The 70,865-nt window shown below is 51.3% G+C and overlaps 1 protein-coding gene and 1 pseudogene across 1 annotated transcript; both read left to right on the top strand.

Annotated features, from left to right (window-relative positions):
* The first annotated feature begins 32,899 nt into the window (after window positions 1–32,899).
* LOC148162950 (histo-blood group ABO system transferase 2 pseudogene) lies at window positions 32,900–33,361 on the top strand (annotated as a pseudogene).
* Window positions 33,362–44,723: 11,362 nt separating this feature from the next.
* LOC114218308 (acrosin) lies at window positions 44,724–50,267 on the top strand. Its single transcript, XM_028115308.2, has 5 exons — window positions 44,724–44,800; window positions 45,718–45,924; window positions 46,158–46,441; window positions 49,052–49,197; window positions 49,737–50,267. The coding sequence occupies exons 1-5, from the start codon at window positions 44,724–44,726 to the stop codon at window positions 50,265–50,267; spliced, it is 1,245 nt and encodes a 414-aa protein (XP_027971109.2).
* Window positions 50,268–70,865: the final 20,598 nt, after the last annotated feature.

Raw genomic sequence — 70,865 nt, 5'->3', positions numbered from 1 at the left:
GCTTATCTTTATCTCATCTACGGATGCCTGCGAGGTCACATGGTCACAGGTTCTTGCCACTGGGGATGTGGGCACCTTTGGGGGCCCCGATTCAGCCTACCACACCCACGTTCTGGTGTGGACCCACCCTACGTTTACTTCCTCCTTGGACATAGGCTGGAGCCCAAGCTAAATATCGCAAGAGCCTGGAGTAGGGCCCTCTTCCCCATGTTCCCAAAAGAGATTGACTCTCACTCTTGAGAAGGGCCTTCTCGTGAGTGGTTTTTAGCCGATGGCCAGTCACTGTGGCTGCAGAGTCCTCCCTGACCCCAAGCCACCATGGAGTGGAAGGCTTTCTATAGAAATTCCCCAAGACTGTGTGCTCTTTGCTCCTTCCTGCCAGGAAGACTTACATTTGGTGCACAACTAAAATGGCCTGCCTCCAGTAAGGCATTCCTTGAAACTGACCCCCTTCTTCCCAACATCCCTCCACCCCCTGCTCATCATCCCTGAACTTGTCAGTCATCTTTGTCAATGAAGGATAAGAATGCATTCAAAGATAGAAAAGTTTTACTCTGTTTAATTTCCTTTCTACTGATGACTCCAACTGCTAATAATGGCCTAAGGGTGGTGATCGCAAATGCTGGGAGAAATTCTTCATCTTTTAGCATACGCTAGGTGGTCTTGGAACTTACTCTAAGATGTGGAGGTATCTGATGCCAATATAATGTTGGTAGATCTTCGACTCATTTTAATCTTGGTGTTGCATGTAAATTTTTGATAAACTTAAGTGTGGAATAATAAAGCATAACGTTTCCTGTACAGAAAAAAAATGGCCTGCCTGCTTCACTCTAAAGCTTGGAAAAGAGCTAACTTTGCATTCCGTGACTAGGACGCTGGGACCTTGAAGTTTCGCCCTGCTAAACATGACAAGCCGTGATAGAGCTCTCGCTGGGTTGGTTTAGTCACCTAGGGGGGGATGTGCCGTCAGTGCTGACAGCAGGGAGATGAAGGGCCTCAGCATCATTTATGCAAAAGCAGAATGAGATATGAGCCCTCGCAGATGGCTTCTCGCATTTTCCTCACTGAATCTCATGTTCGCCACCTCGGCTAACACTTCTGAACAGCAAGACTGAACAAGAGTCTTTTGATTCTTCACAAAAAATATTGTCATAGAAAAATTTAATGGGAAAGTAGTTTTAAACAGTCCATATCAAGTAGGAATCTCTAGGTCTTAAGCTGAGCTTATGCTCCTGCTTTTAGTCCCCTGGGTACTTGGCCCAGAAAGCTGGGTTTTAAAAATTATTTTTTAATAATAATTGTATATATTTAAGATGTACAACACAAATGATTACCACAGTCAATCTAATTCACATACCATTTCCTCACATAGTTACCTTTGTGTAAGCTGAGAGTTCCTGAAATTTACTCTTGGCTAATTCCCAGTATACAACATGGTCTTACTAACTGTATCCATTATGCTGCACGTAATGTACTTTTTCATTGTACATAACTGCAACCTTGTGCCTTTTGGCAGCCATCTCTCCATTTCCTCCACCCCACAGCCCCTGATAGCCTCTGTTCTAAACTGTTTCTATGAATTTGACATTTTTCAGATCCCACATATAAAAGATACCACATAGTATTTGTCTTTCTCTGTCTGACTTATTTCACTTAGCCTAATGTCTTCCAGATTCATCCATGTTGCCTCAAGTGGCAGAATTTCCTTCTTTTGTATGACTGAATAATATTTGTGTGTGTGTGTGTGTCTCACATTTTCTTTATCCGTTGTTTATTTTGTTCCCATGTCTTGGCTATTGTAAATAATGCTGCAAGGAACACATGTGTACAGATATCCCTTTGTACCACCTTTGCTCCTTTGCCAAAGAGTAATTGACTATATTTATATGGGGGTCCATTTCAGGGTTCTCTGTTCTGTTTCAGTTACCTGTTTGTCTGTTCTTTCACCAACACCACACTATCCTGATCCGGGCAGCTTTCTAAGAAGTCTTGAAATTGGATACCATCGGTCCTCCAAATGTGTTCTTGTTTTCTAGTATTGTATAGGCTGTTCTGGGTCTTTTGCCTCGCCATATAAATGTCATAATCACTTTTGTCGGTCCCCATCAAATACCTTGCTGGAATTTTGATTGGGATTGCAGTGAATCTACACATTAAGTTGGGAAGAAGTGACGTCTTGACAGTAATGAGTCTTTCTATACTTGAACATGGAATAGCTCTTATTTAGTTTTTTAAAATTTCTTTCATCAGAGTGCTGTAGTTGTCCACATAGACATCTTGTACAAATTTTGTTAGATTTATGCCTAAGTATTTCATTTTTTGAGTGCTAATGTAAATGGCATTATCTTTTTAATTCCATATTCCATTTACTCATTGCTCTTGTATAGGAAAGTGACTTCTTTAGATTAACTTCGTATCCTGCAGCCTCGCTATAATCAGTTACTAATTCCAGGATTTTTTTGTCTATACTTTTAGATTTTCTACATGGACAATCATGTCACCTGGGAACAAAGACAAAAGTTATAGGTCTTCCTTCTCACTTTGTATACCTTTTCTTTCCTTTGCTTACCTTATTTCATTAGCAAGGACTTGTAGTACAATATTTAAGAGAAGTGGTAAGAAAGGACATTCTCGCCTTGTTCCTGATCCTAGTTGGAAAGATTATAGTTTCTTGCCATTAAGTATGTTAGCTGTAGGCTTCATATAGATAGCCTCTATCAAGTTGAGGAAGTTCCATGCTATTCCTAGTTTACCGAGAATTGTTATCAGAAAGACTTGCTGAGCATCTTGTTTGGGCCAGGCCGTGTGCTAGGCCCAGAGAGATGGTAAAACGTTATCTCCGGGTGTGTCTATGGTGTTTCTGGAAGACATTAGCATTTGAATTGGTAGATTGGGGAAAGAAGATCAGCCTCCGCACTGTGGGGAGTTGGCCTCATTCAATCCCCTGATGGTCTGAATAGAACAAAACGGTGGACGAAGGGCAAATCCACTGCCTCTACTTGAGCTGGATGTCTTGCTCTTCTAATGTTATGATAGGCTATAATACCAACATACTTTGTGATGTGATGCCTTTGTTCATGATGAGTTACTTCCGTTGCTCACTTGAAGAGGAGCAGAACATACCACCCCCAAATATGCCATTTTGGCGTATGTATGATGCTGAGTGCACATATATTTTAAATTGTTATATCCTCTTGAAAAATTGACCCCTTTACCATTATATGATAAACTCTTTCTTTACAGGTTTTTACCTAAAGTCTAGATTGCCTGATACAGGTATCACTACCCTTGCTGTCCTTTGGTTTCTACTTGTGTGGAATCTTTTTTCCTCCCTTCACTTTGAGATTATGTGTGTCCTTGAAGTTCATATGGGGGGCAGCACATAGTTGGGTCTCATCCCCCCCCCCATTTGGCCCCTCTATGCCTTTTTATTGGAAAATTTAATCTATTTATATTTAAAGTAATCATTGATAGGCAAGGACTTATTTATACCATCTTCTGCTATTGTATTCCTTTGTCAATTGATGGTTTTCCATAGTGGATTGCTTTGATTTCCCTCTCCTTATCATTTGTGTATGTTCTTTAGGTTTTTGCTCTGTGGCTACTCTGAAGGTTACGTAGAACATCTTATAGATGTAACTGTCTATTTTACAGTGATAACTCTGATTTTACACAAAAACTCTGCCCTTTTACTCCGCTCCACACACACAGTTCATGCTTTTGATGTCACAATTTACCTCTTTTTAGATAGTGTATACGTTAACAAGTTATTGTAGCTGTAGTTATCTTTAATACTTTTACTTTAATGGTGTCTGGAACTTCTCCGCCGGACACCTGGACTTCTCCAAGTCTCCCTTGTCCCAGGGTGATTCTCTAAATTGAAGTTCTTTGCGGGGAGATGGCAGAAAACTCTTAGCTCACCATGTTGATGTCCTTACTTTTATTTGAAGCCATTGCAATCTGCTTGTTTCCTTCACTGATTATAAGAATAAAATCTTTATTGCATGTCTTTTTAGGTCTGTGTGAGTATTACAATATGGCCTTCCTTAAAATTGTTATCTTTTAAATACACACACAAAGTTGTCTTCCTTTTTTGCTGTAGTGTGAGGTATGAAAATGACCATGCGACCTACAGCTAGCAAAATGATCTTGATGATCCATAGGAGAAGTTATGATTGTTTGGCCATTAAACATTTTTGTCAAAACATTAAAAAGTCTTACTCTCAGTTATAAATGTATTGGAAAATGAAATAAGTCATAAAACTAATATTTATTTAGCATATTATAATTTTAAATGTCAGAAACATTGAGAATTACATTATTTTACTACTTTCTTTTTTTTTTAAAGATTTTATTTATTTGACAGAGAGAGCACAAGCAGAGGGAGAGAGAGAGGCAGAAGCAGGCTCCCCGCTGAGCAAGGAGCCTGATGTGGGACTCGATCCCAGGACCCTGGGATCATGACCCGGGCCGAAGGCAGCCGCTTAACCGACTGAGCCACCCAGGCGTCCATTTTACTACTTTCTTAAAAGCTTATTTGGGGGGTGCCTGGGTAGCTCAGTCGTTAAGTGTCTGCCTTCGGCTCAGGTCATGATCCTGGGGTCCTGGGATCGAGCCCCGCATCGGGCTCCCTGCTCAGCAGAAAGCCTGCTTCTCCCTCTCCCACTCCCCCTGCTTGTGTTCCCTCTCTCACTGTGTCTTTCTCTGTCAAATGAATAAAATCTTAAAAAAAAATAAAAAAAATAAAATAAAAGCTTATTTAGTAGTTGGAACAGTGTTTGGCTTCTCATATGATTTATTTATTATTTTTTAAAGATTTTATTTATTTATTTGAGAGAGAGAATGAAAGAGAGCGAGCACAAGAGGAGGGAGGGTCAGAGGGAGAAGCAGACTCCCTGCCGAGCAGGGAGCCCGATGCGGGACTCGATCCCGGGACTCTAGGATCATGACCTGAGCCGAAGGCAGTCGCTCAACCAACTGAGCCACCCAGGCGCCCTCTCATATGACTTAATATTTGTAGTAGGCATCTTTTCTATGCCTTGCAGAATTGTCCTATTCAATGTTTCTAAGTTTATATCCATTTCCAACATTTTATCCTTCGCTTTCAATGTTTCAAATATCTGTAAGAGTCCTGGCAAAGATTCTTTGACTAGACTCTTTAGTCAGGCTCCTGACCCTTCTGGGCTCGCCTGTGCATTTCCTTGTGCAGTTTTATCAAGAACTCTGCTAAGTTAGTTTAACCAGAACCCCTCATCCTTGATGTCCGGTCACCTCGGATATCTGGTCAGCTTCCCCATTCTGCCCCACACCCAGGTAATGTCTGACCACCTTGGCCTGAGCAAGAATCCGGTTTAGTCAGAACCACCCTCACCTGCTGTTTCCTGCTGGTAACTTTCTGCTCATTGGCCCCACCTACTCCATGGCTGTGTCTGGAGTGGATCTGAATCTCCACCCCCTGTAAACTGCTATTGCAGTGGTCCCTCTAAGTCCATCGGCGGCCCTGAATCTGGTCTGCCTTGCCATCTCTGACAGATGTCACCGAATGCTTTTCCTCTGAGGGTTCCTCTCAAATGAAGGCTTTTGCTGGCATCACATCCCCTGCAACATCAGCCTCCTTCTCTCATTTATGCTGGTGAGTCACCTTCACCGAGATCGTCTGGGTGCTAGTCCTTCAGGCAGGGGAGCCCCCACGGCCCGCACCCCCCCCACCCCTGGTCAGCTTTGCTCCATGACTCCCTTCATGTTCCACTCGAACTTTCTTTCTTCATCGTCACTTTTCCTTTCTTTGCTCCATGTTCATCTTTTCTGGCCAGTTCCCTCCTTCCATTTTCTTCCATTATTCATTCTTGTGAAATGCCACATGGATTTATCCTTGGAGGTGGGGAGGCAGCATGCCTGCATGCTTTGCTGTCTGTGTGGGTCTGAGTGGCAAACACACAGGGGGTGGCTGAGACTGACCTGAAAGAAGTGAGGAACCACGTCATGTTTCCTGAAGTCCGTCTGTTATTTCCAAAGGGATTTATGGATGGAGGGCCTAGTGACAGTGTCTGCACTTCACGCATCTGGAGTTGATGTACCTTTGGTTACTGCAACTTGGGTGTATCCAAAGTGTGCAAAGTGTGTGTGTGCATGCACACATGTGTGTATATATACTCAACATCAGATTATTTGGTATTACAAAACAGAGCAAGAGAAGAAATAATATCTGAAATGTCCCTATTCTAGAACAACTTGAATTTATAGAGTCAATGGGCTTCAGAAAGACTTGCTCCCAGGGCTCAGTAAAGAAACGTCCAGGACACTAAATGGGTCAAGTCTGGGACTGGGCATCTCAACTCCATCAGAGACTAGAAGGGAAAGTGTCTTCTAGACAGTGGCACCACCATCCAAGTCCAAGGGGCAAACAAGCTGGGTGTCCACAATTGAACCCTTTTGCAAGAGGCCATTTGAGAGTGTCCTCTATGAACCAGAAGAAGAAAAAATAGGAAGAAATGAGATCCAGTGCAGGTAAGCAAAAAGAACACTGCTAGGATGATAAGCCCAGATTGCAGCCTAGAAGGGGACTATCCTCATTCCAGGAGAGTAGCTCCCAGTTAGGAAAGGAGAGATGACCTGAGATCTGCGCTTGCAGAGAGAGGCAGTGCCGAAGAGATCTGAGGTGAGGTAGTGAAAGATTGAAGCCAGTGAAAAGCAGGGCAATTATTAAAGGTGGGGAAAGCAAAATATCTATTTAAGAAATAATGTAATTATAGGATGCCCAGGCGTAATAATATTTGCACAGTCACAACCACGTGAATAATAATGATTAATTAAAAAACGGTGCTGTAATTATATGAGGACATACGATAATCCCAGAGGCGCAATGCGGCCATGGTGCCATTTTTTCTATTGATAATCAAAGGCTGTGATTCTGAGCCAACAAAATAGTTCTTCCAGGAAGATTTTCAATTAAAGGTAAAATTTTTAAATTCAGAAAAAAAGATCGGAAAAAAGTGCACAACCGCTCATTACCTCAATAATTAGTTCATAATAGCTTAAAAGCAACATTAGCTCTCTATTCGAGAGCTAATAATGTACAACCACATGATGACCAGCCACTCGGTGTGATGTCGGCGGCAGTAAAACCACGAACAGGTCAGGGGTCCTTCGGGCTGCCTGAAAGGAGTATGGTGCTCAGCACAGGCCCTTTGTGGGGTGACAGGTGCAAGGGCCGAGACCACCAGGCGTTCTGCTCCTGCCACTGCCCCAGTGAAGCTTCTTCCTGCAGAGTGGACCCTCTGCTGGCCCACAGGGAGCACCCTCTTCCTGGCAGGGAGTCCCTGTGGCATCAGTGGGCACCACTCCTGAGTGAGTGCCATGCTTCCCCCCGACGGGGCCCTGTGGAGGTGACCCCCACGCTCCCACCCCCAGTCTCCTCAAGTGGCAGCCCAGCCAGTGTGTCCGAACAGCCTTGGTGCAGTGTGGAGTAGCCGCCCAGTGGGGTCCTCTCAGGAGGCAGCTGTCCTCTCAGGGTGGGGACAAAAGTACCCTCTGCCAGTAGGGGTTGGGTGCACATTCCAGTCGAATGCAGCTTCAATCCCTGGGGGAATGGCCTTATGCCACTTGCACCCCCAAGCCCGAGTAAGTTCCAAAATAGAAGACACACATACAACACTCTGCAGCCAAAAAGCAATGAAAGAGTAAACTATCTGTTCAACCAAACCAAAACCGAATACGTCTCGGTGACAAGAAATTTAATTGACTGCCCTAAGTGGTGACTGGCTCAGAGAGGAAGAGCCAATTTCAGTGACAGAAGATTTTAAAATGAAAAGTAGAACACCAGATATTGAGGTTTGGAAAGGCTCTGCACAAAACTGTACTCAGAAATTAATATAATTCTCAAAATTATTCATTGGCAGACATGAAATTAAATGCCTTAAGTCCATGAAAATTTAACTCAAGAACCAGGAAAGTGACTCTCCAGACCAGAGCTGGGACAGGAGCACAGAGCAACTGTGGGCTGGCTGTGGCCTAGACCAGGCCTGGCCGGAGCAAAGCAGCCCACGGGGCACTGGGCAGGTAGGGAAGACAGAGGCTGCAGCCATGGCTCATGCAGGACTTGGAGCGCCATCACCGCAGGGAGGGGGGAAGGGTAGACACAGCATGCCAGTTTTGGGCCGGCAGATGTGGGACAGAGCCAGGCAGGACCCAGGACGGAGCAGGAGGGCTCAAGTGAAGGTGTTGGGGCTGGAGGTATAGCAGAGGGACAGGACTCAGCACACCTGTTTCCTTGGCCTGACACACCTGCCCCTGAGCCCCGCCACCCACCTCGGGCTCCTCCAGAGGGTGGCTTGGACGTGACTTCTCCAGGAAGCCCCACAACCCAGATCCAGCCTGACTTCCACAGTCTCTCCTGGCACCTGGCTCTTCTCCCTTCCCCTAGATGTAACCGTAGCTTTATTTGGGAAATATCCCAAAGCACAGTCCTGAGAGCAGGGTTATGCCTGGCTTCGCTCTGTGATTGTCCCCAGAGACAGAGCATCTGACACATAATGGGGGCTCAGTCTGTGTCTGCGTAACAGACGCTGTTGAACATTTGAGCGGTCAGGTAGGAAGAACAGTGCCCCTCAAGGTGTCAACATCCCCGTCGTCAAAGCCAGTGAATGGGATATCTTACATGGTAAAGAGGAGTGAAGGTGGTGATGGAAATAAGCCTGCTAACAAGCTGACCTTAAACCAGGGATAGTATCCTTGATAATCCCCCAGGTTGGAAAAGGCAGGAAAGCTGAGTCTCTCTTAGAGCCTCCAGAGGGAACGCAGGCCTGCCCAACACCTTGATTTCAGACTAGTGGACCCTTGCTGGCTTCTTGACGTCCAGAACTGTAAGATAATAAACTTCTATTATGAGCCGCTGAGTTTGTGTCATGTGTTACAGCACTGATAGGAGATCAATGCAAACAGGTGTGTGCTGTGGGGGCCTCGACACAGCATTCAGAGCAGGGGGGCATCCCCAGTAGGCAGCAGGTCTAGCTCCTGAGGCCCACCATCTTTCAGGGTGAAAACGTTAAATTTTTAATTTTTGTTTTGTTTCGTTTTGTTTTTATGGTGGAAGATGCTCGAGAAGGAAAAGTACCCAGGCTTCTGGAAGTCAGGGTCAGAGTGGCCAGTGGATGACTTACCCAAGCAGGAGTGAGACACCAACCAAGTGGCTTTTCAGCAGCCAGAGCCCCATTTCCTGGGTCAGGAGAACAGACACTTGGGGAGAACGAGAACATGGGGTGACAGGGCCCCTTTCTCCGCACTGTCCTTTTCCAAAAGAAAACTGGGAACAGATGGCCCCCATGAGTCATTTCTCTCTAACAAAATGTGGATTAGCATCTGCACGCCTGGTTCAGAGCCCCAGGGAGCCCTGGGGCCCCAGACCTGTCCATGCAGATAGCTCAGCATTCGTTTCCAGAAGGCTGCTTGCAAGACAGACTGCAAGCTGGAGGCTGGTTGGGCACTCACATGAGCACGGAAACATACATGCACGCATGTGGTCACACTGTCTTTTCAAATGTGAGTGATCTAAAGCCCAAGGCCCCTTAGCCCTGCTCCTCTTATTATTGGAATCTCGGGAACTTGTACGTTTCATGGCCCAGCTGTGATAACCTGCACTGGCCTCCCTGCCCACCACTCACTGCTCCTGGAGCGAGGATCCAAGCAGGCCTTGGGCCCTCCACCATGGGAGGTGGGTGGTTGGCAGGGACGAGAGTGGTAAGAAGGACTGGGGCTTCTCTTCTCTGGTTTTATCACCTGCAGATACAGAACTCCTTTCTCCTCCAGGCCTTATCAGCTCCCCAGAATCTGCTCCTTCACGGCCCCCTGCTGTACCTGATGGAATACGCCAGCCAGCCAGATGCTTCCTGCCTCCTGGAAGGAAGGGAAAACTAAACCTGCCCCCTCGTGGAGAGTTCTTGGTTTATGTATTTGGGTTGGATCATGAAAACTGCTCTGACTACTTTTAACAGGACAGATACCCTTGTGGAGGCTCCGAAAACACAGTTTATTGCCAAAAACCATGTTGTTTCTTTGCCAAAACCTTGTAAGCAGCTCTCCCCAGGAGCTTTGAAGAAAGAAACCTCCATCTCAGCACTTGAGCTGCCCTCCAGGGAAATGGGGAGTGGCATTTAAAAAGGAAGATGTCTAGAAGTCTCTTGTGCACAACAAGCCCATTCAAATTTGAGATGGTTGATATGAAGCGTTGGGGTTGGCTGGCCCACAGCTTTGCAGATGCTCTGAGAAGTAGCTGGGCGAGGTCTCTGCAGACTGTCCTTTGTCTCCATTCCCCTTAGCTTTGTTTCACATTGTTCTCAGTGGCAGAGACCTGCCAAGATTGTCATGTTTGAGAGTGTGGACAAACACACTGGTCGGATAAGGGACATTTTGAGCCTTGGGAGAGTGGAGCCGGGAAGGGTGGGCAGAGTCTGGGATGCCCCCCGGTGTTGCCCTTCTCCACAGCCAGCTTCCCAACACCCTTGGCCCTCATCTGCCCTTGTGGGCACACCACGTACAGGGGTGCCGGGGCGTTATGGATCACGTATGTGTGCGTGTTCAGATGTGCATCAGCAAGGGAACAGGAGAGCATCTTCATACCCCATCCCACCTCCCCCCGCCCTCTCCCCCCAAGTGGTCTAGGAGATGAGAAGAATGAAGACGATCTGTGTAGCTGACGCTGGGCTGCCCAGTTCAGCTTGGGCCTCTCCTCTCCTCAGAGGACGCCAAACCCAGGGTTTGCACCGTCTGACCCACTTCTGTGTTCACATGGGCATGGATGGTTCCCCAGGCCCAGAGAGCACCCAGGACAAGTCCTGCCAAGGGTGTGACGGACAGTCTGCTCCACCTCTGGTCAAGGCTTGTGGCCCAGAGTCTCTGATGGGCACAGCCGGCCCTGCCAGTCAGCTGTGGCAGGGAGGTCACATGGCACAGTGGGTTTCAGGAAGCCACTGCCCATCTACCAGCCCCTGCTTGAGAGCCGCCCTCCGTTTCAGGGTACCTGCATCCCTCTTCGGTGCATATGTGACCCTGTGGTAGAAATTATATCCGGAGCAGGAAGCAGAGACAGGGTGGGGGTCACCAGAACCACCAAGAGTTTGCAGAGAACATGGGCACGGGTGCCCTTCGGGGTCCTGATCTAGGCCACACGGTCACTGTACATATGGGGTTTCCCCTCCTGTTGGGGGCTTTTCACCCCTGGACCAGACATAGCTTTCCTCAGGGAGCATCAGACACTCACCCTTATGGTCAGTCTGGCCTCTGTCTCAGCCTGGAGCCTACCTCCTGGGACCCTGAGCTCAGACCACCTAGTGTCACTGTGTGCAAAGCAGTACTCTCCATTACATAAAGAATGAATTTGTTTTGCTGACCTTCCAGAAATAGCCAGTGCACATACCTCACTGTCGTTGCCAAGGACGGGGCCCTTCCCTTTTCCCAGGCTGACTGCAGGTGGGCATGGCCTGGCAGCTCCAACTTGGTGAGTTCCAGGTATCTAGGACAAGAATGTTCTGAAACCCTTTCTTCACTAGTCCATGTCTGAGACAGCAGGATGTCCCTGAATTCGGCATCCCTTCCAAATGGCCCCAGGGGCACGATATTAGCCCTGTAGGGTTATGAGTGTTCCATGTAACAAGGGATGGCTTCCTGTCTTTCGTGGGTCTTGCAGGAGCACCACCTCTTTGCTCCTTTCAAGAGCATTTACTCAGTGCGGAGCCCTCAAGCAGGCCCTGGGACTCAGGGGGGAGCTGGGAGGGTCCCTGCCGTTAGAGAGCACCTGGCCTGCTGGGAAAGGAGCTGCCTGCACTTGTTAGTAGGAGGCCTGGGGTTCCATTCTAGAACACACAAGCCCCCTCCAGGTAAACCCTCCAAGGCTCAGTGGGAGATGGACCTGGAGACAAGGAAAGAGTCCCCCTCACCCTTTCCTCGAAAAAGTGGGTGCTCAGAGGGGGTCTAGGAGAGGAATGCCCAGGAACCAGAGCTCAACAGGATGGGGTTCAAACCCAAGGATAATGGGCTCAGGGAGAGGGCATTCTGGGGTCCCCAACCTGCAGGGAGTGGCTATGCCACAGGAGGGGTAGTGTGGCAGGTGGGTCTGGTTCTGGAGCCATGTAAACAGAAGCCTGTTGGAGGGGCCACAGGGAGAGCACTGGGTGGGGATTTGAGGTCCTCGGATCTTGGCTGCAGCCCCCCCACCACTCTGCTCCCCAGAGATTGAGGGTCTGCCAAGCTGGTGTGTCTCTATGTAGTGTCGCCTGGGGGCTGGCCAGACCCAGGCCCTGCAGCTTCTGTGGGGCTGTCCTGGTACAAAGAGGCCTCATCTGTACATGCAGATGCCCTTTCCATCACCAAGAGGAGACACAGACCTTTCATGTACAAGAGACACAGAGACAGTGTTCCTCCGATCAGAGAACCCTTTACCTGCAGGACTCTCTTCATGCCTAAACTGCTCTGAGAATTACACCCCAGCATCCAACCTATTTCATTTAGGAAGCCCCATTCCATAATTAAGGCTTGAAAAAGTGGCACAAGAGTACATGGAAGCTAGTCTGCTAGAACAGGAGCAACAATCTTGGAAGAAAGACAAGCTCCCCAAAGTTCTGAAATGGCAGCAAAGCACCTCCTCTGTGCTGTAAGGAGAGTGTGTGGTGGGCTTGGCAGTGGGGCTGGGTGTGGGTGATCCCAGGTGACAGCGGTCACCGTCTGTGGAGATCTTCCAGGGTCGGCCAAGAGAAGGGCTTCCACCGGCCCCAGGACGGGCAAGGGGCTTGGGAAGCAGGTTGGCACCAACCAGGGGCATGAGTCTTCTGACGCCAGGGAGAAGGAAAGGCACACCCGAGGCTCGGAAGCCCACAGAACAGGGCATTTTCCCAATGCTAACTGGGGCTTCTTTGTTCAGATGGCGAATGTGGTGATGGCAGACGTGACCTGAATGTATTTGGCAGGTCCTTGGATCAACCGGCCCTGGAGAGGGCGGTGGGAGACCGTGGAGGGACGCTGACGGTCCAAAAAGGGAACTGGCCATCTCCCCCTCACTTCCCTCCCTCCTGGCCTACCCAGATGCTTGATCCCCCACCAAGACCAGGACCCCTGGGACCCTAGCTCGGGACTTAGCATTTTCTGGGAGGCGGGAGAAGCTTGTGACTTGGTTTACCCACTGGTTGAGCAGGAATAATAGTATCAGTCTCCAAACAGCTGTGGAACATGTTATGATTCCATCAGACAAATGGCAGTGCCAAGGGTCATTTAAGAGAAATGGTGCAATCCCAAGGACTGGAATTATATAAAAGCTCCCAGAAAAATAACTCAAAGGAAAACAAAATCAGTAGCCTCCTTAAAAAGTAAGTTCCCTTGTGACACTGCCCCCGTCATGGCCAGTGGACATAGAGGGCAACCACCTGCCTACCTTGCCCTCCGGTGCCTGTGTGGGCCAGTCTGCGTGGTCCCTGAGCCGGCAGTACCCTGGGTGGCCTGGCCAGACACCCACTGTGAGCAAGGAGGTCTGCACAGAAAATATGAGGGTGGTATCTTTACACATTCCACTTTATGTTTTACTCTTGGTATGAGAACTTGATTTGCAACAGAGATGCTCAAAGTATGTTTCTCCGCTTTCCACTTCAACACCCTTCGGCCATTCCAATGGTGCCACTGGAGCATAATTTCCTGCCCAAGAACGGTCATTGACATTATTTTCTGCACCGCCTGCTCCTTAACCCCAGCCCTTCTCCGATGTTCTCCTCCTACCACGACCTGGGTGCCCTCTCTCCCTCAGGCCAGTCAGGGTGGGTGACTGTCTGACCGTGTTGGGCACACATCCCAGCTCCCAGGAAGGGAGAGCCTCCGGTGGGTTCTGCGTCCATAGCAGCCTCTGCAAAGGAGGCTGAGTCTGTGCCGGGGCTGGAGAAGCTTGGCTTTGAAGGGAACTGCCATGGAAATCTTGGAGTTGCTCTGTTCCTTTGTCTGGGATTCCAAAAACATTTAGCGTTGCTGGAAGAAGGAACCTAGATTGATTCTGACCCTCTGAATTGAAATCTGCACCTGTGCGGATGAGAGCAGACTATATGTTGAACTCTATTCTTGCATGATATTTGCATAATGCTCTCATTTAAATAATGAGATGAGGTGAGAAAATGAGAAAGTGAAGATGGCTGCGGGATGGCTGCTCAGCCTGAGTGCCCAGAGCACCAAGGAGCCCAGGAACAGAGCCATCCCCACGCGAGAACAGGAGCCCCACTTCTCTGAGATAACACAGCAGATGGCATTGTCTGGGAGGCAGGAGAGGCGCCACCCACTGCCTGGCCTCTGCCGCCCATGCGGGTTAAGAACCAGCCACCCTATGGCCCAGAGCCCGCCAAGATTCTTCAAACTACCCAACCCCTAAGCCTGCTCAGCTGCTGACTCTGCCTCACCCCTTCCCTCCCATGAAAACCACAATAGAGGCTCTGGGCCAGGCCCTGCCCACCATTCCTTCTGCTTCCTGAGCAACCCGTGCTTCCCTGGGTGGCCCCGCGTGGTGAAGTGGCATGCCTTTTGTTCTCGGGAATTGTGAGTGATAAGCTGTTCCTTCAAGGAAGGCATTTGCTTCCATGTCTGTCATTTTACCATACCTGATTAAAACAAATCCCCAGCACATCTTAAAACACAAGGCCGTGTCACACTGTCAGCCTGGAGCAAATGGGACATGCCTTACAGGTGTCCAAGCTTTGGGCCAATAGCGTAACTGATGGGATGGCCAGGGAGGACACTCTGAAGGTACCAGGCCAAAGGACATGCTGTGGCAGGCTCCGAGAAGGGGAGGCATATCGTAGGGCCCTCTTGGCCAGGGACGAGAGTCCTCGTTGCTAACACTCTCTTCCAAAACTGCACGTGTGTCTAGGTAGAGGCCCATAAGCAGACAGTCGTTTTCTTTGCAGACTGTTCCGTGTGCAGATACAGGGGCCTCTTTGTGGATAAGCTGGCCTATCTGCACATACGCTGGGCCACCTACAGAAAGGCCGACCCATGTGCAGATCTGCTCACCACTGGTTTCCCCAAATGCAAAGAGGTCCTGTAAACGTGGTGCTCAGTGTTGGTCTGGGCAGATGCCATTTGCAGAGCTGATACCAAAGTATCTGCCCTGGAACAGGGATCAGTGGGAAATCTGTACGGATCCTTGGACTCGCTTCAAAGGCAGGCAGAGGAAGCATCGGGGACTGGCCCTGCTTCTCCTGGGCCTATCTCTATGGCCCAGCACCATTAGAACCCATAGCCCTAAGCCATTCGGGTGTCCCCGCCTGCTGGGAGCCCACTTACAGCTTTAGTCTACGTCAATGGCATTCATCATCCCAGAGTGTAACTGAATCTCCAAATACCTGGCTTCTCCCAGCAGCATGGTGTGGGGGCAGGGATCCAGTCTGGCCTCCAGTAGTGTCCCCAGGGCTTTGCCAGGCCAGCAGGTGACCCTGGACACCTCCAGCTAAGCAGGACTCAGCCACTGGGTGGCGCATCTTCGTGCACGTTTTAGTTACCCTCTGCCTACCCTACGACCCTTTCAAGAGGGAAACAATTGTTAGCTGTCCCACCTATTTGCAGGGACCCCCAGGCCTGACCTGAGGTGCTCAACCCTGGTTCTCATCCTTTGGTGATGAACAAGTGGCTATGATTTTCTTTCTTCTTTCTTTCTTTCTTTCTTTCTTTCTTTCTTTCTTTCTTTTCTTTCTTTCTTTCTTTCTTTCTTTTTTTCTTTCTTTCTTTCTTTCTTTCTTTTTTCTTTCTTTCTTTCTTTTTCTTTCTTTCTTTCTTTCTTTCTTTTTTTTTCTTTCTTTCTTTCTTTCTTTCTTTCTTTCTTTCTTTTTCTTTCTTTCTTTCTTTCTTTCTTTCTTTCTTTTTTTCTTTCTTTCTTTCTTTCTTTCTTTTTCTTTCTTTCTTTCTTTTTTCTTTCTTTCTTTCTTTCTTTTTCTTTCTTTCTTTCTTTCTTTTTTTCTTTCTTTCTTTCTTTCTTTCTTTCTTTCTTTCTTTCTTTCTTTCTTTCTTTTTCTTTCTTTCTTTCTTTCTTTCTTTCTTTCTTTCTTTCTTTCTTTCTTTCTTTCTTTCTTTCCTTCCTTCCTTCCTTCCTTCCTTCCTTCCTCTCTCTCTTTCTCTCTCTCGCTCTTTCTCTCTCTTTGTTTTTAAATTGGCTGTGAGTTTTGAATGAAGGGATCGCTAATGTTTTTGGAATGGAGACTTACTCTATTACCTGTCCACAGGTTCTGTTACAAACATGGGTGGCTGTGCAGAGACTTCTTCCCACATCAGTGTGAGGGAAGGGCCAAGGGAAAGGGCTTGCTTCTGTTTGAGGAGTGGTTTTTCTCCTGAGTGGCTGACCCCTAGCGCCTTGGTAGAACCACTGGGGTCCCAGGAGCAAAGGGGGACAAACGATCCCTGTCCACCTGGAAAGTCTTGTAGCTGTTCTTCTGCTCTGGTCTGGAGCTACTTTTCAAGTGATGTCCTGAGTTATAGAAGGACATGTTGGGCCAGAGATGGTGGGTCACCCCTGCCCATTGGGCCCTACCCTTTTCCTGCAAATGTCTCAGTCCTTGTTGTACAGATGGAGAAACTGAGGCCTGAGGGGGGAAGGGCAGCCCGAGACCTACAAAATTAGTGCAGCGGTAGGACCAGAGACTGGGTCTTCTGTGGGCAGTGCCTTCTGTGACTCCTACTCGGGCCGATCTCCGAGCCCTGCTTTGGGGAGAATGTGGTAGGGGTCACTGTCTCTGCATCTCAGCCTGACCATGTGGCTGTGCAGATAGCCTGAGAGCAGGGCATATGTGGGCAGAGTGCAGACCCCAGGCATGTCTTCCATCCACGGCTGACTGCTATGCCACAGGGACCCAGGCACATGGCTGTAGGTGAGGCCAGTTCTTCTTTTTTTTTTTATTTATTTTTTTTCCTTTTAATTTTTTTATTGTTATGTTAATCACCATATATTACATAATTTGTTTTGGTGTAGTGTTCCATGAGTCATTGTTTGTTCATAACACCCAGTGCTCCATGCAGAATGTGCCCTCCTCAATACCCATCACCAGGCTAACCCATCCCCCTACCCCCCTCCCCTCTAGAACCCTCAGTCTGTTTTTCAGAGTCCATCATCTCTCCTGGTTCGTCTCCCCCTCTGACTTACTCCCCTTCATTCTTCCTCTCCTGCTATCTTGTTCTTTTTCTTTTTTCTTAAAATATGTTGTGTTATTTGTTTCAGAAGTGCAGATCTGTGATTTAACAGTCTTGCACAATTCACAGCGCTCACCGTAGCACATACCCTCCCCAATGTCTATCACCCAGCCACCCCATCCCTCCCACCCCCCACCACTCCAGCAACACTCAGTTTGTTTCCTGAGATTAAGAATTCCTCATATCAGTGAGGTCATATGATACATGTCTTTCTCTGATTGACTTATTTCACTCAGCATAACACCCTCCAGTTCCATCCATGTCGTTGCAAATGGCAAGATCTCATTCCTTTTGATGGCTGCATAATATTCCATTGTGTATATATACCACCTCTTCTTTATCCATTCATCGGTCGATGGACATCTTGGCTCTTTCCACAGTTTGGCTATGGTGGACATTGCTGCTATAAACATTGGGGTGCACGTACCCCTTCGGGTCCCTACATTTGTATCTTTGGGGTAAATACCCAGTAGTGCAATTGCTGGATCATATGTAGCTCTATTTTCAACTGTTTGAGGAACCTCCATACTGTTTTCCAGAGGGGTTGCACCAGCTTGCATTCCCACCAACAGTGTAGGATGGTTCCCCTTTCTCCGCATCCCCGCCAACATCTGTCGTTCCCTGACTTGTTAATTTTAGCCATTCTGACTGGTGTGAGGTGGTATCTCATTGAGGTTTTGATTTGGATTTCCCTGATGCCGAGCGATGTTGAGCACTTTTTCATGTGCCTGTTGGCCATTTGGATGTCTTCTTTGGAAAAATGTCTGTTCATGTCATCTGAGGCCAGTTCTTCTAAGTGGCCAGTTGGTTGAGCCTGGCCTCGGTTCCTTGCTGCCCCAAGGGTACTGGTCGGCTCCAAGGAGAGGCTGTGAGTCTGCCCTTCTCCTCCCAGAAATGGCCCTGGGTCCAAGGGGAGGCTTGGGATGGCTGAGGGGCTCCAGGCCCAAGACGGAAAATTCTACTGGGGGACAGCGTATGAGAGAAGTGCAGGGTCTCTTAGACACACAGCCCCCTGGCTCCCCAGCTTTGAAATATTTGGCTACCATAAGAAAATTGATGCGACCGAGGGAAGCTCTGGAAATCATTTTGTAGATTATGTAATCTAGGTTCTGTGGCCAGGTAATTACCATGAATTCAACAAGGTAACGGAGAAAACCAGCGTTTAGGGCTCGTTGTCAGCAACAAAGCTTCCTTCTCCGTGTCCAGCAGCCCAGCCTCTACTGTCTGCATCGATGCACAGCTGTGCACAGCCCTTTGGCGAGGGCATCCCTCTTCTCTCTCCTTCCCTCCCTTCCTTCCTATGAGGACTTGTTTTGCTTGTTTCTTTTCCTTTTGCAAAGAAAACGAATTACAAAGCATTCAGAAAAGAGAAAAACGAGTAAATAACCCGGTTTTCCACAATACTGAAATAAGGCATCCTTGCCGCCGTGGAGCTTCTTGCCCTATCAACCTCTGCTAACCTCTGGGCTCTGCCCCCACCCCGAGCTGCTGGGGCGGGGCCCATCCCCAGAGAGGGCTGGGGCCGGCGGCGTTCCCATCTAGGGCCGCCGGCGAGGCCTCACCCACCCCAGACGAGAAGCTCTCCAGGTGTGGTTTCTCCCACGCTCATCCTCCCTAAAAGAAGTAAGAGCTCTTGGTTCATGCGTGTGCAGGAGGCCAGGGAGGAGCTAGGAGCCAAGCTACGCTGGGTCTCTCTGAAACCTTTCTTTGCAAGACGGCTTGTTCCTGAAGTTGACCCCCTTAGTTTCCCTCTCCTGGATTAGCTGCTGTGGGCTAGCTTGTTTCCCAGTTTTAACACCTTTGGTTCATTTCATCACCTTCTGAGTGGTGGGAAATCCAGGGTCCCTAAGCAAGAGGCTAGGTGATTTCACGGGCAGGGTCTTCCCCATCCCCACCAGCAGGCCGTGTCCTGGGAGAGTCCCACGAAAGCTGTTCCTCTGACCCAGGGGCCTGGGGGTGCCCTCAAAGACCCCTGATAGCCGTCACCCCCAAGAACATCACCACCTGTCAGTTTGGTCTCCGAGAATGTTCCTTCACGGGCTCCTTCCTATTGTTGGCACAGCCTGGAGCCCAGAAACAATGAGGCAACCCCTCTCAGTCCCTTTGTAAAGAATAGATTGACTGCAGGACAAATCATTTACACACAGACAGTGAAATGGAAGGTATTCTGTTGCTAATCTGCCTTCACAAAGAGAGGGGCTTTGTTTGTAAATTTTAGACCCAGAAATTAACTCTTCTCCCAGCATCAGGTAATTCTCTGTTCTCCTTGAAGCAGAATGCTCTTTCTCTGGAGGCTATGTGCACAGTGAAGCTGGAGGCCCCTAGAGGAGTCCGCCAGGTGCCCCTGGAAGACACATAGGACCTGAGGCAGGGCAGTGTGGCACTGTGTCCAGAAGGGGCCAGTCGGGTCTGACCAGAGAAGCCTCCTGGCCTTCTTCCCCTTTGCCGTGGTGCAGGGAGCAGTGTCCTTGCAGGGCATGGGACCAGGGCCTGCAAGGTGAGAGAGCTGCTTCAGAAGCTCGTTCTGAAAGCCTGTCTCCTCTCTGTACCTTGCATGTGGGATCACATCGCTAGGTGAGCCCCTTCCACGTCTGCACAGGGCAGACACTGGTTCCTGTTTCTCTCTGCTTCTCAAGGGTGTCCTGACCCTTGGAGAATCTCTCAGGACCGCAGCATGGGATCACCTTGCTAAGCTCCAAGTCCTCAGGCAGTGCTGCCTGCCCTTCCATGCATGCCATGCTGGCTCTGATGCTTGGGCCCTGCATGCTGCACACATCCAGGATGCTTGAGAATTTTCCAAGACCAGGTTGAGGAGGGGAGCGATGCAACCATACCATTTGTCCTGGGCCGTGGAGACCCCACTTCATCATCTGCGTGTTCTGTGGGGTGTTGGCATAGGGGCATCCTGGCTCAGGGTGACACATCCCAGGACAGTAGAGAGCAGGGTCTGGCTTGGGCTGGGGCCTGACTGTGAGTCCATGCAATGCAGACCCTGCCCCCAGACCATGAATTGAGCAGGGGTCTGCATGAGCTCTCAATCTTCTCTCCATGGGGACAGGAGACAGCTGCTGGTGCACCCTGTCTGCCCTCAGTGAGCAGTGGGTCCAAGATCAAGATGCCCACAGGTGAGGTGTTTGGTGAGAGCATGTTTCCTGGTTCACAGATAGCACCTCCTTGCATGTCCTCACTTGGTGCGGGGGTGAGGAGGCCTTGTGGGGTCTCTTTTACAAGGGCCCTACTCCCATCCATGAAGGCTCCGTCCCCCTGTCCTAACCACCTCCCAAAGGCCCCAACTCCTAACACTATCATCCTGGGTGTTGGGATTCTAACACACGAGTTTTGGGGGCACGTGCGCATTCAGACCGTACAGGTGTTGTATCTCCAGCCTCATCCCCCGCTGTCTCCTGCTCTTTCTCCGCCTTCCATAGACACTGCCTTCAGAATTCCCAGATGAACCTGCTCCCTGTTCCCTGCAGTCATGTCTCCAAACCCCGAATCTTCCTCAGTAGCCTTGGTTGGCGTATATTTCGGGTACAAAGTAGGCCGGGTGTTCATCGGAGCACCCAGGGCTGTGCAGGTGCGCTGTGACCAGGCGTCCTTGGCCCCATTCCCGTCTGTTGGAGCCAGCGTGTGCCGTTGGCCCTGGGCCCTTCCAGCTGTGGAACTCCTGCTCAGACTCGCACTCTGGCTCCACAGGCAGGAAAGGCTAATGTGGCAGAGGGAGACTGGACACACGAAGGTTTGCACCCCTGGGCTCAGGTGATGTGTTCCTCCTATCTCATCCCATCTGCTTCGCTCGGTGCCGTTTCAGCTTATTCAAAGAGCCCTGTGATTCCAGCATACTAATTTGGTCGATGAGCCTCTGTGGCCCATGACCTCTGGGACAGCTTGTCTGGCTTTGGAGGAGACGAAGCCGTCTCTTCACTACCGCCTTCAGCTGCAGCTCCTCCACGTGCTCTGGAGGACACAGACACAGCCTGCCTCTGTCTTGAGAGCTGCATCTGAGGAGTCTGGCTTGAGGGGTTAATTCCATGCAGGAGGCTGGGACCTCAGTGAAGTCTCAGGGGTACTGGTGCCCCCCTGCGAGCTCCAGAGAGCAGCCCCCATGTCGCCCTGGCCGGGCCTGGTTCCTCCATGCTAGCTGATGCCTGCTCTGTTCCCAGATGCACACCAGCCCTGAAGTCACCTGCCTCACATGCTTTTCAAGTGGGGAACACCTGAATCAGGTATTCCTGGGTAAGTCAGTAGAAGTTACTCTCTCTTTTTCACCCACTTTGTGCCATTACATCAGCCAAGCATGTCCCTTGTGTATAGAGGATGATAGTTTGTCTTCTCCTCTGTCATCACTAGCTGTTTTTTGACTTCTAGAAATGATTTGGCAGCTCATGTTTTCTATGTTTCACATTATTTAGAGAGATGTTTATACCCATGGGTGGGCACATAAATAAACATGCACGTCTGGGACAATATTCCTTTCCAGTTGTCATCTGCTAATAATTGACATCTCACGAATGCTAATTAAATTAATTAAATGGCTGTGTTGCCCAAAAGTTGATCTGTATGATGACGAATGTGACAGGTTTTGTATGTTCTTTTTAAAGACACTCTTTTGGGCTGCCTTTTAAAATGAATTTGTTCAATTCCATAATCAATCACTGTATACCTTGTTAGAGGGCTGGCATTCTCAGTGAAGTGCAGTGAGGTCCCTCACACAGCCTCCATACAGGAGCAGGTGTATGAATTCAGCAGTCGTTTGTTGAGCGCCTCCTGTCGGGCAGGTTCTGAAGTGTTTGATCCTGGCCCTGGTTAGCTCTTCTTAGGATGCTTAGATCTTTTGCGGGAGAACAAAGTTCTAGTGGTCTTAATGCCCACAGGTGAGTTCTTTCCCTTCTTATATAGTTTTCCTGTGTTCACCTGCTCTCAAGAAACACATGTAGGTTTGGGCGAGATGGAAGTGACCCATGGAAACCTGGCCTTTTTCGATGTCATTGCCACTTGTCCTCAGAATCCTGGGCCAGCCTGGACTTGCTCCACAATTGTAACATGTCTTCTGTGGGCATATTTATATTCATTTCAGTAAGTACCATGATACAAGCACGTTCTTATACAAATAATTAGTTTGCAAAATCTCCATACTGTTCTGTTATTTATTTAGTCAGTGCCATGCTGCTGGATTATTCCTTTTTTAAAGCTATTAACAATAATATTAATATTCCTAAGGAAAAAAACCACCTGACTAATATTTGGAATAAAGATACCACCTTAGTAGATATCTAATTGCTTCACCTGAACCCATATTCCTTTTCCAAATAAAGGGTCAGTTGTGTGGACTGCTCTCCCTCAGGAAGCTCACACTCATATTCCAGAGGTGGAAGGAGACTTCCTGTCTTCCTTTCAGGGAGCATGCAATTATGGAGGCGACTGGTCCCAGCAAACAGACCCGGCATTCTTCTCCCTCTCTGAGTCAGACAAAAGATCTGGGCCGGTCCAGATAACAACTGTTCCTCATGGGCATTAACATCAGGAGAGTGAATGTCACCTGATGTGTCGGGCTATAGCCTCCGTAAGATCAAATCTTTTGGCTAACAAGAGTTAGGCACAGCCAGGTGCTCCATGTGACCGTGTGACAGGTGTGTGGATAACCCACACATCCAGGAGCCCTAAGGAGCCTCACCACGTCCAGACAGTCCCAGTGATGGCATGGCTTTGCACACAGGTGCAGCCCTCAGGCACTGGCTCATGGCTGCGTGTTCTCTTCTGCTCTCTGCTCTATAAAGTTAAGCCACAGGATGGCTGGAGCATAGAACATGGAAGGTAGGAGGTTGTTGCTCTTGCAGGAGAGGCAGGCTGGCAGCGGTGACATGAGCAAGAAGTGGGGAAACTGTGAGAAGCAGGTCCAAGAAACCAAAAAAAGCCAGTAGATGGGGCAGGTGGTGTCAGGGATACTTCCCTGTGGAACTTATTGCTTTATTGTTCAATGATCCATGGTTTGGTCTTGCGGACTTGTGTGCCAAAGCCCCGATGGGACCTGGGGTTGCCCAGGCCTCTGTATCATGTGCTTGTCAGCCGTAACTCAAGCTTGCATCCTTTTCACCTTCCAAGGAGCAAAGGTATCAGTGGTCCCTGCAAACTACAACCCAGGTCTTCCCAGTTTGCAAAGGAATGACCCTGGGGACCCGGCTTCCTGATGTGGTACTTTCTGACCTCAAGCTGTCTCCTCATTGGCAACCTGGTGCATTTTGTAAATAGGGCCCATGTTTGCTAATTCAGCCACATCAAAGTTAATAAGATCAAATAAGGTCCTTTCATATTACATTAGTTGACATCAAATCCAATTAGATATTTCTGAAAATCGGAGTTGACAGAAGCCTGCCCCCACAAGTAAGTTTTGCAGAAAATGAGTCCTGACTCATGGAGCAGCAACTCAAACATTCGGCTTGTAGCTGAGACCCTCCTGTAAGCTCCCCTCCCATAGCGTACGTCCTGTCTCCTGTTGCTGCCAAGTGGGGATCAGCTCCAGGGCTGGCCTCCTGTCTGTGACATTGTACATGGCCTCAGCACGAGCAGATGGGGCACTGGCATGGAGGCTGGAACAGGGAACTAACAGCATCTGGTCCCAATTGTAATTTCCGAGGGGATCCAGTATGAAGAGCAGAGCCACTAGGGTGTATGGCGCTGATGTAGAGAGATGTCCATGGTGCTGAAATGACCCCCAGAGGGCCCCCCCAACCCCAATCCCACCTCTTTCTGCCACTAACAGATGCCAAGAAATTCCATGACCAGGTGAATGAGGGGCATCAGCCCAGGGAGGTGGAGGGCAGCAAAGTTGTCCGTAGTTCTGACCACTCCCCACTGTGGGCCCATCTATGGCAGCATGAAGACATCTTTAGCTTCAACCACTTGTTTCGGGAAAACACTTAACCAGTCTCACAAAGTCAGCATTTACTTCCAAGGGTCTTTCTGGGCACTTCAGGGCTGCAGTGGGTGGTGAGGGCACTGTAGCCCTGTGATTTTGAGGAAAGATGCCCCCCATGGTGAAAGACCCCAGGCCTAGGTGTTCTGGGGCTGGGCTGGCTGTTAAGTGCGCTCAGAGGTCAGGGTCAGCGTACAGGGCTCTATGGTCAGTGGTGGGCCTAGGGTCAGTGGCGCCCCCCAGTGCTCCTTCTGCGCAGAGGGTGTTTTTGTTTTTGTTTTTTGTCTCTCTAACCCCAGTAACTGGCTGGGACCTGTGCCATTTTTAATTCAGGAGATGTTAAAAATTGAATATTGGAACTAGTCCAGCCCAGTACGCGCCCCCCCCCACCTCCCTGCTGCTATGGTAACCTCCTTGATGCCTGCTTGGCACCATGCAGCTGGAGGCCCACCAGTGGTCGATGAGAATTCCTTGAATGCCTGATGTGTTAAGGAACTTGTCTTGGTTTCACTGTGAAGGCTGAGGAGACAGTTGCTAGGACAGGGGGTCAGGGTGAGCAGGGGAGGGGATTGGGTTCAGCAGCTGGAAGCCCCCCTAAGACTCTAGACCTAAAACACCTAGAGATGGTGTTTTGGGGTAAGGTGTGCACCTTCCCTGCCAGCCCATTTTATCCTGCTCTGGCCCACCTCTCAGAAGTCTTCATGGGAGTCTCCCTTTGCAGGTAACCTCTGATGTGTCTGATGACCACAGTGTCAACTGGAGACACAAGCTGGGCAAGGGGTTCCCCCTCAGGACTCTGGCCCTCAACCATGAGATGCATGTGAATACTTGGGACCACCCCTCTCCAGGACAGCACCCTCAGGCAGGACTGAGGGAAGCAGCCCCCTGATGTGGTGCTCTCAGAACAGAGCCTTGCCCGTGTTCAAGGGAGGCACTTGCTGGGCTGTGGTCATTCATTTCCCTGCTGTCCTGTCCTTGCCTCTTTCCACAGGGGCCCTTGCAGGAAAAGCTCCTTGGGGTTTAACCCTTTCAATCTCCCTCCTAACTTCCCTCACTGAGGAAGGTTCTGAAGCACACTCTCTCGTCCCCTTGTAAAGCCATTCCAGAGTTGGAAACATGACCAGGAGATACCTGAGCCCGATGTTGTCTTTGCTGGTACTTCATCGAAAGAGCTCAGGTGGAGATCCGAACCACTGCAGGCCCCACCAACGTCCTTACTGAGAATGAATCCTGTCAAGGCCCTGGGGCTCACTGGCTTCAGGGCAGCCCCGCGTTCAGTACTGGTGTCCCCCCTTCCTCTCAACTCTGCTGTGGGCTTTTCAGTAGTTTTTGTGTGTGGGTTAAGGTACGGGTCTGGTGGTGTTCTGCTTGAGGCTGTCCAGTTTTCCCAGCACGACTCATCGAAGAGACTGTTCTTTCACCATTGTGTATTCTTGGCTCCTTTGCTATCAATTAATTGACCACACATGTATGGGCTTGTTTCTGGACCCTCCATTCTGCTCCCTTGGTCCTTCTGTGTCTTAGCCCGTACCATACTGTTTTGGTTACTATAACTTTGTGATGTAGTTTGAGATCAGAGAATGTGATGCCTCCTGCTTTGCTCTTCTTTGTACAGATTGCTTTGGCTCTTTGAGATCCTCTGTGGTTTTGTACATGTTTTGGGATTGTTCCAGTTCTGTGCAAAGTGGCACTGAAATATTGATCAGGATTGCACTGAATCTGTACATCAGTTTGGGTAAAATGGACAATTTTATAATATTCATTTTTATAATCCATGAGCACATCTTTCCATTTATTTGTGTTTTTCAATTTCTTTTTTGAGAGGGAGTGGGAGGGGGCAGAGGAAGAGAGAGAGAGAGAATCTTAAGCAGGCTCTATGCCCAGCGCAGAGCCCTACACGAGGCTCAATCTCACGACTCTGAGATCATGATCATGAGCCGAAATCAAGAGTCAGATGTGTAACTGACTGAGCCACCCAGGTGCACCTTTTTCAGTGTCTTTATCAATGCCTATAGTATAGTTTTCAATGCACAGGCTTTTCATGCCTGTAGTAAAGTTTTTTCCCGTTTTCTTAATTTCTCCTTGTGATGGTTTATTATGAGATTGTCCACTCTAATAATTTTTGTATCTTGATTCCGTATCCTGCAATTTCACTGAATTTGTTTATTTAACTTTTTTTTTCTTGGTGGAGTGATGTGGATGATTGGGAATCCAAAATGTCATGCTTCTACCATATCCTAGGTCATCCACAACACCCACAGCGTAGTGGCCACTAATATAACTGTTCCGCAGCGTCCCTTAGTAATCCATTGTATCTTGTGAACTGTGTCCTGGTAAGGTTTGGCCTCCACCACGAAGTTTGATGTGTTTTATGCTTTTCTGGTGTGTTCCTGATATGGTCGTTTTGAGAAGTAATTTAGTTTCCATGAATTTCCGATGTACAGAAAATCTGCCATAGCAGTAGAAATACTCTATTTCTGCTTTCAGATTTCTGTAGTTGTTTCACACAGCTCCCACTTCATATGACATACTTGTGTGTTTTTTACTCAAAACAGGGACACCTTCCCCAGGAATTCTCATAGAGCTCACAAATGGGGAAATCATTATGATTTCCTCATTATAGTCCAATCCAGAGGCCACTTCAACTGTCACCACCTGCCTGAACTGCGTGACAGTGACTTCTCTTGTAATCCACTTTACTGTTCCCGAGACTTCCACTCACTTCACAAGCATGATTGATTTAAACGTCACGAAGGGCTCCAATCTGGGTAGGCTTTTCTGGATGGCTCTGTAATTTAGTTTGTTTTCAGTCTTCATTCATGTTATAACATGTTTTAGTACTTCAGTCATGACTTTGTGATTCAGTTTACGAGGTATAATAACAACCATTTAAAAGTTTTTTTTTTTTAAGATTTTATTTATTTATTTGACAGAGAGAGACACAGCGAGAGAGGGAACACAAGCAGGGGGAGTGGGAGAGGGAGAAGCAGGCTTCCCGCGGAGCAGGGAGCCCGACGCGGGGCTCGATCCCAGGACCCTGGGATCATGACCTGAGCCGAAGGCAGACGCTTAACGATCGAGCCACCCAGGCGCCCCTAAAAGATTAAAAAAAATAAGAGACTTTAAGTCTACACTTGTATGCCACTAAGTATGTTCCCATTTTTATGCAAAAATCACCACCTTCCACCTCAAGAATGTTTAAATTTTGACCCAGTGAAAGTCTGGGTCTGTTTATTAAACATTAACTCCCCATTCCCCTGTCCCTTCTGCCTGGCAACCTTATCTTACTTTTTGTAGGTGAATTTGATTATTTTGGATACCCCAGACAAATAGAATCTTATAATATTCTTTTCTGCGATTGGTCTGTTGCCCTTGTCATAGTGAGTTGAAGGTTCATCCATATTGTGATATGAATCAGTACTTTAGTTCTTCGCATGGCTGAATAATATTCCATTGTGTATACATTACTCATCCATCCTTCAGTGGACACTTTGGTCAGTTCAGCCTTTTGGCTATTGTGCCTAATGAATTTGGGGGAAAAAATACAGAGAGTCCATGCTCTAAAATATTTTGGGTACATGCCCTGAGGTATAGTAATTTATCCTATTTCTAAGATTTTGAGGAACTGCCATTCAGTGTGCCACAGCAGCTGTACAATTTTACTTCATTCCTTGATATGGTGGAAGAACATTTCAGTTTATGGATCTACCCCATGTCATATATTCATTTACCCTTTGTGGCATGTTTGCATATTTTGTACCATTTTCCAATTGTGAACAGTGTTTCCATGGATATTTATGTTGGTTAGGGTTATGATTATGGGTTCTGGTTTTGGTTCATGATGTGTGGATCATGGTTATAGTTTATGCCTATGACTTATGGTATCTGGTTAGAGTTCATGGTGTATGGTTTATAGATTATGACTTTATGATTTTTTGTTTAATGGTGTATGGCTTTAGGGTTATGGCATGTGGCTTTTTGGTTTCAAACCCTTCGTTTTTTGAGTGCTTTAGTGTGAGGAGGTGGGAAGAAGAGCGAATGAGTGTTATTGGGTCTGAGGGGAAAAGTCTTTGGGGAGTCAGTGGATGAGGGGGTGAGCTGGTGTGTGTTTGTAGGGGACGGTTTAGGAGGTTCCGTGGGTGGTGTGTGTGGAGCTAGTGGGTCCAGAACTTGGAGGGTGATGGAGTAACTGGAGCTTGGGGGTTCCAACCTAGGGGTAGAAGACTTCGAGGGAACTAGGGTTTAGGATCAGAGTACAATCTGAATACAAATCCTTTATCAGATACACGGTTTGCAAATATGTTCTCCCAGCTTGCGGCTTGTCTTTTGGTTCTTTGAACAAGGTTTTCCAGAGTAGAGGTTTTAATTTTACTAAGTCCGTGTTATCAATTTTTCTCTTTTGTGGATCGGTTTTTGTGTTTGCATTTTAAATTTATCCACATTTTCGAGTGAATTTTGGTGCATGTCGTAAAGTTAGTGTCTACATTTCATTTCATATGGTTTGCAATTGATTGTTCCTTAACTATTTTTGGAGAAGTTGGGGGACACTGGGCTCCCCTTCAGTTTCAACTTCCAAAACGTAATGGATTCCGCAGGTCCCCGGGAGGGGGCGCTGTCTCCACCGACCTGTGAGCCCAGCGTGTCCTGCACCGCCTCCACCGCCTGCAGGGGGAGCGCGAGCCCAGCGCCCCGGTGTCGCGCGCACGCGCGTTCGGCTGGCCTCGTGCCTTGGTGGGGGCTCCGGGACCCGTCGTGCGAGCTTCGGGAGGATGTGGATCCGCGTGCGCGCCGACACAAGCCGGCCTCCCCGGGACTCGCTGTGGAGGACGTGGGTCGCTTCCCCACCGACAGGAGCCCGGCCTCCTCGGGGCCCGCTTCCAGAGGACCTGGGGCCGCGTCCACACCGAGTCAGGACTCGCCGCGGGAGGGGAAGAGGAGGTGAAGCCGCCCGAGCGGGGATTAGCCGAGGCGGGCCGTGCTCACAGGACCGCGGGGAGGAGGAAGGGCGCGCTGTGTAGACGGTGGGGTTTTCGTGGCCTTTTGTGCACGCACGCGGACGCCTCGGGAGGCGCTGTGCGCGGGGCTGTCGGGGCTCCCCTTTCCGGGCTCGGATCTGCTCCCGGGCCCCGCGTCTGTGTTTACGCGCCCCCGGATCCGGTTCCTGGGGCTCCTCCGGCAGAGTCTGCGGTCAGGGAGCGGACGCGCCGCGGCGCTGCTCCCGCGGCCACACCCGCTTCAGGGTTGTCGGTTCTGTGTCTGTGAAGACGCCGCTGGAAGCTCGGTACGACTGCGTGGACGGCTTTGGGGGGAGTAGACATTTTCACGGTGTCGGTTCTTCCAGGAGCTCAAGGGTGTCTTCCTTGTGTGTCTCCCTCGATGGCTGCCGCCAGTGTCCTACAGGTTTAGGAGAAGGTCTTTCAGCTCCTTGGTTAAATTTACTCCTGGGCGTTTTGTTCGTTTTGATGCTGTTGTAAGTGACATTGTTCTCCGACTTTATCTCTCTGATGGTTCGTCATGAGCACATGGAAATGCAAGAGGTTTTTGTGTATTGATTCCGTTCCTTGCGAGTTCATTGGATTTGTTAGTTCTGGTAACCTTAAACCAAAACTGCCAGGTATTTTACCGGCAAAATGGGTTTATTTGAGGACAGCAGAGACTTGCCGTCCGGGGCAAGCCAGCTCCGGCCACCTCACGGGCAAGTGCAAGAAACAAGGGAGATGAACTTTATTTCGTGGAGAAGGAGGAGGAAGTTGGGACGGTCGTCTTGAAGGAAAGTCCACTGGAGAAAAGCAGGGTTCGCGGTGACGGAGGTTTCCCCGCAGGGAGCGCGGATTTCTTATAGCAAGTGAAACCTACGTCTTCCCCTTTGGGGTCTGTAACTGATGAGTCTCTCCCGTGGAGGCTTCTCATGTTGGTTTTTGTACTTGACGGCCGTTCCCGTCCCTGACCCTGAGCGGCGGGCTCCCCGCTCCGGCCTCCCCGCTGGCGTCCCCAGTCCACGTTCCTGAGGTGCCCGTCTTGCATTTTCACAGTTCTAACCAGGTTTTGGGGGAGGGTTGTGGAGAATGGGAATTCCAGATCCCACTGCTTCTGCTGCACCCGAGACACGGGGGCTGCTGACTGAATCCTCCCGCGAGTCTCTCGCTACCACGTGGCCTCCTTCAAGGGCCGGTGGGCTCTCCGCGGTGGGGGAACCGGGTCTGGGAGGGCGCGGCCTCCGTCACAGTCTGGTGTCGTCTCTGCTTCCGTGACCTGGTGCCGCCGTGGCGGTTTGAAGAGTCGTGGACTCTGCGGTGATTTCAGAGTGCGGTCAACCTGTCACCGCAGCGCAAATACGCTTTATCTCCACACTCTGACCCCAGCTGTCGTCTCCTCACCACATTTACCACTTCACACGGGGTGCTTCAGGGCGTGTTACCCCAAAGAGGGACACTGTCCCGCGGAACCACCACATACCCGTAAATGAGGAAACGATTACACTCTCCACATTATAACCCAGACCACAGGCCCACTTCCACTGCCACCACCTGCCCCACATCCGAAATGGCCTTTTCCATTCAGATCCAGTTTTCTTTTTCTGGAACCGCTCCGAGACTTTCCCTTCTTTGCACAACCCTGATGGGTTTAAGGAGCACAGATGGCCCCAGTCTGAGCGGCCTTTTCTGTCTGGCTTCCGTCGCTGGGGCTGTTTTCGCAGTGTCCATCCACGTGGTGGCCTGCATTGGTCCCTCATTCATTTTTTCACTGTGACGAAACATAGTAACATTGACCCCTTAAAACATTTCAGGTGCACAGTTCTCGGGCCTTAGCTGAGTTCCCACGGTTGTACATCATTTTCCAGAACTTCTTCCTTCTCCGGGAGGGGGACTCTGTGTGCACCAACTCCTCATTTCCCTTTCCCCTCGGCCCCTGCGGCCACATTCTACTTGGTGTCTCTGGATACTTCGTATAAGTCGGACCACACGGCATCTGTCCTGTGAAAACCAGCATCCCGTCCTTGTTCCTGACTTCAGAGTACAGCTGTCCATCTTCAAACTTGAGCATAGTGTTTACTAGAGATTTACTGAAAAAAATTACCCCTTATTCCTGCTTTCATGAGTGTTTATGTCAGCAACAGACATTGGACTTCGGTTAGAACTTTTCTGCATCAATTCATATGACCACATGTTTTTATTTAAAAATTCATTGCAGTGTATAACATTGCTGGTTTCACTCTATTGAATAACCTTTGAGGTGTTTGTGAAGAGTCACTTGCTTAGGGTGCACAATATAGTTATGAGCTCTTGGTTTTGCAATTTTTCTGATCTGGCTTCTTACATCCATTTTAAGAAAGGTACAGGAATGCATTTTGCTGATTTTGTGATGATTTCATTGGGGCTGGTGTTAGTGGTTAGGATAGGGGTTAGGGGTTGGGCTTAGGGTTGGGGTTAGGGTTAGGGTTAGGGTTAGGGTTTTAGGGTTAGGGTTAGGGTTAGGGTTAGGGTTAGGGTTAGGGTTAGGGTTAGGGTTAGGGTTGTTAGGGTTAGTGTCTCCCTGTTCTCCGCTGCATGGAGCCCACTCTTGTCCAGTAATCAGAGTGATCTTTTTGGAACATAACCTTTGGGCCTCTCTGTGGTCGGCTCCCCTCCTGCCCGTCCTTCCAGCCTCACCTCTCCCACCACGGCCCGCCCCTCTGGGGGCCACCCAGGGGTGTGGTTGTCCCACACGTGCCTCCGGCTTGACTCCAAGCCTTTGCATTGGCTGTGCCTTCTGCCAGGGGCACTCATGCCCCCCCCCCCCCCCGTTTCATGTCTGGTTTTTCTCCTCAGTGACTGGGTCTCAGTTGGCCCCCTGATGACCTGACTCATGCCTGCTGGGTGTATGTGCTTGTCCCCTATTTAAATGCAGTGCCCCCCTTCCCTTTGTGAGCAATTTACTAACCTGCCGCGTATGGGGCAGGTACAGGGAAGTAGCCTTAGTGCCTACACAAAAAAATCAGTCTCCTAGGGGCTCACCACACTTGCCTGATGATGGGGAAGCTGCTTTCCTCATGGTGGGGACCAGCCATGTGAGGCAGCTGGACAAGACTCCCAACTTCTTAGGACCGGGGAGATGTAGACCTGGACCCGGAAGCTCACACCCTTGGATTCAAGGCTGGGGTCTAAGCAAGCCCCCTCTTCTTCCAGGGGTCCTCCTTCCCCTTCCCTGCCCACGGGCTGGACCTGAGCTGGGGGAGTTCGAGGGTGACCCCTCCTAGGAATACCAGTGGTTTACTGAGGACCTTGTCAGCAGGATGCCCGTTGCCTTCCAGAGAGGACCCTACAGGAGGTGGAGACAGCTCTGTGGGGGCCAGCGACCGCCCACTCAAAACAAAGTGGGGCAGGTGGCTGGCCCTGCTGGTTCTATCCAGTCTGTAGGGCACAGAAACAAGGGCTGTGCCCCAAGGTGCTCAACTCTTGGCAGGTGGGGCAGGACTTGTGGGTTTGCCCAGGAGCTCAGCACAGGGGGAGTGTTCCTGGCTCCAGCATGCTGGAGCCCATGTGGGGCTGCATGGGTTTCCAACCTCCTAAGCCTTAGGCTTCCCTTTGTAAGATGAGGTGCTGATGGCCCCCATCTCTGGGAGCAGAACATAGGGAGGCCCTGCTGGCAGATTCCCTCAGGGTAGGCCAGGAGAATGGCTGTTGCTTAAAGCAGCCCAGGGCCTGCCCCCTTGAAGAAGGTGCACATGTGCACAGCCCCCAGCTTTGGGGTCTTGCTGCCAGCCTCTAGCAGTGACCCTCCTCCAGCCCTGTCCCCTGTCCCTGTGGATGCATGGTCTTCCTGGAGCTGTTCCTGCAGCCAGCGGAGACTCACTTCATGGTGGGACACAGGGTCACCTACTATGTCTTCACCAACCAGCTGGCTGCTGGGTCCCGTGTGCCCCTCCGGGAGGGCCGGAGGGTGGTGGTCCTCGAGGTCTGCGGCGCCCCGCACTGGCAGGATGTGTCCGTGCAGCGCATGGCAATGATCAGCTGCTTCTGGGAACAGCACTTCCTCCATGAGGTGGACGACTTGGTGTGCGCGGACGCAGACCTGAAGTTCTGTGACCACATGGGTGTGGAGATCCTGTTCCCCCTCTTTGGCACCCTTTACCCCAGTTTCTACTGGGCGGCCCGTGAGGACTTCAGCTATGAGTGCCGGCCACAGTCCCAGACCCACATCCCCAGGGACCAGGGCAACATTGACTACATGCAGGCCTTTTTGTGGGGTCGGTGGCGGAGGTTCACTGAATGACCTTGGCCTGTCACCAGGCGATGGGAGCCGACCTGGCCAGTGGGATGGAGGGCATATGGCACGACGAGAGCCACCTGAACAGGTACCTGCTGGGACCACAAGCCCACCAAGGTGCTATCTCCAGAGGACCTATGGGACCTGCAACTGCTGGGCTGCTCCTGTCATGAAGAAGCTGAGATTCGGGCCATGCCCAAGAATCACTAGGGCACCCAGAACTTGTGAGGGGCTGCCCCCATCTCCATCAGGGGGTGCTGCCTTGAGCGGAGCCATCAGAGCAGGTTCCTACTTCTGTCCCCTTAAGGGAAATTGTGGAGCCCAGCACTGCTTGCACGGGCACGCCAGCGCTCCAGCCACCCCTGCGCACAGGAGGCCTTCCTGGGGGCACAAGTTCCTCTCTTTTGGTCACTACATTTTGATCACTTCTGGGTCATTTGCAGCTGTGAACAACTCCAGTTTTATGTCACATGTTTTTCTGTGTCAATGCTGAGCAACCATCTTTAAAAAGAACAATTGAGGGAAAAGGTTTTCTCCCTGGTTCTAAATAGACACCGCCTGGTGGGGCTGGGAGCAGTCCTGTAGCAGCCATGGAACCAGAACAGGTGCTGGCCGGGTCTTCCCTCCCAGTCCTTACACCTCACCGCGGCCAAGGGGCTTCAGGGTCAGGGGTGCGCCGAGCCACCTCTCAGACCCCCAGTCCCCTGAGCACCAGAGGCCTTGGCTGTGGCCGCTAGCTCGGCATCCAGAGCATGGAGCCCTCTGGGTTATTTATGGTTCCTGCCTTGGTTTTAAATGACTATTTCCGCGCTGGTGTTTGTGAAATGTGGGCACTCGCTCCGTCTGGATGCGCGTCTCCTTGGGATTCCTCAGTGCCCACCAGTGGGTTTGCACTTGTGCACTCTTTCTGGACCATCTGCCTGCACGGTGTCTTAGCAAGCACTTACTGATGCCTACTGTGAGCTCAGTCACCAACAAGGGGCAGAGCATGAGAGCGAGAACTAAGATACAGGCTCCCTGCTCCTGGGCCCTCCAGGGACTCGCGATGGCCCCATCCTCCTGACTCACTACTTTCCTATTGGTATAATGGACATACAACTGATACTGTCAAGCACATTTCAAGGTACAATTCAGTGGCAATAAGTACATTCACTGTTCTGCACCTGCTGCCTCCATCCATCGCCACAATGTTTTCATCATCCCCAACTGAACCTCTACCCACGAGACCCTAAGCCCCCATTCCCCTTCCCCAGCCCCGGCACCCAGCAGCTCCTTCCACCTCTGTGAATGGGAGTGCTCTCCATCCCTCACAAGTGGGGTCCTCCAGTGTCGGTCCTTTAGGGACTGGCTTATTTCACATGGCATAATGGCCTCGAGGTCTGTCCCTGTGAGCCTGAACCTCACCACTTTCCCCCCAAAAGTGTGGCTCAGCCCTCTCCTGTCTGAGCCGAACCTCCTCAGTCCCCTCTGCTCCCCTCACCTTCCTCCTCAGACTGAAGATGATCCCAGCCAGTCTGCAGCTTTGAAGACCTGTTCAGTCCGGATGCCAGGCACATACCCCGGGGGCCTCGGGCCTCACCTATGCCCCATCTGTCCACGTCAGGTGCCTACCTCCCTCCCCCAGCTGACCACCTGCACCTCCCACAGGTGTCCCCATGTCAGGAGAGGGAAACACCAAGTCCAGACCCTTGGAGTCCTCTGGGACTTCTTGCTTGCTACCAACTCTCCCAGCAGTGAAGTGGCTATTGGAGGACATTCAATGTCCAAAACATTTAAAGGCATACGTGAGTCTCTGCTGCCTAAGGCAATGGATAACAGTTGGGGCAAATAGAAACCAAGCAGAATGACCAGAAGAAAGGCTGAGGAATGAGGAGCTTTAGGGAAGAAGGGTCTGGAAGCTCTGACTGCCCCTACCTGACCTTCAGATGCTCCTCAGTTACTCCTGTGCCTCTGGTATCTTCCTGGAACCCTGACATGGCTGTTTTCAGACAGCTCGTCCAGCAGCACCCTCAGTTTCTGGGAGCTGTATTTGCTGGAATCCGCGGTGTGTCCTGCTGCCCCACCGGGATCGCTTTTTGAAGGTGCATCGTCCGGGCCATCTGAGGAGCCAAGACTGTGGGTCTGTGACCTGGAGGGATTCTGAGCAGAGCTGGTGGGATGGGAGGGCTGCAAGGCCCAGAGGCAGGTTTCCAGAAAGCCGACTGGGGTCCCCGGCATCCTACCGTTTTTGAATCAAAGCCCTGAGATCTTTAAAATGCCAGCAATGTTACAGCATGGGCCAGAAAAGCAAATGTCCCTGTGCACCCAACCCCACCTAAACTATTGGCCATTTCTTGTCACTTGAGCTGAGGTCAAAGGATTGGGAGTCAGGGCTTGAGGAGGGTCCTGGGCCAGACTTTGTATTTGGGGGACAAAGGCCATCCAGACAAGCTTGTGCTGAGCCTGAGGAGGGGGTCTGTGTGGAGACCCCAGCTGCAGGCACTGCTGTCCACGGATGAGCCCTCAGCCTGCCCCAGTGCACCTGCTGCTGGGGGAGAGCCTGCCCCCTCCTCTCTGCCTGAGGGCTCTCTCCTACACCAGGTGCCTCCTCCCCTGCCAGCCACTGCCATCCTGCACCCTGGGAGGGTGGCTACCCTGAGTTCCTCCAGCTGCTGGGGGAGCACCTGCCCCCTCCTCTCTGCCTGAGGGTTCTCTCCTGCATCAGGTGCACCTCCTCTCCTGCCAGTCACTGTCAGCCTAGAGCCTCGGAGGGTGGCTACCCTGACCACCTCCAGCCCTGGGGACCGAGCTGCTGTGGGTGAGATGTGGTCTCCCAGCAGGTCTGAGCGCCAGGTCCCCACCGTGCTCCCTCTCCTCCTGCAGACTCACTGTGCCACATCCTCCCTCAGTCTCCCTGGGCCCAAGTCTTCTTCTGCTCGCGGACCATCCTTGACCCAGGCTCCACACGCTGGGACTGGGAGCAGGTCGTCTGGACCTTCTGGACTCTCGCTTCCATGCCCATGACATGGGTACAGTCTGGCCTCACAGAGTGCTCAGCGCAGGAAGAGGCAGGCCACTGCAAGGGAGATGCCAAGTGACCCCAGAGGGAGCACACAGTCCTTGCAAAAAGCACCGGACTCACAGGACCCAGCATGGGATGTGGGCGTCAGGCCAGGGGGCACAGGGAGTCCTGGTGGGGGTGGCCCTGGCGGGGAGGCCACGGAAGGGTCCCAGAAGAGGCAGGAGACAAGGAAGACGACAGGACAGAGCTTCCCAAGGAGGTTGATGGAAGGATCAGAGAATCGCAGAGACCCTTGGGAAAACTCAGAGGCCCTGGAGATGTTGGCTGAAACGTGTCATTTGGTCAGAAAACCTGGGTCACAACACCGCAGTCGACACTGGATGATTTACTCTTTGTTGGTTCTAGGAATCAGTAGGTACCTGCCAGTAGAACTCACATTGCATGAAGTCTAGGGTATACTTACTTTTCATCACTTTTCAGGACTAGATTTTTCTAGAGAAAGTGCTAAGCATGGGTCTTCCATTCTTTTCTTTGTGCAACTGGCCTGTGTTTTCAGGAGCCGATTCCTGGTGCTCATCTCCACTGCTAACCCCGAGGACTGCCCCCATCACCTCCCACAGTGGACGTGACCATGTGGGTTGGGGGGTGCTCACTGATGTAGCCCCAGTGCTCAGTACACAGCAGGGACCCCAGATCCTCTGCTGAATGAGGGAGGGAGGACGGAGGGAGGGGGAGGGAGGGAGAGGAGGGTTGGAGGTGGGGAATGAATGAGGGAGGGAATAAATCCACAGAAGCTGGGTCCATAAATCAGGAGTCCTTATTTGGGGTGAGGTCCGAGGGCATCACAGCCTGGGCCCTGGATGGTGGCTCAGGGCACGTCCGTCTGTCCTCCCAGTGCTGACCTTCCTTCTGCTTGGACCCGCTGTCATCCTGGATCCTCTCCCCCTCCTCCTTAAACAATTCTCAATGTTCCCGGGGGCAGGGTGGCAGGAGGGGTGGGTCTCTGGAGGGGCTTCCCGGATCCTGTGCCCCGGATGACACTGGGACAGTAGCTGCAGGGCATTCTGTCATGAGAACTGGGACAGTGGATCCCATCCATCTCCTTGGGCATTAGTGCTGTTCCATTCCCTGCTCTCTCCAGCACCGCTGTGATGAACACTCCTGACAATACGTGTGTGAAAAACCGAGCCAGAGTTTCCGGGGCTGAGTCCGAGGCTGAGGATGGGTGCACCTGTGGCCTGGGATGGGTGCTGCTCACTGTTCTCCCAGACAGGGGTGCCTGACACCATTCTCTCCAGGGGACCTCTACTTCCTCATGTTCTCCCCAGGGCTGCTGGTCCCCAGACCAGACACCTGCCAGTCTGAGGGTGACCAGCGCTGCCTCCATAGGGTTTCCTTTCCCGGAGTCCTTCCCCAGGAGCTCCCGCATCTCTGACACATTTTCCCTGTGTGCCTATCCTTCCGCCTTGGACTTGCATGTGTTTGGTCTCCGTCCCTGTGGAACCCAGTGACTGGGAGCGTGGTTGGACCAGAGTCAGGTGAAACCTTTCTATGGCCTTGGGTTGTGAGCAATGCTTTTGCCCTTTGTGGTGTGTCTTCCAGCTTTCTGCGTTTCCCTGGTTTCTGTGTGGGTCACAGGAGGAACGAGCAGTGTCCTGTCTGGGGTCAGGCTGTGGTGTCCCAGCAGGACCAGGGTTCTCGGCCCTGAGATTGTGCCCATAATTCCTAAAGTGGCCTCTATGATTACATCTGATGTGTAATCCATCGGGGATTTCAATATCAAATAAGGGAAATTTTATGACAAATAAACACAGAAGAAAACAAGTCCCCTTTGAAAATAGGGGGGCAGACACAGAGGCCCCTATTGTGTGATTCCACTTACAGAAACATCAGGAATAGGTAAAGGAACAGAGAGAGAAAGCAGCTTAGGGGTCACCGGGGTCTGGGCTGCAGGAGAAACGGGCAAGGAGGGCTTCTGGTTCGGGGACTCCTTTGGGGAATGAGATATTCTGCGGCAATGTTCTGGGGTGTGGTGGCACAGCGTTGGGCATGTACTTAATGCTCATGATGTGTTCAATTGAAAACAAGTAATTTTATTTAAAACAAATAATAAACAGTATATAGGACATGGAAGGATAAAGTAACAGTTAATATGTACCAGAGAGAAAGAACACGGGGGGAGGGGATGAAACACTGGGGCAGGGTCTCGGGTTCCGGCGATGGAACTAAGGGTGATTGTACAAGGAGCTCTCCCTGCAGGGCTGTGGGCTCTGGATGTGGCCGTGGGAGCCCTGCAGGAGCAGGAGTAGGGGCAGGGCTCAGGATAGGGGCAGGGACAGGGGCAAGGCTAGAGGTAAGAGCAGGGGCAGGGGCAGGGGCAAGGGGAGGGACAGGGTCAGCAGTAGTGGCAGGTGCAGGATCCAGGGCAGGAGCAGGGACAGGAACTGGGTCAGGGGCAGGAACAGGACCCCTGGCAGGGGCAGGGGAAGGGGCAGTGGCTCTGGCAGGAGTACGGACAGGGGCAGGAGCAAGGGTAGGATCTGGGTCAGGGACAGTGGCTCTGGCAGCGGCAGGAACAAGAGCACAGGCAGGGGCAGGGGCTGGGGCAGGGGTAAGGGAAGGGGCAGGAGCCGGGTCAGGTTCTGGTTCCGAGGCAGGGGCAGGGGCTGGGGTGGGGGAAGGGGGAGTGGCAGGAACTGTAGCAGGGGCAGGTGCTGGCGCAGGAGCAGGTGCCAGTTCTTCCTGGACAGTGCCAGGCTCTCCGTGGTCATGTGCCGGGTCACCTGCCGGCTCCGGGTCTCCTCCTGAAGTCACTGCAGGCACCAGCCCTCCCTCCAGATCCGGCTCTAGCTCCTCAGGTGGTGGAGCAGCTGTGAGAGGAGAAAAGCTTACCCCGTGCCTGCTCTCCGTGGGCCTTTGCAGAGACAGAGCCCAGCCCAGGGTCTCCCAGAGAAGCCACAGCCGGGAAGGACTCCTCACGGGGATGTCTCTCCAACTGCAGTCCACCCGTTGTGTGCTCTGTGCCCAGTCGTTGCTCCTGGCCCCACACCAGCCTCTGGGGGCTCCTCCCTGTGGGGCCAGCACCAACCCGTCCCCACACACCACAAACACCCAGCCCCGGCCTTCTCACCTTCGGCCTTGGCCTCCGTGGGCTCTGGCTCCTGGACCACTGTCCGGTGAACAACCACCTGGGATGGTGGTCCACGTGGTGTCGGAGGTCTTGCCTGGCAATTCCCCAGCAGCATTCTCGGGATGCCTGTGGGGTCAACCCCTCTGTCAGGGAGGAGGGCATGTCTGCCAGCTGCCTCTCCATGTCCTCTGTGGCCTTCTGCAAAGACAGGGACCGGTAGCCGGCCCCGAGGCATCACAGCCCTGCCCGGCCATCCGCACTGTCCTCCTGCCCAGTACCCCTGCTGCTCCCAGATCAGACACACACCTGTGCGTGCACAGCCCTGCACCCGGGATGCAGTGACCCATCCCTGCAGGGCTATCGGGATAAACCTCGGGCAGAAGGGGCAGCGCCCGCACACCCCATCCCACACAGCCAGCCTTGACCTTGAACATGAAGTGCCCACCGGGTATCTGACCCTCATCAGCCTGCTCCTGCTCGGGGTGGCCCCACCCCGCATGACCCCTCTTTACACACACACACACACACACACACACACACACACACACACACGGAGGGCACCTGGGGCTACACAGGTCATCAGAGTGAGTGGGGCTGGGTGGCCGGCTCTGGGCCTCCTGCTGTCACCTTTCTGTTCTTCCAGCGGAATGGCCAGAGGCGGTGGGGAGCCCTGACAGGAAATCCCCAGCGGGGGACAGCGTCTGCAGGGCGCGCTTTCTTCTGCCTGCAGCCTCCGGACCTCGGCAGGCAACATGCACACATCTTGGTTTGAGGATCTCCAATGAAATGAGCTGGGCAGGGGGCTGTCTGTGGAATGTGGGTGCCTGGTTACCGGGGTTCCAAATTCTGTTGGGCTCTGTTGTCAGGGAAGTGAGGTCACCACTGCCTGGGGTCCCCTTACCCAACTTCCTCCTCACACAAGAGCCCCCCAAGGGCCTCCCTCCCCCGCTGCTCAATGCTCACCCTCCCCCCATGCCCCATCCACACAGTGACACCCACACAGCCCACCCACAGCCCCTGGGAGGCCTGGGTGTGGCCGGTGTCCCCACTGTGAGGGCACAGAGCTGGGTTCAGACCAGGCTCCTGCATGTGCCCAGAGCTGTGACCCTGGACAGACCCCGTGCCTCTCAGGGCCTCCCCAGGCTCCCCATCTGCACATCGGGGTATTCTGGCTTCTAGTTCTAGGGATGCCATCAGGGGTAGGACCTATACACATGTTCCGTGCCTGCTATCACAGGAGGCTGGTGCATACTTGGCAATGCAAGGATGAGCCAGGTGCTGCGCTTGTCATGGAACACAGCTCAGAGGGGCTTGGCTCTGCTCTGGGGTCCAGGCAAAGCCACCCCACACCTGCCTGTGTCCCAGCCCCTGTGGGAAGGTAGTAATGAACTGATTCTGACCTTGACCTCTCCCAACACAGACTTCCAGGGGCTCCCATTACTGTTAGGCTCAGGTCCATGGGCCTCCTGTGTGCCCATGTGCTGGGGCGACCCCACAGTGGCTCCTGGCACCCCTGAGTCCTGGTCACACATCTCTGTGGAATCCCCTGCCCTCCAGGGTGGATGGCCAATGTGACGGCCCTGTCAGGAACAGAATGGCACAAAATGCCGGGATGTCATTTCTAAGCTGACGGAGTCTGTGACTTCTCCTGGTTCCCTCTGTCCTGGGTTCATTCTCTGTCCCCTTCTCTGTCTCTGTGTCTGTGTCTCTCACAGGAGCAGACCTGTGGGTTCCATGGGCGATGTGAGAAACCGCAGAAGCCTCCCTTGTCCCCGTTTCCCTCTCCAGTCCTGGTGCCCCATTCCTTCCTAAGGCCTCCTCAACCTGACCGGAGCAGTGATTCTGGATTCTCTTCCACATGGGGACCCTGAGGCTGCAACAAGTAGGGCCCTGACCTTGGTCTTCAGACTGGTGGCCCTGTGCTCTGCCACGTTCTGCGTAGCCAGGTCCTCAGCCCCCCAAGCCCCGAGTCTGTCCTCTGCTGAGAAGGACCTCGAGGGGTTAGAAAACATTTTCCCAAGACTGGGATCACAGGGGGTCGGGGATGGAGATCCAAGGCCGAGAGGCACTTCTATAAGACTGTGGCACCCTTGGGACACTACATCTCTGCAGCCCAAGTGACAGCAGAGGAAGCTGAGGCCTTTTGGGCTCTGGATTTGGGGGTGGGTATCTTCCTACTCCCAAGTGCCCAGGATGGTGGTGGACACTGGAACCCAGACCCTGTCTTTTCCCAGTGCCCTGGCAACCCCCCGGGCTTCTTGGGGACCCCTGACCATCAGCCTGGCCTGTCTCCCCTCCCCATGCTCTGGATCCGGGTCCTTGCCAGGAGTCCTGATGCCCTGCCCCATGGCCCAGCTGTCTCCAACCTCTTTCTTCTTTCCCCCTTGTCCCCACCTCGCTCCCAGGGTGTCCTCCCCTTCTGACCCCCAGCTGGGCAGTCAGAGTGGTGTGTGTTGGTGGGTGTGCAGGTGCACATGCCTCTACATGCCTGGGGATGCCAAGGTCATGTCCCCACATGGGACGGGGTGGGTAGCTCTCCCCGAGGATATGAGGGGGTCTCACCCCCAAAGCGAACCTCATGGGAGGGTTGGGGCTGGCCCAGGACTGGAGAGCAGCCCTGCTCCTTGGGCTCTGCACCCCTCATTTGTCCTGGGCCAGTCCCTGCCTCTCTTGACCCAGGTTCCCAACTGTCCCTGAGGGTTGGACATGGAAACGCTTGAACATGGCCGCTCCTCCAGGGGTAGGTGGGGGACAGGTGCACCAGGCACCCAGACCTCCCCACCGAGAGGGCCAGCCAGGTGTGTCATGGCCAGGTGTGCAAAGGAGACCTGCACACAGCATCTGTACAGTGAACAAGCCCTGGGGCGGATGTACACGAGACCCATGGCTCTGCACCTGACCGGTCCCCCACATCCCCTCACCACAGCCAACTGCTCTGTGGCCCCAAAGTCCACTGGGCCCCGCAATCACACCCACCCTGGGCGGCAGGCCTTAGGGTGCAAGGCCAGGTGGGTAGGACATCTGGGGATGCACAGGTCATTGAATACCCCCCCACCCAGCTGTCCTGGAATGCAGACTCCCTCTCAGGGTCCAGCTAAGTGCAGGGCTGGGCCAGAGGACCTGGAGGCATCAGTGGAGGCCGACTCAGGACAGGGAGAAGATCAGTCTGTCCCTTCCCCTTCTCTTCTCCTCCTTCTGCCTTGTCTTCCTGGCAGGAGCCGGGACAGAGGGGTCCAGCCTGTCTCTGGCTGCAGCCCCGGCTGGAGTCAGAGGGGCGGGAAGGAGGCCGGGGTGGAGGGGCCCACCAGCAGGATGCCCGAGTGTGAAGGGGGTCGTTACTGTAATGAGGGACCCCGTGGGCATTCAGGGATTTCAGCCCTTTGTAGACATGCGCAGTGGCCCCAGGACTCGGCCCCTGCCCCATCCTTCACTCTCCACAAGGCCCTGCATCCTCCCCAGCCCAGTCCTTGTCCACAGCCAGTCCTCCCTCCAGCCCCAGGGGCTCCATGGGCTGTGAAATCATTACAAGCTGGAACGGAGCCGTCACTATGGGGCCTGGTTCCGGGTCCTGCAGCCCCACAGTGAGGAGAGGTGAGGCCAGGCAGGAGCGGGGAGGGGGCAGAGTGCACTCTCCCTGGGGCCCATGGATCCCTGGTCAGTGCAGACCCTGTTGTGTGCTGGCCCCTAGGGCACCCAGATTCCAGCTCCTGGTCTGGCTCCGGGAGGGAGACCAGAGTGTGGCCCCTGCTAGCTCAGATGTGTCACTCTGTCCTTTAGCTACAGCCTGTCCCACCAGCTGGACTCCCCCTCCTAGTCGGCCAGCTCGCCTTCATGCTCAAGAACAGGACATGAAGGTCAGGGGCCAGTGGGTGGCTGGGCAGGCAGGGGAGGGCTCGCTCTGGGCTCAGGGAGTCTCTGGCTGGGCTAGCAGGGGCTCTGGAGGGCTGGCTTTCCACATTCTCTGCTGATCAGCCCTGGGTTAGGGGGGGTTTAGGGTTAGGGTGAGGGTGAGGGGTTAGGGTTAGGGTGAGGGTTACGGTGAGGGTGAGGGTTAGGGGTTAAAGGTTAGGGTGGGGGTAAGGGTTAGGGTTAGGGCTAGGGTTAGGGGTAGGGGTTAGGTTTAGCGTTAGGAGATGATGGCTCCTGATACTCAGGTAAAGATATATAAGACCTACTGGATATTCAGTTGAAGGGCATGTGACCTCCTGAAAGTTATGTGAGCTGAGAAAGTGTGACATTCAGTTAGCGAAGTTAGTAGGAGAATAAAGCTCATTTGACAATCTGAAAACTCATAACACTCAGGAAGAAGCTATGAGGTGTCCTGACACACAGGTAGGCAAGGGACAACCTGTTGATGCTCAGATGGTCTGGTGGAGAACTTACACTCAGGGAGAGGAGGGCACACTGCCCTTCATGCAGCTGGAGGTGTGACCTCCTCACACTCCTACAGGAAGGTGAAACTTCTTAACATGCAGGTATGTGAGGTGAGCATTTGTCATCCTCCCGTCGGTGAGATGCCGTCTCCTGACAATCAGAAAAATGAATCCTCAGGATATTCAGGTTATTGTGGTGAGAATTCCTGACCCTCAGGTATAGGAGACACATCTTCCTGCATGTAGGTCCCAGAGAGGAGACCTGGAGACACTCAGGTAGGAAACCCCAGACCCTGTGATACTCAGCAGTGAATAGAAAGGTGGGCTTTGTAGTCCTAAATTAGAGAAATTCAAAGTGGCTCTTTGAAAAGTGTGCTGATAGTATGTACTTGGAAGAGGGAAAGACAATTTGCCCTACACAGGGTTAAGGATCGATTAATCTGGTGAGCCCGACACCCTGTGACCTTGACATGCTGCATCATCTTGACACAGAGGGACAGACTGCCCCTCAGCCCATGATTTGGAACAGGAACTGTGGTTGCAGCTTGCATGAGGGGCAGACCCTGACACTGGACAAGACTGGATCCTCAGATGATACGGAACCTTCGAAGGGTAACTGAGAATGCAGATCCTGGCCTTGGGACAGAGGGAGGGGGCTGCACATGAGCCCCCATCACCCGAGGGGCGCAGAGGAGCCTGTACAGAAACCTGGGATGTTGTTTCAGCCTGAACCGGTTAAGCTTAAGGGCTCCTGCCTGGCCTGACTATTGGGGTGGGGGAGGGGGATGTAGCCATGCTGATTGGTCAGGAGGCCACAGAGCTGTGTGAGGTCACTGGGCTTCCAGGCCAGGCTGGGGCAGGAGTATGGTAGAGATGCTGCCAACTGCCGTTCTGCTGGCCTTGGCAGTGTCTGTGGTTGCCAAAGATAACGCCACGTGTGAGTAAGTGTCAGGGACACCTCCGGGGGGTGGAAAGAGTGTCTTCTGAATAGCAAGCCCCACCCAGTCTCCCTCTGTCCAGGACTAGGAAGGAGGCCAAGCCTGGGCCTTAGTAGTCCCCGGGGTCTCACGGGTGTGACCCACATCCCCAAGTCAGACCATCCTTGCTCCCAGCTTCATCAGCCGAGAGACCCCAGGGCTGACCCCGGGCTCCTATGCCTCCCGTAGCACAGACGCTGGGGTCCTTCCCTCACCTAGAGACTGACCTCACTGCCTCTTGCACATCAAGTCCTAATTTTTAGAAACCCCTTTCTTCCCAGAGATACTGAGGTGCCCCCACCTGTGGCTGACTCCAAAGATCCCAGGGTATTGTCATGGCTTTCTTCTAGGGTCCCGTCACCACCTTAGACTCTGACAGCCCCCAGGGTACCCCCAAACTCTTGTGGCCTCTCCCCAGTTCCCAGAACTTCCACCCCTGGACCCCCGCTGCTCCCCACACTGCAGCCCCAAGACCCCTGTGGCTGTTTCCTGAGTCTCCCGCCCAGAATTGGCTCTAAAGACCTCAAGCCATTACAACTCTCTCTCTCCACCTCTAGCTTCCTCTTCTGCCTCGGGATCTCCCATATTTCTAGGGCCCTTATCATCAGTCCTGCTTCCTATGGCACCTTCTTTCCTCGCCTTGGGGCTACACCCACAAGACCCCAGAACTCATACTCCTCAAAACCAGTTCCTGAAGCCTGCAGCTTCCTGCTTCCTTACCGCCCTGACAGCGCCTCTCCTCAGCAGCTCCCCCTCGGACCCTCCACACTCCCGGTTGCCACACTTTGCCCAGCCCTCTAGCCCTGATTCCCCCATCGTGCAGCTGCGAGGACAGGCTGTGCCTCTTCTTGGTTTGAACTGTGCCCCTGGTCTCTCCCCAGTGCCCCCTGTGGGTTACGGTTCAGGCAGAACCCACTGGGAAGTGGCCGTATCGTCGGAGGGCAGGATGCAACCATCGGGGCCTGGCCCTGGATGGTCAGCCTCCAGGTCTTCACGTCCCAGAATAACCGAAGGTACCATGCGTGCGGAGGCACCTTGCTGAACTCCCATTGGCTGCTTACTGCTGCCCACTGCTTCGTCTCCAAAAAGTACGTGTGGGAGCGCGTGGAGGGAGGTCTTCAGAAAGGCTCTTCCCAGAAAGGACATTCTCCAGGGCTCCATGTGCACAGTCTCCCTGGGGCTCTGGGCCTTGTGGCAACCAGACCGAGAGTGGGTGGGCCCAGGCCCTTGCTGAGGGAGGGCTCTGAGGATCATGGTCACCAGAGGTTTCTGTCGAGCCCGTCCTTTCTGAGGATGACCTGGCTTGCCTCTGTGCCCACAGAAATGTATATGACTGGAGACTGATTTTTGGAGCAAGGGAAATCGTGTATGGGAACGATAAGCCAGCGAAGCCGCCTCAACAGGAGAGATATGTCGAGAAAATCATCATTCATGAGAAATACATCCCCAGTTTAGAGCACAATGACATCGCTCTCATGAAGATCACCCCTCCCGTTCCCTGTGGGCAATTCATTGGAACAGGCTGCCTGCCCCAATTTAGGGCGGGCCCACCTAGAGTTCCCCAGGCCTGCTGGGTGGCTGGCTGGGGATTCTTGAAAGAGAAAGGTGAGTATGGGAGGGGTTCTCACAGGGGTAGGGACACTGCTGGTCATCCCCTCAGTGGTCTCTGAAGTGCAGGGGCCATATGCGGTGCCTAGTGGTGATGTCCACCAGAATGCGGGACACTGTCCCCTTTTAGAGCAGGAGAAACTGGCAGCCGATTCCCCTGTCCACAGCCTCACCACTGATGGCTCGTGTGATCGTTGGGTGGAAGGGTGCATGCAGCCCCAGGAGAACCTGGGCATTTTTCGAATGGGGTATGGGCTATGGCTCTATCTGGAGCCTGGAACCCTAGTTGCTACCTTCTGGAAATGGGGGATTGTCCCCTGAAATGGCACTTGGAGAAGAGCTCGAGTTGGGGTTTTGTGGTTGCGGGCCAACTCCTCTCCTCTCTGGACATCCATTTCCCATCTGTGAGTGGAAGGGCCATGTCACGTGCTCTCTGAGCTCTGAGACCCCAGAGCCCAGCCCTCTAGACCTCAGTGAACCTCTGCTCCCCACCGTCGCTGGTCACAATGCGAGAATCCACCCTCCCCATCCGAGTGACTTCATTTTCTCTGCAGAGTGGGGACAGGGTTCTTGGCAGGCCAGCAGTGGGCAGCAAGGGTTTGACGGGTAGGTTAGGCCTTTCAGCTTTGCACAGGTGACCACATGGACTTTTTACCCAGTCACATTGGGGATGAGAAGAGAGACTGAAAGCTCTTCTGTCCCTTGATAATGGAAAACTGAGGGCTCCTAATTCAAGGCACTTCAGTCATTTGGGGTTCAAAACTCAGCATTTTCTGCTGACAAAACCCTGGTAGTTTCAGTATGCTTCCTGTAACTCTTCTTCCCTCGCTCAAGGGTGCCCCCCTTCTCTGATTGGGTTGCTTCTCCTCCCGGGCACCCCTGTTTTCACTGGCCTCTGCTGGCCCTTCCCTCCCTGACCTGGGGTATCAACCTCTGTCTGCCTATTGATGTCCATAGCTCTGCTGAGGCCTCTAGAGCATTCTTCTTGTCCCACCCCCGGCCTACCCTGCTCTGCCCACCCATGCAAACATGGGTGCACTGTCCCAGGGTTCTTGGAGTCCCTGGGGGGGGGCTGATCTCAGGGTTCCCATCTACAAACCACCCCTGCCACCACCTTTGCTGTCCTATCTCTCAAAAGGATTATAGGCTCCCAGCTACACCCTGGACATCACACAGGCCTCTTTTGTTCTAGAATCCTCCTCAACTTAGTGGGATTTCTACCATCTTCTGGTGAATCCCTCCCCCACTGGTAAGGCCAAGTCTTAAAGAAATCCCCAGCCTCCAAATTTCTGTGACATTCCTGCAGACCTTCCTTTTTCTACCTCCTCCTTGAGCCCATATGCTTGTGGGGTAGTCCTCCTTTTCCATTGAATTTCAGGTTCTTGTGGACTTTTTAGCATTTAAAGCCAAGGTGTTGGGATTGAGAAAACCCTGTTCTCTTCCAGGTCATCTGGCTCTTCCATAGATCTAAAAGGTCACCACAAGCGACCAGGCTTGTTGTGGTGGTCATTTCCATGTCACCCCTGCCTTGGGAACAGTGCAAGTACAAAACTAACCCTGCTTGGGTGGTATGCAAAGTTGACCTGAAGGGCCTGGAGACGCAGTCCAAGACACACAAACACAGTCTGAATGCTGTGTGCCTAGCTCCATCCATTTGCTCCACTTGGTTCTGGCTTCCCACTTGGCCTACACTGCCATGTTCCAAGTGTGATCCGCCACCTCTCCACCCGGATGCAGGCGATTTCAGACCCACCCACCAGGCTGTGGCTGGGCTGTGGGTGCGGCCGTGGTGGGGGGAGGCCACTTGATGAAGAGGGGATAGCTGCCCCTATAGCCAGGTGTGAGGTTGGCTGATGGAATCATCGCCTGGGCTGGGCCTTTCTTAACCCAAAGGTCATGATGGAGCCTCTGGGGCTGTACAGGATGTTCTGACCTGCCTTCCGGTTATTCCAACCACCCATGCCCCTGACAGATCTGTGTGTGTGGAGGCCATCCTGCAGCTCCTCCTTCTCTGTAACTTCAAAACGGATGGGAGGTATGCGGGGAGGGACTCATCTGCCCAACTCCAGCAGATCCTGTCCAGAACTGAGCTGAGGGGTTTAACGGGGGATAAGAAGCAATGACGGTGACTTAGAGCCATACTGTGGGGAAATGAAATGTGTGTCCTGGATTCGAGTGTAGAGAGGAAAACCTTGGTCCTAATGCAAGCCACACCGCATCCCTACCAGGATGTCTGGGCAAGTGGTGCTCCAAGCTCTTGATTGGAGGCAAGGTCAGTCACAGCGCTTAACACAGGGGGTCACTCTGGGGTGTAAATGAGGTGACACATCCTGGCTGTAGCTGTGAATAATCATCTGGCATCAACACACATTCCTGCAGCCACATCTGCTCATCCTCCATGCACTGCACCTCCTCTTCACCTGCATATGCCTCCACCACCCCACATCCTTCAGAATTATCTGAGGAGAGGCCAGGGGCATTGACTTTCATGGATTTTAGGTTGAAGTACAGCATTTCAGGATGATGGGGGTTCCGTGGAGGGAGGGGGCAGGGCTTTCCCAAAACATGTCTTCTGTGATCGCTGACCACAGAGCAGCCTGTCTGTAGCCTACAGGATCGCACCTACACTGCAGGAGGCCCGTGTGAACCTCATCGACCTCGACTTATGTAACTCCAGTCAGTGGTACAACGGGCGTATTCATTCAACCAATGTGTGTGCAGGGCACCCTGAAGGCAAGATCGACACCTGCCAGGTAACTTCCCTTCGGGCGCCCCTTTCCCTGTCAACACCCCTTTCTGAATCCCTGAACTCCACTCCCTCCAGGGCCCTGCTTCAGTGACCCTTTCCCTGGTCCCATCTCGTAGCAGTGATGATGGGAGGTGACACCTGGGGCCCCAACAAAGAACCAGTCACCACACAGAGCTTTATCCCACCGTGACACAGAGATCATACCACCCGAACACCACCCTGGAAGAGAAGGCTTACCTCTCCTCACCAGAATACAGAACCTTCCAATCCACTTGTACACACATGCCCATGCATGCATAAAGCCTCATACATGGACACATGGGTCACTTATCTTCCCTCCTCACTGCAAGGAGACCTGTGACAATCCATCCCCTTCTCACATCCACCTGAAGCTGTTGATACCAACTCAAAGTTTACCACCACCACTTGTGTTCATGGCAGCAAGAAGCCATGGGACTGAAGAAACTGTCCTTCCAGAGCCTATGGCCCTTCTGGGCAGGGGAAAAGTGGCTCAGAGAGTGACTTCTGTGTCCTTCTGGGCAGGGGGACAGCGGCGGGCCTCTCATGTGCAGAGACAACGTGGCAAACACCTATGTAGTCGTGGGAGTCACAAGCTGGGGAGTAGGCTGTGCCCGAGCTAAGCGCCCCGGAGTCTACACGGCCACCTGGCCCTATCTGAACTGGATTGCTTCCAAGATCGGTTCTAATGCCTTGCACATGGCTCAACTGCCCACCCCTCCCCATCTGACTTCTCAAGCAATCCCGGCTACACAACCCTCTGCCCGCCCTTCTGCTCGCCCTCCTTGGTACATCCAACGGCCTCCTCGACCTCCTCCCAGCCCCCCTGCATCTCGACCTCAACCTCAACCCCAACCCCCGGCCCCAACCCCACCCCCACCCCCACCCCCACCCCCACCTGCTCCCCCACCTTTCACTAAAGCTCCCCAAGTACTTTCTTTTGCCAAGCGACTACAGCAACTTACAGAGATCTTGAAGGGGAAGACCTTTTCTAATGCAAAGGGGTATTATGAAATGGAGACCACAGATCTCCCAGAACTGACCACCGCCTCCTGATCTGACCCCACTTCCAACAGACCCAGTGAGCCCTTTACTCCCAAGAAAACAAAGATGAAATAAATAAATATAAATATAAATATAAATATAAAATATATTTATATATATCTATGAAGAGATGCTTTTTGGACTTCTTCCTACCTGCCCTCCCCGACTCAATCCAAACCCTCCCCCAGCAAATCTGTCCTCCCTCTGTCACCCTCCAACAAGGTGGAATTGCTTGTATGTCAGTGGCTATTGTGGTTTCCTAAATCTTGATTTTTGAAGTTGGAACAAGGCGATCTGGGGTGACAGACCAGGTATGGTCTGGATCTCACACTTGGAGTCTCTGCTTATTAAATCAGTGCAGGTGGGCCCTGGAGCACTTCTGTGAGGTGAGCTGACTCAGAAGGAGGGGTGTGGGTCTGAGTCCATTGGAGAATGACCCCAGTCTGAAGTTTTGTAGCGTGGCCATCTGATGCTCAGTCCACATGGCCAACCCCAGGCAGGAGTCTGCCCTCAACCAGAATTGCTTATGTCCATCTGTGACATCCTGAGAAAGAGATCTCGATGACCTCAGGTCAACTGCCTACTCTGGTCAGGGCCCAGATCAAGCCTAAATGCTGGATTAGCCACTTGAGAATTAAAGATGGCAGGCTCCAGAAAGAAACCCCCGGGCTCCTGGCTGTGCAGTTGCTGCAACAAGCAACAGTCTCATACCTGTTCACCTGTTCACTGTGTGCACGTTTCAAGTGCAAGATGGTCCTATGGTCTGGTTGCAAAGACAGATGGCAGAGGGTACAGGAGCATGAGGGAGGAACTTTGGGTGAGGAAGACCAAGGACCCTGTCTTTTCCTGCTGGGGTTGCAACAGGGACTGATGAAGCAGGCATGAGTATTTTCAGGATTCGTCAGTCTGTCTGGGTTCAAACACACCCCCTGCTTTACCCCTCATCAGCTATGTGGCCTTGGGAATATGGCCGTAGGGTTGTGTGACAATGAAATTAGGACAGATGTGAAGCTTTCAGAGCAGAGCGTGACACGCCATACATGCTTATAGATGTGGGCTCTAGAGCCAGCTGGTGATGCGATGCTGGGTAACCTTATACTTATGCAGGGGCACTCGGGTGTATATCGTCTGTGCCCTTATGAGCCCTGGAATGCCTAGGCTACCTAAGGGGACATGCAAATTGATCTGGGTGGCCCATGGCTCTGTGGTGTATTAACATTTGATAAAATAAAAGAACCAAATTTTATCTGCCTTCACTGAGAGCCAACATTACTAAGATTAGAGTTGGCATGTCCATGATTCCTTTCGTGGGCTTTGGTCTGTCTCTTCTAAAGTCAGTTTCTTAATCTCCCTACTGGGTATATAAGCTTTGTGCCCTGGTGTCAGACACCAGGTACCCTCTAAACACTGAACAAAACTCAATGTCAGTCACAGAGTGAGACAAACCCCAAGCCATAGGCCACATGGTCCAAAGAGCAGAAAGAGCCATGGCAGCAACTCAGGACCTGCCCTCACCCTTCCTGGACAGTCCTGAACCCGGAGCTTGCAGGTGGGAATGCTGTGGCAAGATGTGCTCAGGCTAGGGAGTAGGGGTGGGTGCGGAGGATTTGGGACAAATTTGGAGGAGCTCTAGTACCAGTGGTTTCTTTCCACTTACAGATCAATCCCTCCTCCTCAGAGTTTCCCAGGATCCAGAACGGATTCTCCTGGCACTCTCTCCTTTCACATGCTCAAATCCTTGTCCTTAGCTTTTCCCTTCTCTCCTCATTGGGCCTGTCATCTGTCGCTGACACTTGGGTCTCCTTCCTGGGGAGACAGGGCTTATGCTCAGGGAGCGCTGATGGGAGGCCATGGATTGGGTAGAGCCTGCAGAATCCGATTGATGGTCTCTTGTGTATCTTCCGAAACTTTCCATGCCCACGAATAGATTTACGTATAACACCCTTCTTATTCACTGTTCATAGTACTCTGACTTCCTGTTTCATTTAGCAAATTAGAGTATTTTCGTATTAGCACACAGGGACTCACCTTCTCACAATTACGTTGTACGGTGGGGTACTTACGAGATATACTGCCACATTTCCTTCCTGGGAGGGGTTATCTAGCCCACTGCTTTAGCTTTCCCTCAATGTACTCATTTCCCCACATATAAGCCAATACTGGTTTATATCAAATTCACTGATTTTTGCAAAACTAATAGATGTTCTAATTTTCTTTTTTTTTTTTTAAATTATGAATGAAGTTGTTGACAAGTTAAGTGAGTCTCTGATCTGCCTTCATATCCCTGTGGATACTCTAACCCTAAAAAGGCTTACAGGTCCCAGAGCAGATACTGCTGCACACAGAGACAAGAAGAACAGGGGAAAACTGGACAGGCTGTACAATGAGCCAGCACCAAGGGGCATCTAGGCAACTGAAGGATATGCTCACTGTTTCTCTGTGGGATGGTTTAGGCAAATGATAAGTATTTTTCTAAAAAGCAGAATTCATAATGACTTTTATTGCTAGGAACCGTAACAAGATGATTTGACGGTGGCTAAACCGTGCATGTGGTAAAAGCCTGACTCCTGAGCATTCGGGAATAAGAGACCTAAGATGTGTGTAGGCAGAAGTACTAATTGCGAATTTGATCCATATGAGAAATATTTTTTTAAGATTTATTTATTTATTTATTTGAGAGAGAGAGATAGCATGAGAGAGCATGAGCAGAGAGAAGACGCAGAGGCAGAGGGAGAAGCAGGCTCCCCACTGAGCAGGAAGCCCGATGTGGGACTTGATCCCTGGACCCTAAGTTCATGACCTGAGCCGAAGGTGGACGTTTATCTGACTCAGCCACTCAGGCACCCCCAATATAAGAAATCTTATGTTTACAAGGAAAAAACTGATCCCAATGAATATAATTTTACTACATTTTAAATGGAAGTGGAAAACATGGAGGTAGTTCATCTTTAATGTGTAGAAAACTCATCAAGCAACAGAAATTAGCCTAATGGAGTTTTCTGCTGAAACTATATTCTTGGTAAAGAATCGTCCGTGACCTGCTTCTGGCCACTATATTTGGGCCTGTGTACTTCTCTTGGGTAGGTATTCAGAGAGTGGAATGGCTGGGTTATATGGCAGGTGTAAGTTTTGACATATGAATGCACCCAGGAAACCAGCACCACAATCAACATAGAGAATCTGTCCATCACTCCAAAGGCTTCCTTGGGGTACTCTGTAATCCCTCCAGCCCCTTCCCTCCCCGGCCCTAGCAACTTCTGCTCTGTTTCTTTCACTGTGTATCCATTTGCATTTAAAAAACAATTTTAATAAATGCAATCATACAGCGGGTGTTTTGTTTTTTTTTTTTTTTTGGTCTAGCTTCTTTCACTCAGCGTAATCATTTTGAGGTTTATCCATGTGGCAGTGTGTCGCAGTCCTTGTGGACTGGACAGTCCTTGCGTCTCGTCCTTGTTGCCACCCAGCGCTCCACTATGTGACTGCCCCACCACTTGGTTCTGTTAACCAGGTGATGGACTTTACAGTTTTAGGTCGTTAGAAATAAAGCAGCTATGAGCATTTGTACACAAGTCTTTGTATGGCATATGCTTTCATATTTCCTGGCTAAGTACCTACACGCAGGATCATATGGTACGTGTATGGTGAGCACTTTTAAAACCTGCCAAAACGTGTCTTCAAGGCAGTTTCATCACTCTACCACCCCGTCAGCAGTATCTGAGAGTTCCAGTTCCTCCAGCTCCTTGCCAACACTTGGTGTGCTCCGTCTTTTTGATTTAATTTAATCTTTAAAAACAATTTAAAAGATTTTATTTATTTATTTGAGAGAGAGTGAGCACAAGCGAGCACAAGCAGGGGGAGGGGCAGAGGGACAGGGAGAAGCAGACTCCGTGCTGAGCAAGGGAGCCCGACATGGGGCTTGATCCCAGGACCCGGGGATCCTGACCTGAGCCGAAGGCAGTCGCTCAACCAACTGAGCCACCAAGGTGCCCCGAATTTTAGCCATTCTTATAGGTGTGTAATAAAATGTCATGTGTGGGGTTTTTATCCACAAGTGTAGTCTATATATATATTTAAAGCATTCGAAATGAATATTGTTAAGATTTATCATGAGGTAATAGGGCAGTAACTTTTGACAGCAACAAAATGTGGGAGTGCACATAGGGAAAGGAGGAGGTAGAAATAAGCATGAAATTAAATTCATTCAAACAGAATTTGGATTTTTCAGGCCATCACAAACATCAATGGAAAACATCTGAAAGACATACCAATAGCAACAGTCATAGAACAATTTCTCCATTAAGCCAGGTCTCTACTATATAAAGATATTCCAAAGTATCCAAACTCCCAGAGCTGCCCTGTCTGCTGAAGTTACTACACCAAATAGAACACTTTATATTTAAAACAAAATCCTCAGGGTGCGTGACTGGTTCAGTCAGTAGAGTGTGGGACACTTGATCTTGGGGTCCTGAGTTCAAGCCCCATGTTACATTGTAGAGATTACTCTTTAAAAAGATACTAAAGAAACCCAAATTTAGCACAAGTCAACAACTTGCCCACAGTCAGTTCATCCTCCACTTTTAGGGTGATGATAGGTTTGCTCTTCACAAGAAGCATCATGTGCCACCTTATTGACCTTTATACGGTTTGTTTATTTCCAATGTATGCTTTGATCTTGCCCCACTAATTCTCTCTCCCCAAAGCTCTAGAGAACCCCAGTTTGGATCTGCATGCTCAGGGAGAATTCGTTCATGTCCATGATATTTTCATAAAGAAGAAGAGAGACAATGCAGAGCCCAGGGGTGGGACCTACCCGGCCAGCCCTTGCATCTCTCCTGGCTGGGTTGAGCTATCACTGAACTGACTTTGTTAGGCAAATGTGTGCCACTGTGCCAAAGAGATGCTAAATTCCATGCTCAGACAGATTCGGGAGTGTGGCTAGGGTCAAATGATTCCTCAGGCTGTATATGCCAGGAATATAAAATTGGTTAATTTAATTTTGGAATTTTTAATTTCTGAGATAAGAATCCAAACTTCAATAACTTTTCCTTGAGGAACATGACTTAAGTGTATTAAAGCAGTCAAAATGTTCTCTCGTGAATACAGTACGGTCATTGTGACGTGGCTCTAGTGATGATGAGCAGGCTGTCCTATCATTGCAGCCCTACTTCATCCCTCAGCCACTGAAACACTATTACTCTTCCTAAAGGTACATACTGTACACACAGACACAGCATTGTCAAGACCACTTTGTTGAACATAGGCCACTTCCAAAATTACAGTCAACATTCCTAAAAGCAAATAAAACAAATCATTCTACACATTGCTTCTTTAGTGCAAAGCCTTTGAAAACAACCTTATTCAGAAAAGTGGTGCTCTGCATTTGGCTAGCTATTACTCTAGTCATGTGAGATCCATCTATAAGAAAGTAAGGAAGGAACAAATTAATAGTGGAAACATAAAAATTTGAAAATTGTATTTGGATCCTATGAGTTTAAGCAAATGTTAGCTGACAGCTGCAACAGACCAAGATTTAATGAGCATTCCAATCATTTCCAACCTTATACTGTTCTTTTTAAAGGAAATAAATTCTCTAATACCACTGTTATCTCCTCTAGGTAAATTGTTTAGTGTGAGTCTTTCCAAGGCCTGTGATTGCTACCTCCTAACTCTGCCGCACGTGCCCAGGCACTCTGAGAGCTATACAGGACAGGGTGCACTTGAAAAAGATCAAACAGCACTTCTCTGTGAGGTCTTGTTCAGAAGACCACAGAATCCACCAGAAGTGAACTTCCAAAACATTTTTCCACACTGAAAATGATAAACGGAACTCACGTGATCACAAATTCTACAGAGGCCACAAAATGTTAGAATAAACTGACCTTTAGGGTTAGTGATTCATTAATACCTAAAATCTGTTTTTGTGTCTTAGTAAAATTAGCATTACTTCATCTGACAAAGGAATAAATCTACTTATAAAACTGGACTTTTGAATAGATTCAGAGCTTCTTTCTCAGATTTTCTTCTTAAATCAGCAAACCCATCTGAGGTAAAGAGGAAGCACGTATGTAGTTTGAAAATATTTTCTTTAGCTGTCTGCAAATTAACTGATTGATTCATACTCAATGCAGGAACACTGTGTCAGTTCACACCAGACCCTGAGAAGGCACTGAGAAATCTGACAAGAGCAAAACCAGGAGTGTTCCCACTCTACTTTCTGTATAGTGAACATCAAAATTGTAGATACATATAATAAATGTATACTACACCACGAGCATCTTTAGCAGAGGTGTTGAAGGAGATATTATAACACTGTTTTAAATCACAAATGCTAGGAGCTCCTGGGTGGCTCAATGGGTTGAGCGTCTGGCTCTTGGTTTTGGCTCGGGTCATGAGTTCGGGGTCGTGGGGTCAAGCCCCCCCATGGAGCCCCACATTGGGTCCCGCACTCAGTGGGGAGTCTGCTTGAGATTTTCTCCCTTCCTCTGCCCTTACCCCCGCTGCCCGCCCCTCATGCTCACACGTGCGCTCTCTCTCTCAGATAAATAAATCTTAAAAAAATAAACTGCACATGCTAAATACCCTATTTCAAATACTCTAATTTATTTTTTATTTTTTTTAAGATTTTATTTATTTATTTGAGAGAGAGAATGAGAGACAGAGAACATGAGAGGGAAGAGGGTCAGAGAGAGAAGCAGACTCCCTGCTGAGTGGGGAGCCCGACATGGGACTCAATCCCGGGACTCCAGGATCATGACCTGAGCCGAAGGCAGTCGCTTAACAAAGCGACTGAGCCACCCAGGCGCCCTCAAATACTCTAATTTATGAATTAATATCTATGATGTAACAATGGCACTTTACCACAGTGATTGGAGAACAGTCCACTTTTTTGCCAATTTTATGAATACTTTCCTTAACTAACTGTACAATTACATAACACTTACAAGCCTTTTTAGAAAATGTACTGTACACAGTTATAAGACTATAGAACTAAGCTTAATCATACTTTAATTAGAAAAATCACGTTTGTATTATGTTTCTGTTAAAGGAAAAACTGTGTTACTCTAATACTTTTAATGTAATGACTTTGGTTCAAGATTATGAAAAATTTGAATAACTTCTCTCAAGACCATTTCATTTCAAATTTATACAACTAGTTTAGTCAGCTGACCAGAAAGAAAGGAAATAAAAGGAAAATATTTGCCCAGATGAGGTAGAGAATGTTCACACGAATTCAATGCATAGTTCTCTTGGTTGTTCTGTTTCATCCTTAACTGGGCCCACATGAATTTTAAATCCGAGCTTAAATGAGCTTCTTCAATTCTTCTTCCAATAAGGCTCTGTCACTCCCATCTCCGGGTCAGGGAGTACTCACGTCTCTGCAGAGTACTTTGTCTTTGGTTCCGTGCTGCTCGTCCAAGGACCACCAACACAGCCATTTTCAGAAGGGGATGTAATCACTCTGCCGTTTTTACTCACAGGCAACACTGATTTCTGATTAGGCTTGCCGCCGTCATATCCAGTGGTATGTCCTGTATACGCAAAACAACAAGTATCCCATAAAATTTTGGATATTCTTTTGGAGAATAAAACCTGTGAAGCCTTTCAAATACACTTTTGATGTTAGTTGGATCACAACACAAGAAATAAGAAATCTTTGAAATATGATAACCATATTTTTCATGAATCGTAATCAGTTGCTGTTTCAATGTTACATTCATGGTTTCCAAGTAAGACCATCTCAGAACAACAGTGGCAGTACTCCACTTGTCATTATGCAAAGGGAAGTTCCACACAGAAAACCAACCAACTCTTCAAATGCAAAAGGACTTCTTTCCCATTTTCCAGGAGGCCTTTGTTCCCCCCTAGTTTTTTTTTTTTAAAGATTTTATTAGAGAGGGAGGGACAGAACATGATGGGGGGGGCAGAAGGAGAGGGAGAAGCAGACTCCCCGCGGAGGAGGGAGCTGACGATGCGGGGCTCGATCCCGGAACCCTGGGATCATGACCTGAGCTGAAGGCAGACGTTTAACTGACTGAGCCAAGCAGGCACCCCATCCTGTTCCCCTCCAGTTTTATTGAGAAATAACTGACATACATTGCTGTATAAGTTTAAGGTGTGCTGCAGGGTGGTTTGATTTACATCGATTGTGAAATGATTACCACAGTAGGTTCAGCCAACCTCCATCTTCTCAATTTGGATACAATAAATAACATAGGTATTTATTGCCTATGGGAGGCATAGATATAGTTATATATAGGTATATATACCCATAGGGTGCCTCGGCCACCTGCACAGCTTATATCAGGATATAAGGTACCTGCACTTAGAGTTAAAAGCCTTCCAACAAAGAAAATCCCCAACCCAGTTAGCTCCATAGGTGAGGTCCACCAAACACTTAAGGGGAATATAATGCCAGGTCTATATAAACTCTTCCAGAAAATAGAGAAAAAGAGGATATTTCTCAACTGACCATATTGTGCTGACATTGCTCCGACACCAAGATGAGACAAAGACATTATAGGAAAAGAAAGTGACAGATCAGTATCCCTCATGACTGTAGACACAAAAATATTCCACCCAGTTTTCTCAGACTGAGTCTGGCTGTATATATATATCTGTTTGCTTGATGACAAAAGTAGGGTTTATCCCAGGAATGCAAGTTGAGTTCAAGTATAAAAAATCAATCAATATAATTTATCAAAGAAGTAGAACTATATGATCAACTCAATAGATGCAGAAAAAGCATTTCACAAAAATTCAGTATCTATTCATGATTTAAAAAATTCTGCATAGAGTAGAAACTGAAGGAAGCCCCCTCCATCTGATCAAGGATATCTATGAAAAACCTTCAGCGAATGACACACTTAACAAAGACTAACTCCTTTTCCCCTACGATCAAGAACAAAGGAAGGATGTCTGCTGTCACCATTCTTGTTCAACATCATATGTTAGGTCCTAGCCATTGTAATGAGTTAAGAAAAAGAAATAGGAGGCATACCAATTGGAAAGGAAGAAATAAAACTGCCTGTATTCACAATTGACATGATTATGGAGAAAATTTGAAAGACTCTAAGAAAAAGTGAATAAAATGGAGGCATCTACGGGCCAAGGAATGCCAAGGATGGCTGGGAGCCACCAACATCTAGAAACGGGCAAGGAAGAATTCTTCACTAGAACATTTGGAGGAGGCACGGTCATGCTGAAACCTTGACCTTGAGCTTCTGGCCTCCAGAACTGAGATAATAAATTTCTGTTGTTTTAAGCCATTAAAAAAAGTAACTAAAACCATCCACAAGTATAGAGCAAGGTCACAGGATACAAGGTCAGTGTGCAAGAAGCAAATGTATTTCTATATATTAGCAATTAACAATTGAAATGGGAAAAAGTTCCGTTAAAATCACACCAAAAACATGAAGTACTTCTTTGTTGTTGGATAACTCTAAAAAGTATATATGTGAGATCTGTATGTTGCAAATTTCAAAACATTGAAAGAAGCAAAGAAGATCTAAAAATTAAGCACGGCATCATCTTCATGCATTGGAAGATTCCATATTGTCATGATGTCAGTTCTTCCCACATTCATCAATAGAATAAATGTTCACCCAATCAAAATCCCAACAGGGGTTTAGATAGAAATGTACAAACGAATTCTAAAATGTATCTAGAAAAGCAAAAGAACTTGAATAACAAACAATTTTGAAAAGAGAACAAAGAAAACTTACTCTACCTGAATCAAAGACTTTCTATAAAGCATGTCAATTGAGGCGTATTGTGTTGGTGACAGGACAGAGACATGGGTCAGTGGAACACAATAGAGACTCGTACTTACATTGCCAATGGATTTTTGATGAAGTTGTAAAGGCAATTAATGAAGAAAAGATAATTTTTTTCAATAAATGGTACTTGAAAAATTTAGACAACTATCCAAAAAAGGGAAAAATCTTTTTTTTTTAAAGATTTTATTTATTTATTTGAGAGAGAGAATGAGATAGAGCATGAGAGGGGAGAGGGTCAGAGGGAGAAGCAGACTCCCCGCTGAGCGGGGAGCCCGATGCGGGACTCGATCCCGGGACTCCAGGATCATGACCTGAGCCGAAGGCAGTCGCTTAACCAACTGAGCCACCCAGGCGCCCAAAAAAGGGAAAAATCTTGACATTTAGTGTCTTAGTCTGCTTGGGCTGCCAATAACAAAGTACCACAACTGAGTGGCTTAAACACAGAAATTGATTTCTCACAGTCTGGAGGCTGAAAGTCCAAATCAAGGTGCCAGGAAGGTAAGTTTCATTCCTGGGCCTGTTCTCTTGGTTTGTAGGGTGGTCACCTTCTCACTGTGTGCTCACATGGTCTTTCCCTGAGTGCATACAGAGAGTGAACGAATTTTCTGGTGTCTCTTCTCATAAGGACACTAACTCTCTGGGTCAGGGTCCCACCCTTCTGACCTCATTTCACCTAATTGCCTCCTTCTCGGCCTTATACAGTCACAATGAGGGTTCCGGCTTCAACATGTGAATGGGGGCAGCACACAATTCAGTCCATAGCACATACCTTTTACCTCCTACAAAAATTAACTTGAAATTGATCATAGACATAAATGTAAAATGTAAAATTATAAAACCTCTAGAAGGAAACACAGGAGAGAGATTTTGGCAATTTTGAGTTTGGCAAAGATTTTTGAAGACACCAAAAGCATGAGCCATAAAAGAAAAATTGAACTTTATCAACATTAAAAACTTTTGCTCTTCAAAAAGACATTTAAGAAAATGAGAAGACAAAGCTAAAGCATTGGTGAAGATATTTTTGAACCATGTATCTGATATAGGATCAGTTTCCAGAATAGATAAAGGTCTGTCACAACTCAGTAATAAGAAAATAAACAACCTAATAAAAATGGGCAAAGGATTCGAATAGACCTGTCACCAAAATATATATATGGAAGGCAAAGAAACACCTATAAAGATGCTCAATATCATTAATCATTAGAGAAATCCAAAATGAAGTCTACGGCCATACCACCCTGAACGTGCCCGATCTCGTCTGATCTCGGAAGCTAAGCAGGGTCGGGCCTGGTTAGTACTTGGATGGGAGAAATCCAAAATGAAGCCATAGTAAGATAACACTACATGGTTATTAACACGACTAAAATGCTTTTCTAAATGACAATATTAAGTCCTGGTGAGAATGCATAATGTGGAATTCTTGTGATCCTTGGCAGTTCCTTACCGTACGGCCCAGCCAGCCCACTCCTAAGTGGGAAGGAAAGAAAACATACATCTGCACAAAAACATATATGCAAATGTTCACAGCTTTATTTCAAAATCACCTCAAAATGTAAGCAACTCAAATGTTCACAACTGGTGAATGGATAAACAAACTGTGGCCTATCCATACCACAAGGTAGTACTCCGCAATCAAAAGAAACAGGCTACTTACACACTCAACAACGTGGACTGAATCTCAAAGGCACCACGCTGAGTGGAGAAGTCCTACTCAAAAGCCAATACACCCGATGACGTTGTTTGTGGGGCATTCTGGAGAAGGCAAAACAGACCGAGACAGAAAACACACTAGGGATGGGACGGGGTGAGAGGAGGCCAAGGGGTCAGCTACAAAGGGAGCACAGAGGGACTTTGGCAGCGGGGCCATATACCACGACTCGATTGTGGGGTGGATGTGTGGCTTTATGCATTTACCAAAGTTCATAGAACGGGATAACTGAAAAGGGTGGATTTCATTGTATGTACATTATACCATAGTAAACCTGATGCTAAAAAAAGATCAATCAGAGTATTTTATCCCTCTGCTTATCACCCTCTGCTGCTTCCTATCTCAACATCTGCTCCCTGCAACCCCTCACCCCCACGCCCTGCTCAGTGAGCCTTGCCTTCCTGGCTGGTTGTGTGACACACCAAGGCCTTTGCACCCCTGGTCCTTTTCTGCCTTCGGGGTCTTACACACACACCACCTTCCCATGAGACCTTTCCTGACTACCCTGTCCAAAATTTCAGCCCTCCTAATATTTCTCATCCCTCCCTACTTAAGCTTTTTCTGCACCCAACACACTAGGTTTTGAACTTACTGCCACTTTATTGTTGAGTCAAGCCACATGGTGCCACAAAGGCGGCTCCTTTGCTTTTGTTCCATCACCTAGAATAGTCCCTGGCACGGGAGGGTGCTCACTTGATAGTTTTGAATGGCTGGATGAACAGCTGGACCGCCACCATATCCCTTCTCCACTCCCAGGGCCCACGCACACAGGCCTCTGTCTCTGCACGTGCCCATCAGGGACGCTCCGACAGCCGCCGTGGCCATGCTTCTCCCCGCTCTGCCCTTTCTCCTGGCACTGTCCTTGCCCCATTTCCCCTCACACCACACCTCTCCCTGCCGGCTCCCCCAGGGGGCCCGTGAGACAGCTCCTAACATCTCTCTTCCCCTCCACACCCTTGTCCTGCCCCAGCTGGCACCAAGCAGCATCAGTGTGATGCAGAGTTGAGGAAGGAGATTTCCTCTGTGTGGGCCAATCTGCCCCAGAAGACCCTGGATTTACTGGTGCCACCCCATAAACGTAAGTGAGGGCAAGAATTTCTCCTTGTTCACCCCCCTTTTGTGTCCCACCCAGAGGCAGAGCCAGGAGGCCTGGGCCAGGGTGACCTCGTCAATAGTCTAGACTTAGTTTCCACCTGCAGGGAGAACGGTCTTACCAGTGGGTGCATAGGGACTGTGGGAAGGGATTCCCTGGGCTTTATTCTGTTGACCACAGTCACCCACATTCCTGGTGGGGGTGTATACTTAAAAAAATCCAGAGAATAGCAGGGAGACTCCTACAGTTAGAGATGAGGTGCTTAAAGATTAAACCCCGCATCCACTTCATTGGGAGGAGATGGAGGGCCCTGTGGAGAGTCAGTACAGCTCCAGAGGACACCTGCTCAGTGTCCAAAGATGCAACTTCGGCCAAGCCCTGTGCCCTTCCCTGAGCATGTCCAGGAGTCCCTGTGGTGGAGGCTGTTCCCTTGCCCCCCACCTCCCCTTCCTCCTCCACACCCCACCCTCTGTTTTCTCTCCCTCCAGCCGATGAGATGACCGTAGGAAAGGTGTATGCAGCTCTGATGATACTTGACTTCTACAAACAGAACAAGACCCCCAGAGACCAGATTCACCAGGTCACGGGAGGCCTGTCCCAGGTACCAAGTTCCAGGATTTCCAAGAAGGAAACCTCAGACTCTGGCACCCATCAGTTGTTTTGACGGCAGAGGAAACCCACATCCTTCCTGGGGATTGCACGGCGGGAAAAGGAAGATGAGAGGTTCCTACTGTAGCCTCACTCTCCGGCCCCAAAGTCAGAAACCCCATACAGCCTGCATGCTTTCCAACGGCTGGTCTCTTGCTGGTACTGGGGGCCCCCTGACTTGGAGACCTAGTGTTCAGGAGCAGTAGACAAGGGGCTTGAGGACATGTTCCCTGGAGATACCACTTTTTTAAGTGGTAGAAGAAAGAAGTTTGAAGAATATTTGAGGAGGTTGTTTGGGGAGGTTCGAGGAGAACCTGATTACCGTGCACATTGGCAGGGACCGGAGAAATTCAAACTGATGGGTCCAGGGTCATGATTTCTTCCACTCATGACTCTGACTGGGCTGGTTTGGGGCCCCATCTTCCCGATGTCATCCTTCAAAGGTAAAAACTTTCCCACGCAGCCAAACCATCAGTGACCATACGTAGACTCTGTCTAGAAAGTTGCCTGGTGTTCGGAGCTTACAGTGACATTCACCCATCGTGGGATGGGAAGTATCTGATGCCCACACCACATCCCCCGTTCCCCTGTCTGTTGCAGACCCCCATCAGTGCCCCCCGCCACCCCCTGAGCCCTGAAATGTCCTTAGAATTCTGCTCAGTCTGGGGCTCATGCAGCCTCTACCCATCAATCCAAGTTGATTATGAGATGAAATCTTTTTACCATTTGTAATTGGATGAGGCCCCCAGATTTTAGGTAGGGAAACTGAAGCTCCGAGGAGTGAAATGACTTTCCTGATGTCACTCACAGGCCAGGTTGGGGGTAAGCCCCTACCTACCTCCTGTGTAGGGCTGGGGCAGGGCAGAAGGAGCACCAACCCATGCTGTGGGGTCAGGCCAGCTTTCTGGCACACCTGTCTGTGCCCTTAGAGCTCTTCGTCTTCCCTGCGTCCCTTCTACAGATGGGCCCTGCGTCCCTGTTCCCCCCTCTGAAGGCCACGCTGGAGCAGACACAGCCGGCTGTGCTCCGAGGAGCCCGGGTTTTCCTTCGGCAGAAGAACTCTGCGTCCCTCAGCAACGGCGGGGCCGTGTGAGTACCTGGCCAGGGTGCGAGGTGCATGGAGGAGGCAGGACTCCTGGTTTCTCCCCCTCCCAGAGGGGCTCCCTGTAGGCTGTGCTGCAGGACATGGAGCCCTCAGGTCCCATCACCACTCTGGGAGACTGGCCTCTCTGTTCCACCCCGTGCCCACCTCCCCCCAAATGGTTCCCTGCAGATGCTGCCTGAAAGCTAGTCCAGGCGGGCTGCTGGAGCGGTCCATGGTGGACTCCAAAGCTAATTCCCGAAACGTTACATGGGTGCCTCTGATGGCACTGAGGTCAGTGGATTCAGACAGTCGGTGGTTCCCACTGTCACCTCCCATTGTGCGTGCCCACTTCCCTTTCTGGTGAGGGGCCTCTGCCTCTGCTTCCTCACTGCCCGTTGAGAAATGATTTGTTTCGACCCCATTCTGTTGATGGCCTGTGTGTGTCTAGTCTTCCCAACTCCTCTAAGACATTTTTTCTCAGATCTCCACTCCAGTAGTGATTTCTGAAGGAACTGTATTTTGTAGACAAATTGGTAACGTCCTTGTTACCTAACCCCTAACTCTTGCCACAATAATTCTTGGTAATGAACCACCCAAAACCAAGTGTTGCGAACTAACAGTCACCTACCTGTCTTGCACCATGTGTCGCTGGGGGGTGGTAGCAGGCAGGCTCCTCTCAGCCACCCCCTCAGGGCCGGCAGGGTCCCAGGTCTGCTAACACCCTATTGGCTAAAGGAAATCATTGGCTGAGTCCAAAGAGGGGGGTCTGTGCTCTGCCTCATCCAGCAAGGGCTAAGGTGTGGGGCCTGGTACCGGACTGGGCACAGCCTGCATGTTTAGGGCTCCTGATTTCCTCCTCATCTGTACATGTTTGGACGTTCTTTTCTGCAGCCTGGTTGTGGGTCTTGGACGGTTAATCAGGTAGGTTTCCCTGAGTACTACACTGCCCCTAACGTAGTGGTCAGGGCCTGCTGTGCACCCGCGTAGACAGGATGTCCACACTCTGTGTCATGCATGCTGTGCACATGTGGCCTCCCACTACTCCTGGGCAGCCCTGTCTAGGGCCGAGGAACCTGTCAGGTGTCCCTAGATCAGGAAGCAGTGGGCCCAGACCTCCCTCGGGCTCATGTCCGGGGGCCCTCTCTGTCCATCTGCTCTGAGCCCTGGCACTGGGTCCACATCCCTTGCTGTGTGGCCACTTGAGAGCCTGTACTTGAAGGGCCTCACGCGTCTGGGCTGCTTCTAACCCAGAGTAGAAGGGGCCAGTATAGGTTCCTGGAGGTTGGAGCCAGGTCCTTGGTGGGCATTCCATGGCGCACAGACCTCTGAGGCAACAGCACAATCCTCTCTTCTCTACAGACAAACCCAGGAGAGTGGCATCAAGGAGTCTGTTTCCTGGGGTACTCAGAGGACCCAGGAGGTACCCTATGAGGCAAGGACACCCCTGGAGCGTGGCCACTCTACAGAGATCCCAGTGGTGCAGCCAGGAAAACCGGGGAGGGCTCCCAGGGCTGGGGAGCCAGGCTGGGGATGGGGGATGAGATAAGGATTGGGGTGAGACAGGGATGGTGGGAGATGGCAGGAGTGTGGCGGGGAGCCCAGGATGGGGGGAAGGTGAGAGTGGGGTGGGGGCCGGTGTGACTGCGGGCTGCTGTGTGCCCAGGCTGTGGACGTCCAGATGCAGAGCATGGCCCTGAGAGGTCCGGACGGGGAGCCCCAACCCGGACTGGAGAGCCAGGGACGCGCGGCCTCCATGCCTCGCCCGGCTGCAGAGACTCAGGTGGGTGGCCTGGGAGGGCCAGGGTCATGGGAGGGTGGGGGCGTGGGGGATGAGGAGACCTGGCTTGGGGAGGGCTTGTGTCCCGCGTGAGGGCTCCCTACCTGCACGGCGGCCTGGACACTGTCAGCTCCGTTGGGAGCTCCCAGGACGATGGTCTCAAGAGGTGCAGCCAGAGTCCTCGGAGGCCTGCCAGGAATCCCCACCACCCACCGGTGCTCAGCCTCCTGCGGTGGCCCTGGGGCTTCCATCTCCCAGCCCAGGGTCCCTGACCCAGACTCTCCCTCTCTCTAGGACACCCCTCTCCCACGCCAGCCTGCATTGCCCCCCCCGGCCCCCCCGCCATGCACACGGTGCCTCACAGCTTGGTCCTCCCTTTCCCCCATCGATGCTCTGGGGAGGACCTGCCCTGTTCTTTTTTTCTTTTAAAGATTTTATTTATTTTATTTGAGAGAGAGAGCACATGAGAGGGGGGAGGGTCAGAGGGAGAAGCAGACTCCCTGCTGAGCAGGGAGCCCGATGCGGGACTCGATCCTGGAACTCCAGGGTCATGACCTGAGCTGAAGGCAGTCGCTTAACCAACCGAGCCACCCAGGTGCCTGACCTGCCCTGTTCTTTCTCTGGACTCTGGAGGCGGCACCACCTCCATCCCCTGCTCCTTCGGGGATGCTTTGAGTACCGAGCAGGAAGCTCCAGGGCAAGGGGGCTGTGGGCCCATTCACAAGGACTCAGAGAGGGGCCTGCAGACCTGAGGCTGTGTCAGGGGGCCCTGCTTTCACTTCCTGGGATGGTGAGGGGCTTTAGAGGGGCATGTCCTCCAGCCGGGGACCCTCAGTGTTTGCCTGCGGCTGGCCCTGTCCCTGCCTCCTTTTGTGGTTCCTGGTTCTGCACATTCCAAATGACTTCATTCTCTAATCTTGTCTCTGCCTCCCATTGGTGGTGGCTCCCGCCCTCTTCCCCTTCCCGAGCCTGGCCCGCTGGGCGACCAGCTTGAGGACGCCGAGTGGAGGCTGTGGGTCAGCTCCCCTGGGAGGGCCCCTTTCCGCAGGTCCCGATTTCAGCCCAGGGCAGGAGCCCCATGGCCCTGGCCCAGCAGAGCCATCACACGCAGCCAGCCCTCAGGGTTCTCCCAGCCAGGCCCGCAGCCTCCCTCTTCCTGGCATCCTCCCTGTCCCCCAGGGACACTGAGGCCAACAGCTCTCTGGGCCCCGCTGGCAGAGACGGACAGCACCTTGTGCAGCGTGCTCTGGGAGAAAGGGTGGGCCTGGGTGGGGAAGAGCTTTCTGGGGAGAGGGAGGGGCCTGGTGGTTCCTGAGCCCCAGGCCTGCAGTGCCGCCCTGGAGCCTGCCCCAGGCCCCTCTCTCAGACTGTGTGTTAACCCACATCCCACCCGCAGCCGGCCCCCAACGCCAGCCCCATGAAGCGCTCCATCTCCACACTGGTGCCCCAGCGTCCCCACGTGGCTCATCTCTGCAACACTGCCCTGGACTGTGCCCCAGCCAGCCAGGCTGTGCCCCATCACCACCACCACTGCCATCGCCGCAGGGACAGGAAGCAGAGGTCCTTGGAGAAGGGGCCCAGCCTGTCCGCAGACACAGATGGCGGTGCGTGCGGGGGTCCCTCCTATGGCCAGGGCCTGAGGCATTCCTTTCTGTGCCTCCACCATTCAAACGGCCCTGAGTAGGGGGCTGTGAGTCCCAGGTCTGGGGACCAGGCAGGATCACCCATGCACCTCAGCTCTCCCCCTGGGTCCCCCTGCTGGCCCTGGGGACCGGATCTGGGCCAGGGGTCTGTCTCCCCACCTGGCTCACTGTGCTGACTTCTGCTCTTCCTGGCCAGCACCCAGCAGTGCTGCAGGGCCAGGCCCACCCCCGCGAGAGGGGCCCACAGGCTGCCGGACGCAGTGCAGACAGGAGCGGGGCCGGTCCCAAGAGCGGAGGCAGCCCTCTTCCTCTTCCTCGGAGAAGCAGCGTTTCTACTCCTGTGACCGCTTTGGGGGCCGGGAGCCCTCGCAGCCCAAACCCTCCCTCAGCAGCCACCCCACGTCACCAACAGCTGGGCAGGAGCCAGGACCCCCAAGACCGGTAAGACAGGACCCCCTCACTGCCCCTCCTTACGAGCCCCCCCCACCATGCTCCGAATCCTCCTTCATGTCCTGGTTCCCAGGCCCGAGTCTGCGCTCCCCCCCTCCTTGCTCCATTCCTCCCGCACCAGCCCGATCCTCCCCTCCCAACTGCCCTGGACTGGCCTCTGGTCTCCCTTCTCCCCGAGCTGTGCCTGTCCCTTTGTTCCCCACTGGTCCCCAACCACCTCCCCAGGCCTACCGGCACCAGCGGCTTTCCCCCCTCCACCACACACCCTACGGGTCCCCTCCCAGGGTGCCTGCCTCTCTCCATGCCTCACCCCCCACCTCCATGGTTCTCACCTGCATTGGCCTCTGGTCTGGGACTTTGATTTTTTTTTCTCTGTTCTAATTTCTTGTAGGGTGGTGGTTCAGTGAATGGGAGCCCCTTGTTGCCAACATCCGGTGCTAGCACCCCTGGCCGTGGTGGGCGGGGGCAGCTCCCCCAGACTCCGCTGACCCCCCGTCCCAGTGTCACCTACAAGATGGCCAACTCTTCGCCTGTCCACTTTGCTGGGGCACAGACCAGCCTCCCCACCTTTTCCCCGGGCCGGCTTAGCCGTGGTCTTTCCTAACACAACGCTCTGCACCAGAGAGACCCCCTCAGCCAGTCCCTGGCCGCCGGCTCTACGATCGGCTCTGACCCTTACTTGGGGCAGCGTCTGGACAGTGAGGACACTGCCCGCACCCAGCCCGAGGACACGCTTACCTTCGAGGAGGCTGTGGCCACCAACTCAGGCCGCTCCTCCCGGACTTCCTATGTGTCCTCCCTGACCGCCCAGTCGCACCCCCTCCGCCGCGTGCCCAACGGCTACCACTGCACTCTGGGGCTCAGCTCGGGCGGCCGGGTTCGGCATAGCTACCACCACCCCGACCAAGACCACTGGTGCTAGCCGCACCTCCGCTGCATGCCTGCTCAGTGGGCGCGTTCCAGCCGATGAGTTTTATCATCCACGCTGGCCTCCCAGGGACGTGCAGGGGCAGCAGCCCCTGGGAGGAGGGGCCGCACCTTTGGGGCCAGCTGGGGGGAGGCCCCATGGTTCCCCCCACCCCTCCGCCCCCACCTCCTCTTTCGCGCTGGACCAATTCCTAAAGCCCTTTCAGAGAGGGATGTGGCTCTCTCTGTCCCCTTGTATGCTGCCTGCCTGGGTCTCGTACCACAGACCCTACACGGGAAGTCGCTGCATGTGCTGAGTGGGACCCTGTCAGTCTGAATCCTGTGTGATGGCTCCCAGCATCTGGGGGGTGTGCTCGGGGCCACTTTTAGGAGGTCTGGATCCAGTAGAGACCATCCTTTATCCACGTGTGTGGTACGGAGCCCGGCATGTTTACACGCCTGGCCAGATAAGACAGTTGATGGTCAACAGCAGTAGCCTTGGGAGCCTGGCCTGTGGCTCCGTGCATTCTTGTCGGCGCCCACAAACACAAACACATCCGGCGTGGCTCTTGTACCTGAAACAGCAGGTGGACACCTGAAATACTCTCACACACTCTCTGTCCTCTCCCAGATGCTGTCAACCTTGACAGGGACCAAATCTGGAAAACATTCTTGCTGTTGGTTTTGGTTTTTAATTGAAACACCCTTCCCTCTTTTGTCAATTCCATATACTTGATCTAGAAAGAAGAGGAAAACAGAAAAATGGGGAAGGAAATAGTAACAGAACTTAAAAAAAATCCAACCTGTAGGAAGCTCTCAGCTCTTTGGTGTGTGGGTGGGTGGGTGTGTGTGTCTTGTGCGAGGAGATGCTCTTGCGTCCAGCCTAGGTGCCCCCCCCAGCTCCCCTGGCTTCTGCTGCTCTCGACCAAGTGCCTGACTTCCGAGCCCTCTTGTGCCAGGCTCCTGGGGGCGGTGACGTGAAGCCTGTGTGAAGCGTGGGTGAATCCTTGGAACTGTTTCCAGTTCCAAATATCAACCAAGTAGAAAGCTGGTGTCCATGGAGAACACTCATATAACATCCAGTGGGACGGTTGTAGTTGGAAACGAAGCGACCATTTCCCTGTTTTCCTCCCACGAGTGCAAGGGTTTCCTGGGAAGCCACAGAGCAGTGTAGAGCGTGTCCTTGTATGGGGTGTTTTCAGTCTGTTCTACGTCTGACTCTCAGGGACGGGATGCCTGCCAAAGAGGGCGTGGTATCTGTTGTCGTGAAAGTTTCTTTTCAGATAAGGCCAAAGAGACGGAGAGGTCGTGGGAAGAGGGAGAGGTGGGGGAGTGGAGATGGACCCGGCGGGCAGGAGGGAGGGCCTGTGTCTGTGCAGGTGCAGGCACTTGGGACGGCCCGACTGAAATGAGGCCAAAACTCGGAGGAAGCGATGGGGCAAGAAGCTTGGCGGCTGAGGCTCAGGTAGGAGCCATCTGAAGCCCAGCACTGTGGCACAAGACACGGGAAAGCAGGAAGCGAAAG

The sequence above is a fragment of the Eumetopias jubatus genome, unplaced genomic scaffold (assembly GCF_037043125.1).
Source record: "Eumetopias jubatus isolate StellerSeaLion01/CBP00866 unplaced genomic scaffold, mEumJub1_p1.0 scaffold_12, whole genome shotgun sequence".
Taxonomy (NCBI): Eukaryota; Metazoa; Chordata; class Mammalia; order Carnivora; family Otariidae; genus Eumetopias; species Eumetopias jubatus.
The sequence above is the reverse complement of the archived record's forward strand: the minus strand, read 5'-3'. Positions and strand labels throughout refer to the sequence as shown.

What these genes read in the sequence shown, in the direction of transcription:
- LOC114218308 (XM_028115308.2), top strand. Translation starts at nt 44,724, where the DNA reads ATGGTAGAGATGCTGCCAACTGCCGTTCTGCTGGCCTTGGCAGTGTCT. An exon ending in AAAGATAACGCCACGTGTGA is followed by an intron (nt 44,801 to 45,717) that starts GTAAGTGTCAGG and finishes GTCTCTCCCCAG; the next exon opens with TGCCCCCTGTGGGTTACGGT. An exon ending in GCAAGATCGACACCTGCCAG is followed by an intron (nt 49,198 to 49,736) that starts GTAACTTCCCTT and finishes CCTTCTGGGCAG; the next exon opens with GGGGACAGCGGCGGGCCTCT.